The sequence below is a fragment of the Oncorhynchus gorbuscha genome, linkage group LG16, assembly GCF_021184085.1.
Source record: "Oncorhynchus gorbuscha isolate QuinsamMale2020 ecotype Even-year linkage group LG16, OgorEven_v1.0, whole genome shotgun sequence".
Lineage (NCBI taxonomy): Eukaryota > Metazoa > Chordata > Actinopteri > Salmoniformes > Salmonidae > Oncorhynchus > Oncorhynchus gorbuscha.
This window is the reverse complement of record NC_060188.1, coordinates 38,248,341-38,320,429: the sequence shown is the minus strand read 5'-3', so window position 1 is coordinate 38,320,429 and position 72,089 is coordinate 38,248,341. Positions and strand designations below refer to the sequence as shown.

Genomic DNA, 72,089 nt, shown 5'->3' with positions numbered 1-72,089 from the left:
GACAGCTGTCCCTGATTTGAGAACCATACCCGGCCAAAACATAGAAATAAAGAAACATAGAAAACAAAACATAGAATGCCCACCCAAATCACTCCCTGACCAAACTAAAATCGAGACATAAAAAGGCTCTCTCAGGTCAGGGAGTGACACCTGGATTGTACAATATTTGGCCATTATTCTTTTTAAAATTATTGAAACTCTGTGAAGTTGGTTGCTGGTCATTGCTAGACAGCCATTTTCAAGTTTTGCCATAGATTTTCAAGTAAATTTAAGTCAAAACTGTAACTAGGCGACTAGGAACATTCAATGTCGTCTTGGTAACCAACTCCAGTGTATACTTGGCCTTGTGTTTTATGTTTTTGTCTTGCTGAAAGGTGAATTTGTCTCCCAGTGTCTGTTGGATAGCAGACTGAACCAGGTTTTCCTCTAGGATTTTGCCTGTGCTTAGCTCTGTTCTGTTTATTTGTATAAAAAACTCCCTAGTCCTTTCCGATGACAACCATAACGTGATGCAGCCACCACCATGCTTGAAAATATGAAAAGCGGTACTCAGTGTTGTGTTGGATTTTCCCCAAACATAATGCTTTGTATTCAGGATATAAAGTGAATTTTTTTCCCAATTCTTTTTGCAGTTTTACTTTAGTGTCTTATTGCAAGCAGGATGCACGTTTTCAAATATTTTATTCTGTACAGGCTTCCTTCTTTTCACTGTCATTTAGGTTAGTATTGTGATGTAACTACAATGTTGTTGATCCATCCTCACTTTTCTCTTATCACAGCCATTAAAACTCTGACTGTTTTAAAGTCACCATTGGCCTCATGGTGAAATCCCTGAGCGGTTTCCTTCCTTTCCGGCAACTGAGTTAGGAAGGACGCCTTTATCTTTGTAGTGACTGTTTGTATTGATACACTATCCAAAGTGTAATTATTAACTTCACCATGCTCAAAGGGATATTCAATATCTGCAATAGGTGCCCTTCTTTGTGAGGCTTTGGAAAACATCCCTGGTCTTTGTGGTTGAATCTGTGTTGGAAATTCACTGCGCGACTGAGGGACCTTATAGATAATTGTATGTGTGGGGTACAGAGATGAGGTAGTCATTCACAAATCATGTTAAACACTATTGTTGCACACAAAGTGAGTCCATGCAACATTATGTTACTTGTTAAGCACATGTTTACTCCTGAACTAATATAGGCTTTTTTTAAATTAATTTGTAAACATTTCTAAAAAGATAATTCCACTTTGACATTATCTCAATTGAACCCATTTAAAATTCAGGCTGTAACACAACAAAATGTGGAAAAGGTCAAGGGTTGTGGATACCTTCTGAAGGTACTGTCACTACTGCTGTACTCACCTTTTCTATTCATATACTGTCCATACTGTCTATACACACCATGCTATATAACTACTGCTGTACTCACCTTTTCTATTCATATACTGTCCATACTGTCCATATTGTCTATACACACCATGCTATATAACTACTGCTGTACTCACCTTTTCTATTCATATACTGTCCATACTGTCTATACACACCATGCTATATAACTACTGCTGTACTCACCTTTTCTATTCATATACTGTCCATACTGTCTATACACACCATGCTATATAACTACTGCTGTACTCACCTTTTCTATTCATATACTGTCCATATTGTCTATACACACCATGTTATATAACTACTGCTGTACTCACCTTTTCTATTCATATACTGTCCATACTGTCCATACTGTCTATACACACCATGCTATATAACTACTGCTGTACTCACCTTTTCTATTCATATACTGTCCATACTGTCTATACACACCATGCTATATAACTACTGCTGTACTCACCTTTTCTATTCATATACTGTCCATACTGTCTATACACACCATGCTATATAACTACTGCTGTACTCACCTTTTCTATTCATATACTGTCCATACTGTCTATACATACTGTCTATTTTCTACACACCATGCTATATAACTACTGCTGTACTCACCTTTTCTATTCATATACTGTCCATACTGTCTATACACACCATGCTATATAACTACTCTGTATACCTTTTCTATTCATATACTGTCCATACTGTCTATGCTATATAACTACTGCTGTACTCACCTTTTCTATTCATATACTGTCCATACTGTCTATACACACCATGCTATATAACTACTGCTGTACTCACCTTTTCTATTCATATACTGTCCATACTGTCTATACACACCATGCTATATAACACCATGCTATATAACTACTGCTGTACTCACCTTTTCTATTCATATACTGTCCATACTGTCTATACACACCATGCTATATAACTACTGCTGTACTCACCTTTTCTATTCATATACTGTCCATACTGTCTATACACACCATGCTATATAACTACTGCTGTATATAACTACTGTCTGTCTACTCTACTGCTTTTCTATTCATATACTGTCCATACTGTCTATACACACCATGCTATATAACTACTGCTGTACTCACCTTTTCTATTCATATACTGTCCATACTGTCTATACACACCATGCTATATAACTACTGCTGTACTCACCTATTCATATACTGTCCATACTGTCTTTTCTACTGCTGTACTCACCTAACTTTCTATATCATATACTGTCCATACTGTCTATACACACCATCATATACTGTCCATACTGTCTATACACACCATGCTATATAACTACTGCTGTACTCACCTTTTCTATTCATATACTGTCCATACTGTCTATACACACCATGCTATATAACTACTGCTGTACTCACCTTTTCTATTCATATACTTACTGTCTCTATATAACTACTGTGTACTCATTTTCTATTCATACCATATTGTCTATACACACCATCTATACTGTCCATACACACCATGCTATATAACTACTGCTGTACTCACCTTTTCTATTCATATACTGTCCATACTGTCTATACACACCATGCTATATAACTACTGCTGTACTCACCTTTTCTATTCATATACTGTCCATACTGTCTATACACACCATGCTATATAACTACTGCTGTACTCACCTTTTCTATTCATATACTGTCCATACTGTCCATACTGTCTATACACACCATGCTATATAACTACTGCTGTACTCACCTTTTCTATTCATATACTGTCTATACACACCATGCTATATAACTACTGCTGTACTCACCTTTTCTATTCATATACTGTCCATACTGTCTATCACACCATGCTATATAACTACTGCTGTACTCACCTTTTCTATTCATATACTGTCCATACTGTCTATACACACCATGCTATATAACTACTGCTGTACTCACCTTTTCTATTCATATACTGTCCATACTGTCTATACACACCATGCTATATAACTACTGCTGTACTCATTCATATACTTTTCTATTCATATACTGTCCATTTTCTATTCTGTCCATACTGTCTATACACATTCATATACATGTCTATATAATAACTACTGCTGTACTCACCTTTTCTATTCATATACTGTCCATACTGTCTATACACACCATGCTATATAACTACTGCTGTACTGCTTTTCTATTCATATACTGTCCATACTGTCTATACACACCATGCTATATAACTACTGCTGTACTCACCTTTTCTATTCATATACTGTCCATACTGTCTATACACACCATGCTATATAACTACTGCTGTACTCACCTTTTCTATTCATATACTGTCCATACTGTCTATACACATGCTATATAACATGCTGTATAATTCATACTGTACTCACCTTTTCTATTCTATTCATACTGTCCATACTGTCTATACACACCATGCTATATAACTACTGCTGTACTCACCTTTTCTATTCATATACTGTCCATACTGTCTATACACACCATGCTATATAACTACTGCTGTACTCACCTTTTCTATTCATATACTGTCCATACTGTCTATACACACCATGCTATATAACTACTGCTGTACTCACCTTTTCTATTCATATACTGTCCATACTGTCTATACACACCATGCTATATAACTACTGCTGTACTCACCTTTTCTATTCATATACTGTCCATACTGTCTATATACATGCACCTATGCTGTACTCATTTTCTATTCATATACTACTGTCTGCTATATAACTACTGCTGTACTCACCTTTTCTATTCATATACTGTCCATACTGTCATACACACCATGCTATATAACTACTGCTGTACTCACCTTTTCTATTCATATACTGTCCATACTGTCCATACACACCATGCTATATAACTACTGCTGTACTCACCTTTTCTATTCATATACTGTCCACCTTTTCTATTCATATACTGTCCATACGTCCATACTGTCCATACTGTCTATACACACCATGCTATATAACTACTGCTGTACTCACCTTTTCTATTCATATACTGTCCATACTGTCCATACTGTCTATACACACCATGCTATATAACTACTGCTGTACTCACCTTTTCTATTCATATACTGTCCATACTGTCCATACACACCATGCTATATAACTACTGCTGTACTCACCTTTTCTATTCATATACTGTCCATACTGTCCATACACACCATGCTATATAACTACTGCTGTACTCACCTTTTCTATTCATATACTGTCCATACTGTCCATACTGTCTATACACACCATGCTATATAACTACTGCTGTACTCACCTTTTCTATTCATATACTGTCCATACTGTCCATACTGTCCATACACACCACCGAAATACATAGATATTTATATTCCTGACTCTGACATTGCTCGTTCTGATATTTCTTAATTCCTTTCTTTGAATGTTAGTTGTTACCACACTGTTGGAGCTAGAAACATAAGCATTTCAGTGCACCTGTGATAACATCTGTAAAATATGTGTACGTGATCAATGATATTGTTTTTGATTTGATTTGAACCTGCTCTGAGCTCAACGTTCCTCTTTGGAAGACCTTTTGAGAGGCCCAGTCATTAACATAGGGAAACATTAATTACAAAACAATCAAATAAAAGGTTCCTGGAGTATCTGTTAGGGGTCCTTAAAATTGAAACGGTGGGGGAACCCTATAAGTTCTTCGAAGAACCCTTTTAATGGATCCTCAAAGTTATTTTTGAAGAACCTTTTTGGGGCAAAAAAAAAATCTTAACTACCCCCCCTATTATTATATTCATTATTATTAATTATTATTATTAGCATTACTATTAATAATAATAATAATATGCATGACAAACAATAACAACAATAGGACAATATTTTAGTTGTCAGTGTTTCTTATGATTTTAGTGGTAAAGCAGAATTTAAAAATCCAAATATGAGGTCAACTCCCAGCAGAGACCCAAGTCCAATGGGTTTATCCTCTGGTATGTTGATGTTAATGTGTTGATGTTCTCCGTATCTACAGCCAGAATGATTTTACAGTGTGTGGTGATCAAACAGGTTTCCTGTTATATTCATCAGAGGTGTAGGGGGGTTAACAAAACATGCACACGACAGTATTCATACCTTGGTTTTTGTGGTGAATGTGAATGAAAAAAACTGTTTTGATAATGGTTTTCAGACACATACCTTGTCCACAATGTAGTAAGAAGCTTATGGGATATTCATTGAAGAGGTAAGGGAGGAGGATGGTAAATGTGATCTGCATAATATACCAACACCAATTGACATACCTTTGTATGCCTCCTCGTCTGTATACCTGCCGACACAAAAGTGAGCATTTCAGTCATCTCCACCCAATACAGCTAGCCTTCAACATATTCTTATAGCCCACATAATCCTACCTCTATGCTGACTGATATCCATTGAATTGTGTCCGTTTTGTGTTTTTAGAAAGATTTTCACATGTGACAAGATAGATGGTAACTTCATAGAACAATATCAATTTAGATTACACAAGGGACAAACGGTACCTTCAATTCAGATCTTTACATCTTTCAGTTTAAGTGCCTGCACCTGCTGTCCTTTCAAATCCAAATGTATCAGTTAGGTCTTTTTTAGAGTGCACCATAAGTCCCATTAGAATAAATATGTGATTCATGTTCTCCTTGTCCAAATATATAGAAGCTTAACTCAAAGGTCTCCACCTATGCACTGAGCGCTGAGAGAAGTTCACACTCACTTGGGACACATCAATACATATGTATGTAAAAACACATCAAGGTTGGAGTGGACTCGAATTCAACTTGAATGTGAAAGTGGACAAGGGATGTCTCACAGGATGAGGGCTTTGGATAAACATTATAGTGCTTGTTGATTCAGGAATGTATACAGAGTGTGATCTACTGCAGAATGTTACCGTATAGAATTCGGTGGGGCATGAAAAGGTATTTCCTTCTGAATCTTACCATGACAGTCTGTGTAACTGGGGCCCTGATTTTTTTTGTTCTTCTTCTCCTGAACACGTTACCCGACTTGGAAAAACTGGGTCCTACTTATATAATATACACCAAAAGCCACTGCACAAGGTAGGCAAATTCTGATAGTTGTACATATTTTGAGGTACAGTATTTTGGTGGCTATCGTCGAGGATTCATCGAGTGGGTCTGGGATTAAGACCCCTCTCACAGCTGTGCACATGGCACACTCCTATAAATACCCTGGGCCACAGAGACAAAGCCCCCAGTCTTCTGCTGCTCATAAGGCCTGACAGCCTAACACTGTCTGTCTCACACACTGGAATGCCTGCTGAGACCAGCCTGACCAACAGCTCTCTCTCACATAGAGGCAGGGTGAAATCATATGCTATTATGGAGATATGAATAGAGATGTAAGAGCGAAAGTGGTCTTCGCCCGAGAGTGGCCCGCCACACTTTGGCTCATGCCCCCAATGCATGAAGGGGCACTCTGTATCTGTTTAACCCAAGGTCAAGGCCCCTAGCAGGGGAGGCTGAGATACTCTGACTGTGCTGTTTTTTTTTATCATGGTCATAGATGGGAGTTTGCTGAACTGAGACCTAATTGTCATGACTTGTCCCTCCTCTGACCTCTGAGAGTGTCACAGAGAGCCAAGCAGGTCGTAGAATAACGATAAGAGACATAGAGAGAGCTGTTCAAGCACGCACATCCCGAAGAGGCTTGGAGACATTTTATGAATGATTTGAATTCCCTCCTCAAATCTCACAAAGCGCCCTAGTAAGCCCATTACACAACCATCCTCACTGTTCACTTCTCAAGTATGTCGGTTATATTGTGTATTGTGTGTGTGTGTGTGCAGCATATTCTAGACTTCACAATATTCCTCCATCTCAGTGGAGCTGTTGGGGGTGTTGTTCTGAAAATGCACAAATATAACTCCTGTGACTGCATGATTGTAGGTCTCATGACTGGGTCTTTAGCTGAGGAGTCTATCCACTCACAAACACACACACACTCTTGTATCTCTTCCATTCTTCGGCAGTATGGTCTAAAAAAAGTGTTTTGTGAGGAATGGGGGGGGGGTCCTCTGCAGAGCATTGTCACAAACTTCCTGTTGATTTGCACTAAACTGTTTTGTGTTGAAATAATGGAGAGCAGCATCCTGAGTCTAAATAGAGACATTCGAAAAAAACAACTGAGACTGTAAAAAAATTGTTGATGCTATGGTATGTTATTCTTGCGATGTGGTGGTGGCGTCTTGACAATGAGGATGCGGCCAAAGTAAACATTTTTTTTGTAGACTTCCTGAAGACTCTTAGTCAGTCACACTGACCAGTTGTTGTGATGGAGCATAGACCACCTCTGGGAGTTGGATGTTCTCGGGAAATATCTCTTATCTCCTGAACGTGTGTTATAATGCTTCACTTCTGTTCTCATTACCTTTTAATCTTCTGACGACTGACATGTTGCCAATGTCATCCTACAATGCTGTCCTGTTCTTACCCTCCCTCTGAGTGCTGTGGCCTGTTGTCTGTCTGAGATCTGTGTTTGACCCAATCCAACTTGTTGTTGTTGTCAACATTGAATTACATCCTCCCTCCCACAAAGGCCATGTGGCCTCCATGTGACCGGGCTCTGGTTGCACAAAGGCCCTCTCTGTGGATCCCTCCGCAGTCCTCACTGAGTGTGATGAACAGCAAGCCTCTTTCCCGCAACAGCTGGAGGGAGTCTGTCCTGTCCTTGGTTGTGTACTGTAGGGAGGACAGGGCAGGTCAAACCAGAACACATAGCTCTCTTTCCTCTCAGCTCTCTCACATAGCTCGCTCTTCTCCTCGACTGGAGACCATCGTTGTGTGCAGATATATCTCCCTAAGCTTTGGTCTGGAGAGCACATTACTGGACAGCGAGATAGGAGACATACAGCAATGTGATATCATTAAGACTTACAGACAGAGATAGAATCAGCTGATCTTATGTGCGATGCAAAGGTAAAAGAAGGTGATGGGATGAAGGCGATGATGAAGTGCATTTTGGATGTAGCAGGGACGAGCGTATAGGAATAGGAAGCAAAAGGGTTGATAGAAGCTGCTTCATCAGCCTAGACGGGAAATCTCAGCTGCAGGACATAAGGTGCTGATCGTGGACTATAGAAAAAGGAGAGCCGAACAGGCCCCCATTAACATCGACGGGACTGAAGTGGAGCGGGTTGAGAGTTTCAAGTTCCTTTGTGTCCACATCACCAACAAACTATCATGGTCCAAACACACCAAGACAGTTGTGAAGAGGGCATGACAACACATTTCCCCCCTCGGGAGACTGAAAAGATTTGGCATGGGTCCCCAGATCCTCAAAAAGTTCTACATCTGCACCATCGAGAGCATCCTGACTGATTGCATCACCGCCTGGAATGGCAACTGCTCGGCATCTGACAGTAAGGCACTACATAGGGTAGTGCCTACGACCCAGTACATCACTGGGGCCAAGCTTCCTGACATCCAGGACCTATGTGCTAGGCCGTGTCAGAGGAAGGCCCAAAAAATTGTCAGAGACTCCAGCCACCCTAGTCATAGACTGTTCTCTCTGCTCTCGAACAGCAAGCGGTACCGAAAGGCTCCTTAACAGCTTCTACCCCCAAGCCATAAAACTGCTGAACAATTAATCCCCCCGGACTATTTACATTGACCCCCCCCACACACACACACCTCACCCCCTTTGTTTTTACACTGCTGCTACTCGCTGTTTATTATGTATGCATAGTCACTTTACAAATTACCTCGACTAACCTGTACCCCCGCACATTGACTCGGTACCGGTGCCGGTGCCGCCTGTATATAGCCTCGTTATTGTTATGGAAATGTATTGTGTTACTTTTTGATTGATTAGATTTATTTAGTCAATATTTTATTGACTATTTCTTGAACTGCATTGTTGTTTGATTTAATATCCATGTACCCATAATGCGGATGGATGCCTCTGAACCAAACACAGCTGCCTCCCAACGCCTCTGCACATATCAGAAAAAGTGTGTGTGTGTGTGTGTTATGTTTGTGTTGTTTTTTTTGTTCTAGTTTCTAACATTGCCTTGTCGCCCTTTCCTTTTTTGTGTGAGCGGTAAAATCAGAAAGGCTATAATCTTCCAAAAGTATATATATATATATATACACAAAAGTTTGTGGACACCTTTTCAAATTAGTGCATTTGGGTATTTCAGCCACTCCCCATTGCTGCCAGGTGTATAAAATTGAGCACACAAATATGCCATCTCCATAGACAAACATTGGCAGTAGAATTGTCTTACTGAAGAGCTCAGTGTCTTTCAACGTGGCACCGTCATAGGTTGCTACCTTTCAGACGGTTTTTACACGCTACAAGCTTCAGCACTCGGCAGTCCCGTTCTGTGAGCTGTTGTGGCCTATCACTTCGTGGCTAAGCCATTATTGCTCCTAGACGTTTCCACTTCACAATAACTATCTAATAACTTCGACTGTGTCGAAGTAACAATGTTTATAACAGGGGCAGAGGTACAGGATGGCAGGCAGGCTCAAATCACAAAGACAGGTGAAACACATCAGGGTGTGACAATAACAGCACTTACAGTTGCCCGGGGCAGCTCTAGCAGGGCAGAAATTTGACAAATAGATTCGTTGGAAAGGTAGCAACCTATGACGGTGCCACGTTGAAAGACACTGAGCTCTTCAGTAAGACAATTCTACTGGTGTACACATATCTTTGGTCATGTAGTGTATATACAGTGGGGCAAAAAAGTATTTAGTTAGCCACCAATTGTGCAAGTTCTCCCACTTAAAAAGATGAGGCCTGTAAATTTCATCATAGGTACACTTCAACTATGACAGACAAAATGAGAGAAAAAAAATCCATCCAGAAAATCACATTGTAGGATTTTTAATGAATTTATTTGCAAATTATGGTGGAAAATTAGTATTTCGTCACCTACAAACAAGCAATATTTCTGGCTCTCACAGACCTGTAACCTCTTTATGAGGCTCCTCTGTCCTCCACTCGTTACCTGTATTAATGGCACTTGTTTGAACTTGTTATCAGTATAAAAGACACTTGTCCACAACCTCAAACAGTCACACTCCAAACTCCACTATGGCCAAGACCAAAGAGCTGTCAAAAGACACCAGAAACAAAATTGTAGACCTGCACCAGGCTGGGAAGACTGAATCTGCAATAGGTAAGCAGCTTGGTTTGAAGAAATCAACTGTGGGAGCAATTATTAGGAAATGGAAGACATACAAGACCAATGATAATCTCCCTCGATCTGGGGCTCCACGCAAGATCTCACCCCTTGGGGTCAAAATGATCACAAGAACAGTGAGCAAAAATCCCAGAACCACACGGGGGGACTTAGTGAATGACCTGCAGAGAGCTGGGACCAAAGTAACAAAGCCTACTATCAGTAACACACTACGCCGCCAGGGACTCAAATCCTGCAGTGCCAGACGTGTCCCCCTGCTTAAGCCAGTACATGTCCAGGCCCACCTGAAGTTTGCTAGAGAGCATTTGGATAATCCAAAAGAAGATTGGGATAATGTCATAGAAAATCTTTGGAGGGAGTTGAAATATTTGGAGGGAGTTGAAAGTCCGTGTTGCCCAGCAACAGCCCCAAAACATCACTGCGATAGAGGAGATCTGCATGGAGGAATGGGCCAAAATACCAGCAACAGTGTGTGAAAACCTTGTGAAGACTTACAGAAAACGTTTGACCTCTGTCATTGCCAACAAAGGGTATATATCAAAGTATTGAGATAAACTTTTGTTATTGACCAAATACTTATTTTCCACCATCATTTGAAAATAAATTCATTAAAAATCCTACAATATGATTTTCTGGATTTTTGTTTCTCATTTTGTCTCTCATAGTTGAAGTGTACCTATGCTGACAATTACAGGCCTCTCTCATCTTTTTAAGTGGGAGAACATGCACAATTGGTGGCTGACTAAATACTTTTTTTGCCCCACTGTATAAACTACCTTTCAAAAGTTTGGGGTCACTTAGAAATGTCCTTGTTTTAAAAAATAAAACAACATTTTTGTCCATTTAAAATAACATCTAATTGATCAGAAATACAGTGTAGACATTGTTAATGTTGTAAAATGACTATTGTAGCTGGAAACAGCAGATTTTTTTTAATGGAATATCTACATAGGCATACAGAGGCCCATTATCAGCAACCATTACTCCTGTGTTCCAATGGTACGTTGTGTTAGCTAATCCTTGTCTATCATTTTAAAAGGCTAAGTGATCATTAGAAAACCCTTTTGCATTTATGTTAGCACAGCTGACAATAAATAAAACGGGCTTTCTTTAGACTAGTTGAGTATCTGGAGCATCAACATTTGTGGGTTCAATTACAGGCTCAAAATGTCCAGAATCAAATAACTTTCTTCTGAAACTCGTCAGTCTATTCTTGTTCTGAGAAAGGAAGGCTATTTATTCCATGCGAGAAATTGCCAAGAAACTGAAGATCTCGTACAACGGTGTGTACTCCCTTCACAGAACAGCACAAACTGTCTTGAACCAGAACAGAAAGAGGAGTGGAGGCCCCGGTGCACAACTTAGTAAGAGGACAAGTACATTAGAGTGTCGAGTTTAAGAAACAGATGCCTCACAAGTCCTCAACTGACATCTTCATTAAATAGTAACCGCAAAACACCAGTCTCAACGTCAACCGTGAAGAGGCGACTCCGGGATGCTGGCCATCTAGGCATCTTCCCCCTGCCCTGTACTATAATGATAGGGTTGTAACATAATGAAGAGTGGGTCATGACCAAATGTTTGGTCTTGACAAGTAAGGGTGGGTAATGAAGAATATAATTAAAATGAAACAAAAAGGAGATATGACTGATATGCATTTTTCTACGGCTGGCCATGCTTTCCACCTGGCTTCCCCTACCCCAGTCAACAGCCCTGCACTCCCCACAGCAAGTTGCCCATGCCTCCCCGATTTCTCCTTCACCCAAATCCAGAGAGCTGATGTTCTGAAAGAGCTGCAAAATCTGTAGCCCTACAAATCTGCCAGGGTAGACAATCTGGATCCTCTCTCTAAAATGATCTGCCAAAATTGTTGCAACCCCTATCACTAGCCTGTTCAACCTCTCTTTCGTATCATCTGAGATTCCCAAAGATTGGAAAGCTGCAGTGGTCATCCCCCTCTTCAAAGGGGGAGACACTCTAGACCCAAGCTGCTACAGACCTATATCTGTCCTACCCTGCCAAGATTACAAACAGATTACCGACAATTTCGAATCTCACCATATCTTCTCTGCTATGCAATCTGGTTTCAGAGCTGGTCATGGGTACACCTCAGCCACGCTCAAGGTCCTAAATGATATCATAACCACCATCGATAAGAGACATTACTGTGCAGCCGTATTCATCGACCTGGCCTAGGCTTTCGACTCTGTCAATCACCACATTCTTATTGGCAGACTCAACAGCCTTGGTTTCTCAAATGATTGCCTCGCCGTTTACCAACTACTTCTCTGATACAGTTCAGTGTGTCAAATCGGAGGGCCTGTTGTCCGGACCTCTGGCAGTCTCTATGGGGGTGCCACAGGGTTTAATTCTCGGGCCGACACTCTGCTCTGTATACATTAATGATGTCGCTATTGCTGCTGGGGATTCTCTGATCCACCTTAACGCAGACGACACCATTCTGTATACTTCTGGCCCTTCGTTGGACACTGTGTTAACTAACCTCCAGACGAGCTTCAATGCCATACAACTCTCCTTCTGTGGCATCCAACTGCTCTTAAATGCAAGTAAAATCAAATGCATGCTCTTCAACCGATCACTTCCCGCACCTGCCCACCCGTCCAGCATCAAATCAAATCACATGTATTTATATAACCCTTCGTACATCAGCTGATATCTCAAAGTGCTGTACAGAAACCCAGCCTAAAACCCCAAACAGCAAGCAATGCAGGTGTATAAGCACGGTGGCTAGGAAAAACTCCTTAGAAAGGCAAAAACCCAGGAAGAAACCTAGAGAGGAACCAGACTATGAGGGGTGGCCAGTCCTCTTCTGGCTGTGCCGGTGGAGATTATAACAGAACATGGCCAAGATGTTCAAATGTTCATAAATGACCAGCATGGTCAAACAATAATAATCACAGTAGTTGTCGAGGACTGATTTGGCAGGCGAAAACCTCTCTGGACAGCTCTAACTTAGAATATGTGGATAACTACAAATACCTAAGTGTCTGGTTAGACTGTAAACTGTCCTTCCAGACTCACATTATGCATCTCCAATCCAAAATTAAATCTATAATCGGCTTCCTATTTCGCAACAAAGCATCCTTCACTAATGCTGCCAAACATACTCTCATAAAACTGACCATCCTACCGATCCTCGACTTCGGCGATGTCATTTATAAAATAGCCTCCAACACTCTACTCAACAAATTGGATGCAGTCTATCACAGTGCCATCCGTTTTGTTACCAAAGCCCCATATCCTACCCACCACTGCGACCTGCACGCTCTCGTCGGCTGGCCCTCTGGCTCCAGGTCATCTACAAGTTTCTGCTAGGTCAAGCCCCGCCTTATCTCAGCTGACTGGTCACCATAGCAGCACCCACCCGTAGCATGCGTTCCAGCAGGTAAATCTTACTGGTCACCACCAAAGCCAATTCATCCTTTGGCCGCCTTTCCTTCCAGTTCTCTGCTGCCAATGACTGGAACGAACTGCATAAATCACTGAAGCTGGAGACTCATATCTCCCTCACTAGCTTTAAGCACCAGCTGTCAGAGCAGCTCACAGATCACTGCACCTGTACATAGCCCATCTGTAAACAGCCCATCCAACTACCTCATCCCTATACTGTATTTATGTATTTATCTTGCTCCTTTGCACCCCAGTATCTCTACTTGCACATTCATCTTCTGCACGTCTATCATTGCAGTGTTTAATTTCTATATTGCAATTACTTTGCCACCATGGCCAATTTATTGGGTTAACTCCCTTATACTACCTCTGTATATAGACTTTTTGTTTTCCTTTTTTTTCTATTGTAATATTGATTGTATGTTTGTTTATTCCATGTGTAACTCTGTGTTTGTATGTGTATGTGTCGAACTGCTATGCTTTATCTTGGCCAGGTCGCAGTTGCAAATGAGAACTTGTTCTCAACTAGCCTACCTGGTTAAATAAAGGTGAAATATATATATTTTTTTAAATGCAAGCCTAATGCCTAACCAGTTAAAAATAGGATAGCTGTAGGATCCATATTTTGTCGATTGTTCATTAATTGGCATGGTGTCATCACTGTGTAAATGTCCTGGACCTTAGGAAATATAATTGTAACAAGTTCAATGCTCAGCGATAACAGTAATATTGTTCCTTGTACAAGAGGGGGGGTCCTCCTCACTGCCTTATGCTGAGGGCAGCATCATAGCCATAGGCTAGGACTGAGATGCGGCTTCATCTACCACTTGACAAAACTCATCTTGACCTTCCAGAACACAACACACATTTTCCCACAGCCAAGGATTCTCAAGACTTCTTCGATGAGCACGTCAAGCCCAAAACACAAGGGGACAAGCCGACAGATGGAACCTCATGACTGGCTCATTATGCAGGTATGCTATCCACAATATTGGATAGCATACCTGCATCTCAGTCTTAGCATGCGTAGCCGGGATCTCACCTCGTTGTAGGTCTCCCTCTGTTTAGCAATTTGGCACATAGGTCTGGGTAGATGCTGATCCTCTTCCCTGCATAGGTCAGACCCCCGCATTCCGCAGCAAGGTAAACAATACGCTGCTTGACTTCAAACGTGTGGATCCGCACAATCATACATACGAGATCTGCTGCGGAGTTGACCTGTGCGATGCCCAGTGTTATTCAGCAACATAGGACCCAGCTTCTCCTGCCCGAACACTTCATAGAAAAGATTGCTCGTGAAGGAAGTGACTAGCACATTGAATTTACGGGAATGATTTTCGAGTGATTACGTTTTCTCTTTGAGGAGTTTGTGTTATTCCTTCCAACTTCGCTTGTGCTGTTTCTTGGTCATGGAGCCGCACCTCTGTCACATTGGCGGTCTTCTCCAGGCTTTCCACTTTGGTTGAATAGGTATCCCCTTTACCAGTGAGCACTGCCAATGATTCATTCACCGGTTTTATTTGTAAATGGAGGGCAGAGGTAAACACCTCACGAACAATCTCAAGTGTAGTAGCGGCCAGCTCTTTCTGTTGTCTGGTGTTGAGAGCCGCCGTGTTCCCACAGTTGAATTGTGGCTGGACAAATTCTAGCTGCTGGAGCCTAATAAACCTACTAGTTATTTATTGTCACACAATGAATGTCCCACACCCTGACATGATGTTAAGTATTGACAAGTTTTAAGAAATGCGTTTGTTAATTCATAGTAATTTGCAGAAGAAAGCCACAAAAAAAAGCCACGCGTTTCAATGCATGCTGAGGTGGCAGGGTAGCCTAGTGGTTAGAGCATTGGACTAGTAACCGAAAGGTTGCCAGTTCGAATCCCTGAGCTGACCAGGTACATATCTGTCGTTCTGCCCCTGAACAGGCAGTTAACCCACTGTTCCTAGGCCGTTGTTGAAAATAAGAATTTGTTCTTAACTGACTTGCCTAGTAAAATAAAGGTAAAAAAATGCCGCCAGAACCACAACTCATTGTGCGTTGTCCCCGTTTCTTCAAGAGCATTGTCATTGTTTCATTTTGGCCCTTGTCTGCACAATGGTGCGGAAAGGCTGAATGAAAGGGGCTTGAATGAAGGCTCAGGATAACCTCCCCTCCCCTCTCTGTGTTTGTGACCTATCCAGTGTAGGAGTACATGTCAGGTTTCATGGTCTTATCTGACAGCTCTGTGATCTGGGATTGTTGACAGTTGACAGGCAAGGCTTTGTTGACCTGAACTCGCAGAACCACGGCAGGGGTCAAAAGTCATAGTGTTCAATCACTCTGTGTAGGTGTGGCTGCAGGGGAACGTGACTAGATGCGGCTTCTCTGAGCACTGTGACTGTACTAAACTAACTGTAACACCACCATGATCCCCCGTCCAGGCAGGCTGACACACTTCCCAGAGGTGTGTAGGATTGAGGGTGTTGCATGGGAACGCGAGCAGCGCGGAAACTGGGCGGAAGGGTGGACGGGCCCCTTTCTGCCCCAGGCAGTAGGGTTCACACACAGACAATGGAGCCCTGGAGACCCAGGGCCGTGGAGTTGTGATTGCACCCCACACCGCTAAAATAACACACACATCCTACCGCACCGCTTAGCCTGCTTCCGTTCCGCTCCCCTTTTCCTCTTTTTCCTCATCCTTGTATCCTCATACACACATACTGTAGTATATTCATGCACTCTCCCTCTCTCTTACACACTCTTTCACACACACACACACACACACACACACACACACACACACACACACACACACACACACACACACACACACACACACACACACACACACACACACACACACACACACACACACACACACACACACACACACACACACACATCTTTTGTATAGCAGCAGAACTACGTTTTTTTCTCATTTTGTTTGGCTTCATTTCCTTGTTTCAAGGGGAAGGAAACCGACCATTCTCTGTGGAAACAATCTGCTGTCCTTCAAACGTCTCTCAATAAATTAGAGTGAAATTCCATCTGCTTACTGTGAGAGAAAAAAAAGTCAGCAGCCATTCATTAGCTTACAAACAGTCTCTCTAAAGACACACTCAAACGACAAGTCTTTTTTTAAAGACGGAACCAAAGGAGCAGTGAAGCTGATTCACATGCATATGAAGCTCCCTGGTATGTCTGAGTGTTGAGTCTAGTGAGTTAGAGGAGGTGCTGTCCTGCTGTGAGTGCGTTGGCAGGTATTTGCCTCAGCTCAGTCAGCGGATTTTGAGGTCACCATGGTTTCCTTGTGTGTCGGCTGTAGCCGTGAGGACGTGTCAGAGTGTGTCAGTGTGGTGAGCAGTTAGAGAGAGGCAGCAGTGTCAAGGTCAATGGATCATCCTCACCCCCCACTGGATATTCTCTCTGGAGCGAGAAACCCAACCCAACGCTATTCTTATTGGATGGAAACCTTTTACTGACTGACTATGCACGCAATGAGACATCCATGGTGGTTTCTTAGTCATTGCCCAGTGATCTGTCATGTAATTGCGAGTCAATAACCCCATCACATCATCTCCAGCAGAAGTCACTTACTTCATAAATCATTGAGCTTTGACTATCATCCCCTTCCTTTTTTTGTGATCCAGTTTCAACCACCAGAGACCAGACCCTGGGAAGTGGAACTCCTCAAAGAGAAATAGAGATGAAAGTCTTTTTGAGTAGTTCCACCCCCCAGAGGGAAAGAGAGAGGGAGGAAGAGAGAGTATAGGAGGTGGGCTGTAACAGCGGGAGAGTCAATCATTTGAGCCCAGCCTACTGTATACCACAATACCAGGGTAGGAGAGAGGGAGTGAGGGTGAGGGTGAATGAGAGTGACACCTCAGCCGAACTGTGTGTTTAGAGCTCTGCAATCCCAGAGACAAGCACAGCTGATGTGTGGATTACCACAGCAATTCTCACTGGAGCTGTTTTTGGAAAATGGTGGGCTTCTCTTCTTCTTCAGCTGTTGAAGCCGGTAAGTAACCAAATTGACTGCATGCCTGCATTATACTTGGTCTTGGCAGCCCGCTATTTGTCCCTCAGTGGTCTGTGTGTGTTGTGTTTGTCCCAGTCTCTCAAGACTTTAACATTTGAGTTGGAAATACACTAAAAGTATGTGGACACGCCTTCAAGTTAGTGTATTAGTCTTTTTCAGCCACACCTGTTGCTGACAGGTGTATAAAACCGAGCACACAGCCATGAAATCTACATAGACAAACATTGGCAGTAGAATGGCCCATACTGAAAAGCTCAATGACTTTCAATGTGGCACCGTCATAGGATGCCAACAACCGTTCCAACAAGTCAGTTCATCAAATTTCTGCCCTCCTAGAGCTGCCCTGGTCAACTGTGAAATGTCCAGGAGCAACAATGGCTCAGCCGCGAAGTGGTAGGCCACACAGGCTCACAGAAAGGGACTGCCGATTGGTGAAGCATGAAGCGCGTAAAATCATCTGTCCTCGGGTGCAACACTCACTACCGAGTTCCACACTGCCTCTGGAAGCAACGTCAGCACAATAACCGTTTGTCTGGAGCTTCATGAAATGGGTTTCCATGGCTGAGGAGCCGCAAACAAGCCTAAGATCACCATTTGCAATGCAAAGCGTTGGCTGGAGTGGTGTAAAGCTTGCCGCCATTGGACTCTGAATCACATTTCCCCATCTGGCAGTCCGACAGACAAATCTGGGTTAGGTGGATGCCAGGAGAATGCTACTTGCCCTAATGCAAAGTGCCAAGTGTAAAGTTTGGTGGAGGAGGAATAATGATCTGGGGCTGTTTTTGATGGTTCGGGCTAGGCCCCTTAGTTCCAGTGAAGGGAGATCTTAATGCTAAAGCATACAATGACATTCTAGACAATTCTGTGCTTCCAACTTTATGGCAACAGTTTGGGGAGTGTCCTTTCCTGTTTCAGCATGATAATGCCCCCGTGCACAAAGCGAGGTCGATACAGAAATGGTTTGTTGAGATTGGTGTAGAAGAACTTGACTGGCCTGCACAGAGCCCTGACCTCAACCCCATTGAACACCTTTGGGCTGAATTGGAACAACACCCAACATCAGATCAGTGCTTGACCTTACTAATGCTCTTGTGGCTGAATGGAAGCATATCCCTGCAGCTATGTTCCAACATCTAGTGGAAAGCCTTCCCCAGGAGAGTGGAAACTGTTATAGCAGGAAATGGGGGACCAACTCCCTATTAATGGCCATGATTTTGGAATTAGGTATTCGACGAGTGTGTGTCCACATACTTTCGGGCCATGTGGTGTAGTTGTCTGTGTGTAGATTGTGTGTACAGTCTTATCGGAGGTCCTACTGAACACTGTATCTCCACTTCCTGAGGCTATGTGGACGTTTTCTCAACTAATTATCTCAGACCCTGTCTACTTTTCAGACAGAGTTCTGTTTTGATAGGACCAATTCATTTCCCTTGTTCGTTCATTCATTAATTTCGACGTTGGTGTGTTATGACAGAGATATCTGTTTTACGTCTTGATACCTGCCATGTTTCTCTGGATAGCTGTGTTCTAATACAAACCGTCCAAGTTCATCTCACGAACATTTTTGCCAGTCAAGGCCCTTTAGACATACAAAGACAATTTCATGAACGAATCCGGTGTTGTTACATGCTGGAGCTCTGTCATGTTAATTAGGTACCTTCTGTGTGGTATAACCTGAATGTTGCCTCAACTGTTCAAATAAGCTGACCAGGCAACGTCTGACTCTCTGACCAGCCCAGACATTACGGCACCCCACTTCTAAACAACACTCTTACTGGGCTATATTCAGACGATTGCGAAATCATATTAAATCATAGTGTGTGTGTTTTGTGCTGAACTTGTTTGCCCTTGTTTCAGAGGTAGGCCTAATGGTTTTGTTGTGTTATGATGGAGTAACTGCTGGCAATGCAGACATTCAAGAGAGCAGACCGCTTTTGATAAGATTGTGGATGATTCTGACTGTGCTAACATAACCTTACAATTAGACTTGTTTCCACATGAATGCATCTGCTCATAGAGCACTTCAGGTCTGTGCTTTGAGGCATGTAAGACATGGTGAAGGTCCAGTGGGAAGAGAAATGAAACACTTTAACCGACAGGTTGTTTGATCTGCTATGAGCAGAGATAAGGACAACAACCTTTTGGACTAAAGCAAAAGAAACAGTCCCATATTGTAGTGATTAGACCAGGGGAAAACATCTCTCAGATCCAGAGACCTCAAAGAAAAACAGGTGGTCTTGAGATTACTGAGATTACTGTCTGCACACGCTGAGTTTTTCAGTCTCTTCCCTACCACTGTGGTGTGTGTGTGTGTGTGTGTGTGTGTGTGTGTGTGTGTGTGTGTGTGTGTGTGTGTGTGTGTGTGTGTGTGTGTGTGTGTGTGTGTGTGTGTGTGTGTGTGTGTGTGTGTGTGTGTGTGTGTGTGTGTGTGTGTGTGTGTGTGTGTGTGTGTGTGTGCGTGCGTGCGTGTGTGTGTGTGTGCGTGTGTGTGTGTGTAATGCTCCTCTCCAGGAGAGACCCAGGTCCAGTGACTGGTACTGCAGTTCTGGTGTCTCTTCACTCAGCTCCAGGAATGCCCCACTAAATCAAATCGAATCAAATCAAATGTATTTATATAGCCTTACGTACATCAGCTGATATCTCAAAGTGCTGTACAGATACCCAGCCTAAAACCCCAAACAGCAAGCAATGCAGGTGTAGAAGCACGGTGGCTAGGAAGAACTCCTTAGAAAGGCCAAAACCTAGGAAGAAACCTAGAGAGGAACCAGGCTATGTGGGGTGGCCAGTCCTCTTCTGGCTGTGCCGGGTGGAGATAATAACAGAACATGGCCAAGATGTTCAAATGTTCATAAATGACCAGCATGGTCAAATAATAATAATCACAGGCAGAACAGTTGAAACTGGAGCAGCAGCACGGCCAGGTGGACTGGGGACAGCAAGGAGTCATCATGTCAAGTAGTCCTGAGGCATGGTCCTAGGGCTCAGGTCCTCCGAGAGAAAGAGAGAAAGAGAGAATTAGAGAGAGCATACTTAAATTCACAAAGGACACCGGATAGGACAGGAGAAGTACTCCAGATATAACAAACTGACCCTAGCCCCCCGACACATAAACTACTGCAGCATAAATACTGGAGGCTGAGACAGGAGGGGACAGGAGACACTGTTGCCCCATCTGATGACACCCCCGGACAGGGCCAAATAGGAAGGATATAACCCCACCCACTTTGCTAAAGCACAGCCCCCACACCACTAGAGGGATATCTTCAACCACCAACTTACCATCCTGAGGCAAGGCCGAGTATAGCCCACAAACATCTCCGCCACAGCACAACCCAAGGGGGGGGGGGGCGCCAACCTAGACAGGAAGATCACATCAGTGACTCAACCCACTCAAGTGACGCACCCCTCCTTGGGACGGTATGAAAGAGCCCTAGTAAAGGCAGTGCCTCAGCCCCTGTAATAGGGTTAGAGGCAGAGAATCCCAGTGGAAAGAGGGGAACCGGCCAGGCAGAGACAGCAAGGGCGGCTCGTTGCTCCAGAGCCTTTCCGTTCACCTTCACACTCCTGGGCCAGACTACACTCAATCATATGACCCACTGAAGAGATGAGTCTTAAAGGTTGAGACCGAGTTTGCGTCTCTCACATGAGTAGGCAGACCATTCCATAAAAATGGAGCTCTATAGGATAAAGCCCTGCCTCCAGCTGTTTACTTAGAAATTCTAGGGACAATTAGGAGGCCTGCGTCTTGTGACCGTAGCAGGACCAAATCAGAGAGATAGGTAGGAGCAAGCCCATGTAATGCTTTGTAGGTTAGCAGTAAAACCTTATAATCTACAGATAAGATAAGAGATGTGAAGCCTCTCATCTACTGAGAGAAACAACTGATCACCAGGGTAGCTGATGAGCAGATGTTTCTGTATAATGAAATGGTCCTGTCATGGGTTTGAGCGTGCCAGGAAGAGAGGTGTGGAAATTCATCCAAAATGTGTCATCCAAAATCTGGAGTTCATTCAATCCAAGATGGCGTAGCAGTCGGAAACGTGTCTTCTCCTGTCCTGTCCCATGTATATATTGTTTTCTTCGTATATATTTCGTATATATATTTTAATCTCACTTTCCATCTACGGACTGACAATACTCTCCTGCAACCTGCCTCACCCAATGTGTTACAGATCTGCTATTTTTATACTTTAGAACCGGAACCCCTTTCAGAAGCTAGCCAGCTAACTAGCTACTAGCTAGTAGTCAGTTAGCCAATGCTAGCGGTCCTCACCGTTAACTCGGATATCAGCCGGCCTCAACCCGGTCAATTCCTGCCAGTCTGCACAGCTCGATATCAACCCCGAGCATATCGGACTGCTTTTTTTCTACCACCGGATTCCTACCGCAAGGTCTGCACCTTTACACCGGAACTTCGCAGCTAGCTAGGTGCTATCCGAGTGGTTACTCCTGGTGAACGTCTTGTCCCGAAGCAAGCACCAGTTAGCCTGGAGCTAGCCAAAGAGGTCCACCAGCCAATTATTGGGCTCTTTTACAAATTGGTCTGGACCCTTTACTGCAAACATGGAGCCCTGCCGATCCATCACGACTGGTCTGCCGACGTAACCGTCCGAGGTGGTCTCAACAGGCTCTTTCATTGCGACGTCACCGGATGCCCATGTAATGTAAATGTGCTATCCCCGGGCCCTCCAGCTCGCATAGTGTATCAGCGACTACGGAGTTGGCTCCTTCACTCATCTAGTGCTACTCATTGGACCCTATGATCACTCAGCTACACATGTCTCTCCCTAATGTCAATATGCTTTGTCTATTGCTGTTTTGGTTCATGATTATTGTCTTATTTCACTGTAGAGCCCCTAGCCCTGCCCAATATGCCTTAGATAGCTCATTTGTTCCAACCCCACACATGCGGTGAACTCACCTGGATTAACTGGTGCCTCTAGAGACAAAACCTCTCTCATCGTCACACAATACCTAGGTTTACCTCCACTGTACTCACATCCTACCATATCCTTGTCTGTACATTATGCCTTGAATCTATTCTCCCGCGCCCAGAAATCTGCTCCTTTTACTCTCTGTTCCAAACGCACTAGACGACCAGTTCTTATAGCCTTTAGCCGTACCCTAATCCTACTCCTCCGCTGTTCCTCTGGTGATGTAGAGGTTAACCCAGGCCCTGCAGCCCCCAGCAACACTCCCATTCCTCAGGTGTTCTCATTGGTTGACATCTGTAACTAATTTTGTTTCATTCACTGCTTTAGCACACTCCGCCAACCCTGATGTCCTAGCCCTGTCTGAATTATGGCTTAGGAAGGCCACCAAAAATCCTGAAATTTCCATCCCTAACTATAACAACTTCCAACAAGATAGAACTGCCAAAAGATGCAGAGTTGCAATCTACTGCAGAGAGAGTCTGCAGAGTTCTGTCATACTATCCAGTTATGTGCCCAAACAATTTGAGCTTCTACTTGTAAAAATCCACCTTTCAAGAAACAAGTCTCTCACCATTGTCGCTTTTTATAAACCTCCTTCAGCCCCAAGCTGTGCCCTGGACACCAAATGTGAATTGATTGCCTCCTATCTATCTATCTCCCTCTTAGATATCATCTGAACCAACTTGCCCTCCAAATACACCTTTGCTGTCTTCAACCAGGATCTCAGCAATCACTGTCTCATTGCCTGCGTGCGTGATGGGTCCGCGGTCAAACGACCACCCCTCAACATTGTCAAACGCTCCCTAAAACACTTCAGCGAGCAGGCCTTTCTAATCGACCTGGCCCGGGTATCCTGGAAGGATATTGACTTCATCCCGTCAATAGAGGATGCCTTGTTGCTCTTTAAAAGTGCTTTCCTCCCCAACTTAAATAAGCATGCCCCATTCAGAAAATGTATAACTAAGACCAGACATAGCCCTTGGTTCACCCCAGACTTGACTGCCCTTGACCAGCACAAAAACATCCTGTGGCGTTCTGCATTAGCATCGAATAGCCCCCGCGATATGAAACTTTTCAGGGAAGTCAGGACCCAATATACCAATACAGTCCGTTTGGAAAGCTAAGGCGAGCTTTTTTTTTTTGGTTGTTGAATTTGAATTAAATTTACCCCTTTTTCTCCCCAATTTCATGGTATCCAATTGTTTAGTAGCTACTATCTTGTCTCATCGCTACAACTCCCGTACGGGCTCGGAATAGACGAAGGTTGAAAGTCATGCGTCCTCCGATACACAACCCAACCAAGCCGCACTGCTTCTTAACACAGCGCGCATCCAACCCAGAAGCCAGCCGCACCAATGTGTCAGAGGAAACACCGTGCACCTGGAAACCTTGGTTAGCACGCACTGTGCCCGGCCCGCCACAGGAGTCGCTGTTGCGTAATGAGACAAGGATATCCCTACTGGCCAAACCCTCCCTAACCCGGACGACGCTAGGCTAATTGTGCGTCGCCCCACGGACCTCCCGGTCGCGTCCGGTTACGACAGAGCCTGGGCACAAACCCAGAGTCTCTGGTGGCACAGCTGGCGCTGCAGTACAGCACCCTTAACCACTGCGCTCCCCGGGGGGCCCCAGAGCTAGCTTTTTCAAACAAAAATTTGCATCCTGTAGCACTAATTCCAAAAAGTGTTTGGACACTGTGAAGTCCATGGAGAATAAAAGCACCTCCTCCCAGCTGCCACGGCAGCATTGATTGGAATGCTGCAGCGGTCATCCCCCTCTTCAAAGGGAGAGAAACTCTAGACCCAAACTGTTATAGGCCTATATCCGTCCTGCCCTGCCTTTCTAAAATCTTCAAAAGCCAAGTTAACAAACAGATCACCAAACATTTAGAATCCCACCGTACCTTCTCCACTATTCAATCTGGTTTCCGAGCTGGTCATGGGTGCACCTCAGCCACGCTCAAGGTCCTAAATAATATCATAACCGCCATCGATAAAGGACAGTACTGTGCAGCCGTGTTCATCGACCTGGCCAAGGCTTTCGACTCTGTCTGTCATGTATTGTCATGTTATGTCTTGTTCCTGTTCTTTCTCTTCTCTTCGTTTCCCCCTGCTGGTCGTATTAGGTTACCTTCTCTCCCTCTATCTCTCTCTCTCTCTATGGTCCCTTTCCTTCTCCCAGCTGTCCCTCATTCTCCTCTAACGACCTCGTTTACTCTCTCACACCTGTTCCCTCTTTTCCCTCTGACTAGGTCTCTATTTCTCTCTCTGTTTCTGCTTCTGTCTTTGTCGGATTCTCGTTTGCTTCGCCCTTGTTCTGTCCTGTCGTAATCTGCCTCTTCATTAGATGCTGCGTTTGATCAGGTGCCTCTGTCCTCTACGGCCCGCGCCTAACCGGAGGGACCTGCAGTCTGTTGCCGCTAGCCCTGCTATTCTCCTCTGCTACTAGAAGGGGACTAGTCAACCGATACATCTGAAGAGGATTTATGTTTTCCTGTGTTTGAACATTAAAAGACTCTGTTTCTGTTAAACCGCTTTTGGGTCCTCACTCACCTGCATAACACTGTCAATCACCGCATTCTTATTGGCAGACTCAATAGCCTTGGTTTCTCAAATGACTACCTCGTCTGGTTCACCAACTACTTCTCAGATAGATTTCAGTGTGTCAAATCGGAGGGCCTGTTGTCCGGACGTATGGTAGTCTTTATAGGGGTGCCACAGGGTTCTTATCTCTGTATATATCTATGATGTCGCTATTGCTGCTGGGGATTCTCTGATCCACCTCTACGCAGACGACACCATTCTGTATACATCTGGCCCTTTTTTGGACACTGTGTTAACAAACCTCCAAACAAGCTTCAATGCCACACAACACTCCTGCTGTGGCCTTCAACTGCTTTTAAATGCTATTAAAACTAAATACATGCTTTTCAACTGCAGCTGGGAGGTATTCGCATCTCGACTAAGGAGAGGGAACGGAGAATCACCAACCGCCTCTGTCTCTATTGCGGTTCCGCTGGTCATTTTGTCATTTCATGTCCAGTAAAAGGCCAGTGCTCATCAGTAAGCGGAGGGCTACTGGTGAGCGCAACTACTCAGGTCTCTCCTTCAAGATCCTGTACTACCTTGTCGGTCCATCTACGCTGGACCGGTTCGGCAGCTTCCTGCAGTGCCTTGATAGACTCTGGGGCGGAGGGCTGTTTTATGGACGAAGCCTGGGCTCGGGAACATGACATTCCTCTCAGACAGTTAGGGGGAGCCCACGGCCTTGTTCGCCCTGGATGGTAGTCCTCTTCCCAGGATTCAGCGTGAAACGCTACCTTCAACCCTCACTGTCTCTGGTAATCATAGCGAAACCATTTCTTTTTTCATTTTTCGTTCACCTTTTACACCTGTTGTTTTGGGCCATCCCTGGCTAGTGTGTCATAATCCTTCTATTAATTGGTCTAGTAATTCTATCCTCTCCTGGAACGTCTCTTGTCATGTGATGTGTTTAATGTCTGCTATCCCTCCTGTTTCCTCTGTCCCTTCTTCACAGGAGGAGCCTGGTGATTTGACAGGGGTGCCGGAGGAATATCACGATCTGCGCACGGTGTTCAGTCGGTCCAGGGCCAGCTCCCTTCCTCCGTACCGGTCGTATGATTGTAGTATTGATCTCCTTCCAGGTACCACTCCCCCCCGGGGTAGACTATACTCTCTGTCGGCTCTCGAAGAGTATTTGTCTGTAGCTCTCGACGCCGGTACCGTAGTCCCTTCCTCCTCTCCCGCCGGAGCGGGGTTTTTCTTTGTTAAGCAAAAGGACGGGACCCTGCGCCCCTGCGTGGATTATCGAGGGCTGAATGACATAACGGTTAAGAATCGTTATCCGCTTCCCCTTATCTCTTCAGCCTTCGAGATCCTGCAGGGAGCCACGTTTTTCACTAAGTTGGACCTTCGTAACGCTTACCATCTCATGCGCATCAGGGAGGGGGACGAGTGAAAAACGGCGTTTAACACTCCGTTAGGGCACTTTGAATACCTGGTTCTGCCGTTCGGCCTCGCTAACGCTCCAGCTGTCTTTCAGGCATTAGTGAATGATGTACTGAGAGACATGCTGAACATCTTTGTTTTTGTTTACCTTGACGATATCCTGATTTTTTCACCGTCACTCCAGATTCATGTTCAGCACGTTCGACGTGTCCTCCAGCGCCTTTTAGAGAATTGTCTTTATGTGAAGGCTGAGAAGTGCGCTTTTCATGTCTCCTCCGTCACATTTCTCGGTTCTGTTATTTCCGCTGAAGGCATTAAGATGGATCCCGCTAAGGTCAAAGCTGTCAGCGATTGGCCCGTCCCTAAGTCACGTGTCGAGCTGCAGCGCTTTCTCGGCTTCGCGAATTTCTATCGTCGTTTCATCCGTAATTTCGGTCAGGTGGCAGCTCCTCTCACAGCCCTTACTTCTGTCAAGTCGTGCTTTAAGTGGTCCGTTTCCGCCCAGGGAGCTTTTGATCTCCTCAAAGAGCGTTTTACATCAGCACCTATCCTTGTTACACCTGACGTCACTAGACAGTTCATTGTCGAGGTTGACGCGTCAGAGGTGGGCGTGGGAGCCATTCTTTCCCAGCGCTCCCATTCTGACGATAAGGTCCATCCTTGCGCGTATTTTTCTCATCGCCTGTCGCCGTCGGAACGTAACTATGATGTGGAAAACCGCTAACTGCTCGCCATCCGCTTAGCCCTAGGCGAATGGCGACAGTGGTTGGAGGGGGCGACCGTTCCTTTTGTCGTTTGGACTGACCATAGGAACCTTTACTACATCCGTTCGGCCAAACGACTTAATGCACGTCAGGCCCGTTGGGCGCTGTTTTTCGCTCGTTTCGAGTTCGTTATTTCTTATCGTCCGGGCTCTAAGAACACCAAGCCTGATGCTTTATCCCGTCTCTTCAGTTCTTCAGTAGCCTCCACCGACCCCGAGGGGATTCTCCCTGAGGGGCGTGTTGTCGGGTTGACTGTCTGGGGAATTGAGAGGCAGGTAAAGCAAGCACTCACTCACACTCCGTCGCCGCGCTCTTGTCCTAGGAACCTTCTTTTCGTTCCCGTTCCTACTCGTCTGGCCGTTCTTCAGTGGGCTCACTCTGCCAAGTTAGCCGGCCACCCCGGCGTTCGGGGTACGCTTGCTTCTATTCGCCAGCGTTTTTGGTGGCCCACTCAGGAGCGTGACACGCGTCGTTTCGTGGCTGCTTGTTCGGACTGCGCGCAGACTAAGTCCGGTAACTCTCCTCCTGCCGGCCGTCTCAGACCGCTTTCCATTCCCTCTCGACCGTGGTCTCACATCGCCTTAGACATTATTACCGGTCTGCCTTCGTCAGCGGGGAAGACTGTTATTCTAACGGTTGTCGATAGGTTCTCTAAGGCGGCTCATTTTATTCCCCTCGCTAAGCTTCCTTCTGCTAAAGAGACGGCACAAATCATCATTGAGAATGTTTTCAGAATTCATGTCCTTCCGTCAGACGCCGTTTCGGACAGGGGTCCGCAATTCACGTCTCAGTTTTGGAGGGAGTTTTGCCGTTTTATTGGGGCTTCCGTCAGTCTCTCTTCCGGTTTTCACCCCCAGTCTAACGGTCAAGCAGAACGGGCCAATCAGACTATTGGTCGCATCTTACACAGTCTTTCCTTCCGTAACCCTGCGTCTTGGGCAGAACAGCTCCCCTGGGCAGAATACGCTCACAACTCGCTTCCTTCGTCTGCGACCGGGCTATCTCCTTTTCAGAGTAGCCTCGGGTACCAGCCTCCTCTGTTCTCGTCCCAGCTCGCCGAGTCCAGCGTTCCCTCCGCTCAGGCTTTTGTCCAACGTTGTGAGCGCACCTGGAAGAGGGTCAGGTGTGCACTTTGCCGTTATAGGGCGCAGACTGTGAGAGCCGCTAATAAGCGTAGGACTAAGAGTCCTAGATATTGTCGCGGTCAGAGAGTATGGCTCTCCACTCGTAACCTTCCCCTTATGACAGCTTCTCGCAAGTTGACCCCGCGGTTCATTGGTCCGTTCCGTATTTCTCAGGTCATTAATCCTGTCGCAGTGCGACTTCTTCTTCCGCGACATCTTCGTCGCATCCACCCGGTCTTCCATGTCTTCTGTGTCAAGCCCTTTCTTCGCGCCCCCGTTCGTCTTCCCCCCCCCATCCTTGTCGAGGGCGCACCTATCTACAGGGTCCGGAAGATTTTGGACATGCGTCCTCGGGGCCGTGGTCATCAGTACCTAGTGGATTGGGAGGGGTGCGGTCCTGAGGAAAGGAGTTGGGTTCCTTCTCGGGACGTGCTGGACCGTTCGCTGATCGATGATTTCCTCCGTTGCCGCCAGGTTTCCTCCTCGAGTGCGCCATGAGGCGCTCGGTGAGTGGGGGGGTACTGTCATGTATTGTCATGTTATGTCTTGTTCCTGTTCTTTCTCTTCTCTTCGTTTCCCCCTGCTGGTCGTATTAGGTTACCTTCTCTCCCTCTATCTCTCTCTCTCTCTATGGTCCCTTTCCTTCTCCCAGCTGTCCCTCATTCTCCTCTAACGACCTCGTTTACTCTCTCACACCTGTTCCCTCTTTCCCCTCTGATTAGGTCTCTATTTCTCTCTCTGTTTCTGCTTCTGTCTTTGTCGGATTCTCGTTATAGGTGACTGTTTACACTGTACATAGATTTTTCTATTGTGTTATTGACTGTACATTTGTTTATGTGTAACTCTGTGTTGTTGTTTTTTATGTGTAACTCTGTGTTGTTGTTTTTGTCGCACTGCTTTGCTTTATCTTGGCCAGGTCACAGTTGTAAATGAGAACTTGTTCTCAAATGGCCTACCTGGTTAAATAAAGTTTAAATAAAATTTAAATACAATTTGGACACTGCTGAGAAGTTCTCAGGGATAGACATTAAAGGTTGCTCTATTTCCTGGGCTAAGTAACCTGTGCAGAGGATGTTTTTATTACTGATAACAGCCAGGATGCAAAGAATTCCAGTAGTCTGGTCTTTCTGGTTTATTTCCCTGCATGTAGTTTAAAATAGCTACTTAACATTTACGGCTAAGTGATCATAATCTTCGGGCACCCAAAAAACACTCCTAACTTGCCCAACGGGCGAATGCCCCTCAGACCTTAAAGGGTTACTTCAGGATTGTATCTACTTAAACAAAGTCAGATGAACACATGGATACCATTTGTATGTCTCTGTGTCCAGTATGAAGGAAGTTATAGGTGTTTTTATGAGCCAATGTTAACTAGTGTTAGCACAATGACTGTCAATCATTGATTCTGCTTTTGTGACTATCATACCCGTTTATTGCATTAATCTGCCAGACCCCACATTATTATTATATTGTCTAGGTTCTTCCAGCCACTGTGTCTATATAACCAGATATCTGAGGTTAGCTCTTCCCAAAGCCACTTATGTTGTCAGCACAGAGTTGACCTATGAATATAGATTTGCTCAGTAATTTTATTGTACAATCTCTTGAAATTGTCTCTCATTGTTTCATTCATGACCTCTGACCTGTGTTCTTTCCCACCAGCGATGGAGTACCTGGTGAGTGAACTGAACGTGTTACTGAAGCTGCTGGACCATGAGAGTGTGAGCACAGCCACAGCAGAGAAGATGAGTGTGATCCGGAGCCTACTGGGGCAGCTGCAGCCAACAGGTGTGTGTGTGTGTGTGTGTGTGTGTGTGTGTGTGTGTGTGTGTGTGTGTGTGTGTGTGCGTGCGTGCGTGCGTGCGTGCGTGCGTGCGTGCGTGCGTGCGTGTTCCAAGGGGGTGTTAACCGTCGACCATGTCATCGACGCCCAGAAAGCAGTTGTTGTTGGGGGTTAACTGCCTTGCTCACGGTCAGAACGGCAGATTTTTGTTCATTTTTTCCATGTAACTCAGTTTTCTTCTCTGTTAAAGTGAATGGAACAGACTTCGTATACATGAACACTTCCCTTTATGGAAATGGCACCAGCTTTGTGGAATCTTTGTTTGAGGAATTGGGTGAGTTAAATATCATATCTGTATTATTTCATATGGCAGAAGGAGAACTTGCTAGACAATCCTAGTATACAGTAGCACATTATTTAATTCTTAAAGGAAATCTTGAAAATGATTTTATATTTTATTGTCCCACTCCCAACAGATTGTGACCTGCATGAGCTCAGAGCCTCCCCAGAAGAACTGAAGGATCAGGTAGAGGAGAAAACCTCCAAAATACCGCCGTCGAACGTAAGATAGCCTTTTTGACTATACTATATAATTGCGTCTATAACACATTTGTTATTTTGCCTAACCCTAACCCTTTTCCCCCAGAGTCCCACTGACACCCCCCCTCCTCTGCCAACCACCCCTCCACCAGAGGACTACTATGAGGAGGCAGTGCCCCTGGACCCTGGCACGGTGCCCCAGTACATCACCAACATCGCCACATGCAGTGAGTACTCACATTTCCTCCCAACAGTCACCTATAACCATCTGAAGTCATTGTCCATACACATTGTTATTATTCGGTTACATCTAATCTGTTACCTCCTGCTTCCTTCTAGTCAGCTCAAGTCCCCCAAATTCCATCGAAGATGCATACTATGAAGACGCTGACAACAACTACCCCACCACCCGAATCAATGGCCCGCGCAAGAACTCCTGTGAGTATGAAACCGGAACACCCTGTTGAGATGAATGTGTTTGTGTGCTCTATTTGCATATTAGGAGGGAGAGAGGAGAAACCTTCTTATCCATTAACCTTTGTTTTTCTCCAGATGCTGATTCAGATGCGCTGAGCAGCTCCTATGAGTCGTATGATGAGGATGATGAGGAGGCGAAGGGCCAGGACAGGACTCGGCGTTGGCAGTCAGAGGAGAACTCTGTGGGCCCCATGAAGGACTGTCGCATCTGTGCCTTCCTGCTGCGCAAGAAACGCTTCGGACAGTGGGCAAAACAGCTGACCGTTGTCCGTGACAACAGATTACAGGTAGGACAACAGGAACTTTTCTGCTGTCTGTTGCATGTGTTTATGATTCAATGTTTATTACACACCAGGGCTGAGGTAACTAAGACACATTTTGACATAAGTGATATGCAATGAAAATTCTTCCTTTTTTTTTACAAGTTCCTTGTAAAGTATGAAAAGCTATTGTTTGTGTGTCTTTCTCTGCAGTGCTACAAGAGCATCAAAGACAGCAGCCCACACATTGAGCTGCCGCTGAACCTGTGTAACGTCATCTACATCCCCAAAGAGGCACGCCGCAAGAAGCACAAGCTGCGTTTCTCCCTGCCTGGGGGGAGAGGCCTTGGTGCTGGCTGTCCAGAGCAAGGAACAGGCGGAGCGATGGCTCAAGGTGATCCGGGAGGTGGTCAGTCAGGCCAGCAGCAATGACGGATTAGAGGGCTCCTCCTCTCCTATGATCCAGAGGAAGAAAGATCTGGACAAGGTGGGCTGCCCCTCAGTAACCCCTCGTTGGCTACAACACTCAGCCTATAGATCTGTAATCCAACACACTGTATGCACTGAACAGACCCCTATGGGCCCCCCTGTTTTCCTCAAACAGACTCAGACACTCTGGGAACTGGTGCTATGTTTAACATCCACATATATCACCATGCTGCAGTAACCAGACAAACAAATAGGTGTGATGGGTCCGCACTCAAAAAAAAAAGATGTCACATAAAGCTTCCTGCATAATTTTTCTCCTTTTCTTTTCACTGCATCAGGGATAGTGTACACAGACGTTTTGGCTTCACAGCCTTCTTCAGAGTGTAGGTACAGTTTTCTTTTAATTTAAAGAAGAATTTGTAAAGGACAACATATAAGTAGCAGGTGCTTCTAATCAGGGTTTGCCACTCATCTGCCAATCAGGGACGGGTCTTTTCTGGTCTACCTGTATACAAATGAGTCAGAAAGAAGCACGGAGTTAAAGGGTATGGCAGTGGGCACGAAGGGCAACTCTCAAATCAATCGCCCCAGGTGTCCGCTCTCACCTGAATATATCACATCCATTCATGAGTTAGCCCACCACATAGGACATCAGGCAAAGCTGTTCATGAATATGTGGGTCCAACTCATAAACAACATACAAAATCTGATATGGATAGTGTTCTTGTATAACAGTATAATTGAGGCTTATAGGAAGGAGGTGAAATCGAATTCTTTATTAAGATAGAGAATTTGATTTATATATCCACATGGCTTCTCTTTGGAGTCATTTGTTGTCCCAGTAAATAACCAGACAGAATGAAAACAGTCCAGTGAAGAGACAGACAGACAGACAGACAGACAGACAGACAGACAGACAGACAGACAGACAGACAGACAGACAGACAGACAGACAGACAGACAGACAGACAGACAGACAGACAGACAGACAGACAGACAGACAGACAGACAGACAGACAGACAGACAGACAGACATACTCCCTGTTTTCACACCCCTGGTGTAACACTGCCTGATCTTTATCAGTTCATGATGGTGTGTTTACTCAGTGTCAACACTCGATAGGAGGGGGGTTGACGCTCATGCTGCCTTGCTGACTGTGGGAAGGAAACAGCTGTCAAAGTAAAGGGCTAGCAATCAGCAACTGAAACTCCACATAGAGGAAAACAGGGTGATTTCATTACAGCCTAAATGTATGGATTTGGACAGGCTTTGGACAGACAGACTGTTGAACCCATTTCAGGATTATGCTGAGACGATAATGGCTTTTATGTCCTAGCTGGAAATTGTTCTCTCGTTGCAGGGTCTACAGTTAAAGTCGGAAATGTACATGCACCTTAGCCAAATACATTTAACCACAGTTTTTCATAATTCCCGACATTTAATCCTACGAAAAATTCCCTGTTTTAGGTCAGTTAGGATCGCCACTTTATTTTAAGAATGTGAAATGTCAGAATAATAGTAGAGAGAATGATTTATTTCAGCTTTTTATTTCTTTCATCACATTCCCAGTGGGTCAGAAGTTTACATACACTCAATTAGTATTTGGTAGCATTACCTTTAAATTGTTTAACTTGGGTCAAACGTTTCGGGTAGCCTTCCACAAGCTCCCACCATAAATTGGGTGAATTTTGGCCCATTCCTCCTGACAGAGATGGTGTAACTGACTCAGTCTTGAAGGCCTTGCTCGCACACGCCTTTTCTGTTCTGCCCACAAATTTTCTATAGGATTGAGGTCAGGGCTTTGTGATGGACATTCCAGTACCTTGACTTTGTTGTCCTTAAACCATTTTGCCACAACTTTGGAAGTATGCTTGGGGTCATTGTCCATTTGGAAGACACATTTGTGACCAAGCTTTAACTTCCTGACTGATGTCTTGAGATGTTGCTTCAATATATCCACATAATGTTCCTCCCTTATGATGCCATCTATTTTGTGAAGTGCACCAGTTCCTCCTGCAGCAAAGCACTCCCACAACATGATGCTGACACCCCCGTTCTTCACGGTTGGGATGGTGTTCTTTGGCTTGCAAGCCTCCCCCTTTTTCCTCCAAACATAACAATGGTCATTATGGCCAAACAGTTCTATTTTTGTTTCATCAGAGCAAAGGACATTTCTCAAAAAAGTATGATCTTTGTCCCCATGTGCAGTTGCAAACCGTAATCTGTCTGTAAACAATTGTTAGAAAAATTACTTGTGTCTTACACAAATTAGATATCCTAACCGACTTGCCAAAACTATAGTTTGTTAACAAGACATTTGTAGGAGTTGTTGAAATGGTTGAAAATTTATTTTTAATGACTCCAACCTAAGTGTATGTAAACTTCCAACTTCAACTGTGTGTGGATGCGTGTGTGTTTTAAGTCTTCTTTTTTTTCAATTTAAAGTTTTATTAAGTTTTCTTGTTTTTCAATCAACCAACAAAACACAAAACACAAGTCCAAATATAATAGTACATTTGAAAAAATAAAAATTTAATTAAAATGAAAGAAAGTCAAACAAAAACACTTATTTTTCTTATTTATTTTCCTTGCTGCATATATATATATATATACATACATACATACATACATACATACATACATACATACATACATACATACATACATACATACATACATACATACATACATACATACATACATACATACATACATACATACATACATACATACATACATACATACATACATACATACATACATACATACATACATACATACATACATACATACATACATACATACATACATACATACATACATACATACATACATACATACATACATACATACATTTACATTTAAGTCATTTAGCAGATGCTCTTATCCAGAGCGACTTACAAATTGGTGCATTCACCTTATGACATCCAGTAGAACAGTCACTTAACAATAGTGCATCTAAATCTTAAGGGGGGTTGGGGGGTGAGAAGGATTACTTTATCCTATCCTAGGTATTCCTTAAAGAGGTGGGGTTTCAGGTGTCTCCGGAAGGTGGTGATTGACTCCGCTGTCCTGGCGTCGTGAGGGAGTTTGTTCCACCATTGGGGGGCCAGAGCAGCGAACAGTTTTGACTGGGCTGAGCGGGAACTGTACTTCCTCAGTGGTAGGGAGGCGAGCAGGCCAGAGGTGGATGAACGCAGTGCCCTTGTTTGGGTGTAGGGCCTGATCAGAGCCTGGAGGTACTGAGGTGCCGTTCCCCTCACAGCTCCGTAGGCAAGCACCATGGTCTTGTAGCGGATGCGAGCTTCAACTGGAAGCCAGTGGAGAGAACGGAGGAGCGGGGTGAAGTGAGAGAACTTGGGAAGGTTGAACACCAGACGGGCTGCGGCGTTCTGGATGAGTTGAAGGGGTTTAATGGCACAGGCAGGGAGCCCAGCCAAACAGCGAATTGCAGTAATCCAGACGGGAGATGACAAGTGCCTGGATTAGTGTGCCTGGATTACATACATACATACATACATACATACATACATACATACATACATACATACATACATACATACATACATACATACATACATACATACATACATACATACATACATACATACATACATACATACATACATACATACATACATACATACATACATACATACATACATACATACATACATACATACATACATACATACATACATACATACATACATACATACATACATACATACATACATACATACATACATACATACATACATACATAAAAACTAAATAAAAATAAAAACACAAAAAAAACATATATAACACTTGCAGCAACACTATCAAGGTTCTTATCAGCTATTTCAAGCATTCGCTGAGACGACGAGCCAATAATTCGTTTTTAGGTTTTACAGTACCTTACACAACATGTATCTGCGCATTTCCCTAGTCACCGCGTTCACTCTGTCCAGTTTGAAATATAGTTGAGTAGTGGAGACCAGAGTCTATCAAACTTGGGCTGTCTCTTGTGGAGGTCATAAGTGAGCTTTTCAAGAGGGAGAAAGTCAACAATCTGGTCAATCCACATTTTAAATGTAGGAGGGGTATTAGAGGCCCACAATAGAAGAATGCATTTCTTAGCAAAGTATGTAATAGTCATAAGCAAATTTTCTCTGTCAGGATCAAGAACAAAGTCCTGCTGGGCATTAAGAAGATAGATACACGGGGTCATATCAAACTGTACCTCTAGTATTTTCTGTGCAGCAGTATGTATAGATTGCCAGATATTTTGCCTTTAATGGATTGTGCTGTGACAAGAAGGGTTTCAACTTCCTTCAACTGAGTTCTAAACCTCTAAATGAGGAAATGACATGTCTAATTTGAAGATATTTAAAAAGAAAAATGGATCTTGGCACATCGAATTCACTGCAGAGCTCTTGAAAGGATTTCAGTGTAGTGGTTTTCTGATGAAATAGGTCTGATTCCTAGAGTATGCCAAAGATTAAAGTTTGCATCCCTCAGGGCTTTTGGCAAGTCTGGGTTGCCTACTATAGGCAAGTGAGAACATATTTGGGAGGAAATGCCCAGGTATTTCTTACAGTCCCTCCACGCTAGTAGGGTGCTGTAAATCACAAAGGTTTTGGCTATGTTGCCCACTTCACTAAAGTTATTAATGAATATAATTGAGCTTAAGGGCAATGAACCACAGGATTGGGCTTCTATCTGAATCCACGTCGACTCTTGTCTGTTTGTGATCCATGTTAGCATGTTGCGGATTTGGGCAGACCAGTAGTACAATTGAAGGGAGGGAAGGGCAAGACCACCCTTAGATTCAGGTTTCGATAGAGTGGAAAAGTTGATCCTAGGTTTTTTATTGCCCCATATAAATCTGGTGATGCTTTGGTTAGTTGTTTTGAAGAAGGAAACTGGGAGATAGCGTGGGAGCATCTGAAATAAGTAGTTCAGTCTAGGGAGGACGTTCATACGGATGACATTAATTCTTCCTACTAAGCTAATTGGGAGGGAGATCCAGGTTTGGAGATCGTTCTTGATTCGATCGAGGAGTGGAAGATAATTTTCCTTGAAAAGGCTATTCAGATCTGGTGTTATGAAGATCCCGAGGTATTGAAACCCCTGTGTTTACCATTAGAAAGGACATAGTGTCTTCATAGAGCTGGTGAGTGTAATATTGAGAGGGCAGACAGTGGATTTGTTCACATTGATCTTATAACCTGAAAACTTGCCATACTGAGCAATTGTGTCTAAAATGAGAGGGAGGGATTTCTCAGTGTTGGATATGTAGAGCAAGACATCATCCGCGTAAAGCGAAATCTTGTGCTGCAGGCCGCCTGCAGAAACACCCATAATACTTGGATTGCTCCTTATCAGCTCTGCCAGAGGCTCCGCCCCCAACAAGTAGAGCAGGGGGGGATAGCGAGCACCCTTGTCTTGTGCATTAGTAGTCACCAAAAAGAAAGCTCCACTCCATCCGGTCAAATGCCTTCTCAGCATCCAGTGAAGCCAGCAGGACAGGGGTCTTCTGTGCGTTTACTTGATCAATAATATCAAAAAGACTGCGAATGTTATCAGAAGAGTATCTGTCTCTAATAAATCCAGTTTGGTCCGCTTTTATTATTTTGGGAAGAAGAGTGTTTAGTCTTTTGGCGAGCAATTGGGTAATTATTTTATAGTCGAAATCCAACAAGCTTATGGGCCGGAAGGACGAGCAGGATAGGGGGTCCTTGTCCTTTTTTAGCAACACTGTAATGCGGGCTGTGTGCATTGAGTCTGGGAGAACTCCGTTTTTGCACAAATCCTCCAGCATTGGCATGAGGATAGGGCGGAGCTGGGGCCAAAAAGCTTTGTAGAACTATCTGGGGAATCCAACTGGGCCTGGGGACTTATTAGGTGGCATGGAGGTAATTGCCTCCAGGATCTCCTCAGGACTGAAGGGGGAGTTGAGATCTTCTTGGTCGGTCACTGATAGTTTAGGTAGTGAGATTCCCTCTAGGAAAGAGTGGAGTTCTGTAAAACTCCACTCTGTAAAAATCATGAAAAGTTAAATTGATATTTTTTTGGGTCGTATGTGACCTCGTCCTCTGCTGTTCGGATAGCCATGATTGTACGCTCTGACTGCTCCCTTTTTAATTGGTAAGCAAGCAATCTACTGGGCCTATTGCTATACTCATGGTATTTCTGTTTAGTAAAGAAAACCTTTTTTTAAATCTCCAGAGTGTAGTCCAAATTCAGTTTGGCTTCGGCTGCTTTAAGATGACTCCAGGAGGTGCTGTCTGGGGATTGTTTATGTATTATTTTACAGCATTCCAGCTCCCTCTCAAGATCTAGCCTGTGTGCTTCCATTGCTTTTTTCTTTGAGGAAGCATATGCGATTAGATGACCTCTTAGTGTGGCTGTAGCAGCGTCCCACATTGTGGCCGGAGAAACAGGAGAATCTTTGTTGTCTTGTGTGTAGTTGTCTATCCATGTAGTTACCAATGTATGGAACACTTCATTTGATAGCATGGAGGTGTTGAATTTCCAGCTCTTTGACCTCAGGATGTTTTTGCAGAGGTCAAAGCGGAGGTGGACAAAGGCGTGATCTGAAAGTGCTATGGGTCCGATTGTACATGTGGCTAAATTTATGAAACTCTTTGGGATAAAAATGTTATCTATACGGGAGTAGGTGTTATGGACATTAGAGTAGTATGTATAGTCCATAGATGAGCTATTAGTCTCTCTCCAAATATCTATCAGTCCCATCTCTTTAGTAAGAGAGTTCAACATCTTTGCAGATCTAGGATTTGTGGTGGGTTCTTGAGATGATTTGTCTAGGGTTGGGTTAAGGGTACAATTAAAGTCTCCGGCCACCACGCCAAAGGAGACACAATGCTCATTGAACAGGGTTATCATTTTTGACATGAAGGCAAGAGTATCTGTGTTAGGGGCGTATATGTTTAATATAGTAATTGGTTGACCATATAGTGACCCAGTTATCAAAATAAATCTCCCCTCCGGATCAGATATGTTTTTGTCAATTATGAATGGAACATTTTTATGGATAAGTATGGCTGTGCCTCTACTGTTTGATTTGAAAGATGAGAAATACACCTGTCCCACTCAAGCTCTGCGGAGTTTGGCATGTTCAGCATCACAGTGGTGTGTCTCTTGTATAGCGCGATGTCTGCTTTTTCTTTTTTTAGAGCACATAGTATCTTTTTCAGTTTTATTGCTTGCCCTAGACCATGGCAGTTCCATGTCAATAGATTTAAGGTACTAGTCATCGTCATCGAGCAGTAATCAAACTTTAGTGCAAGTCATCGCTGGGTAAAAGTGAATAGTAGTTACAGCTGCGTTCACATAAAAGGAAAATAAATGGTGTACATAAAATAATCATCTCTGAACACCCCAGCCGAGTTCCCAAACAACTCGACACATCCCGTTGGATCTATTACACCCCCGCTCAGTCCCAATTCTGTGTTCCGAATAAAACAAAAACTGGGAATAGTTAGTCTCCCTCTCCCCACCAAAGAAATGCCTCATCCTCTCCACCCCGCATTGAGTAAATGACACAGTTGCCCTCGTCCAGACCACAGTAAAAGAGGGGAGAAAAATAAAATCAATAGCCCAGCCTACATATACCTCCCCAAGGGACATAGGGAACCCAGAGTAGCAACAATAGCAACAAAAAAAACAGGGAAATAAAAGTAGGCTGAAACATTAGTAGGCCTAGGTTAGGCTATACAGCCCATCCCTCTCAGTTAAAGGAAAATACATCTAAAGGATGGCTATAATGACATTTAGGGGGTGGGTCTCTGGATATTGGCTATATGTTGTCTTACCTCCTTTAGTAATGGCATTAATCGCATTTAGTCATTGGTCTGTTTCTCATTGACCAGGATTGTCTTTCAAAAAAACGTTTTGCCTCTTCGGGAGTTTTGAAGTGTCGCAAGGCTCCTTGGTGAAGAATCCTGAGCTTGTTTGGGTATTTGAATCCCCTGAAGATGCCTCGGTCAATTGAGTATTTCTTCACTTCGTCAAACACTCGGCGCTTTCGGCGTATTCCAGCTGACAGGTCCTGGTGTAAAGCGAGTTTGGCGTTTCCCACTGTGATGGTGTTGTTTTTCGCCGCCTGTAGGACTCGTTCCTTGTCGGTGAATCTCAAGAAACGTATGGTGATTGGGCGCGGTGGTTGTCTGGATGCTGGTGGGGGCCTCAGTGCTCGGTGAGCTCTCTTGAGTTCTATGGGCCTGTCGGTGGACAGGTGGAGCCACTCGGGAAGTTTGTCTTGCAGGTAGCGGATCAGTGGCATGTTTCCCTCTTCTTTTTTGCCCAGATTGAATAGAACACAATTATTCCTTCGCCCCCTGTTTTCCAGGTCCTCTGTTTTCTCTTCCAGATGCTCGATTTTCTTTTTAAGCATATGCTATTGTTTCCATGGCATCTGTCAATAAGTTTTCCATGGATAGGATTCGCCCCTCTGCCTCGTCCAGGCGCCCCGCATTTATGGTTATCTTGTTGTTGATGTCAGGAAAAGCGTTTTCCAGGATTGTCACGTTGCCCCCTATCGCACTGAGCTGAGAGTTAATGGCATCTAATTTGGTGTTTAGTTCTGTACGTTGGGATCTCAACTCAAAAAGGATGTCTTCGACAGAGTGCGAGGTTGGCATTCGTTGTGCCTCGGGGGGAAGCGGGTTCTCTTGCTCCTGGCTAATGGCGCTAGTTTTTTCTGAAGCTAGCTTCTACTTGGAGGCTTTTTCCGTCGCTAATACTGGAGTCCGGGTAAAAATGTCACCTGTAGTGTCGCCTTTTGTAGCCGCCATGACTTTTTCTTACTAAAGCTAAATGAGTTTGAACTTGGAGTGGAGGTAAGATTAGGAATTGGAAACTACTTGTGCGGAGCTCTTAGTTCATGCGGCCATCTCGTTCAAGGGTCACGTGATCCCAGTGTTTTAAGTTTTTAAAGCCACGTGCACAAGTACAGTGACATGCCTTTCTGGCGAGCATGGCATGCCCCGCCACTAACCTAATCCCCCCCCCCCTTCTTCTGTATTAGTTACTAGGAGCTGACAAGCACACCTCCGACTCTGACAGCGTGGCCACTGGTGACAACCTGCCCTCTGGTCAGCTCCGGGACAACTGTGACCAAGGTTAGGCCCCGATCTGCCTCAAAATACCTGAGCATCCCCGTATGTCTGTATTCTTATATACATACTGCAGCTTTGTATTTACCTGTCTGCATTCTGATAGTGCTACAATGTGAAAGACCACGTCAGTTACAAGATGTAAGGAGGATCTGTATTTTAATTTTAGGCCCAAGCAGAGTGAAGTGTAGCACTATGTTGGGTAGTAGATTGTCTACATAGAGAAGGAGAAAAATCTCATGAATGAACAAGGAGAGCGATCCATGTTCTTGGGTCAGAAGAGGGGTAAACATTTTGATGTTTTACCTAAAGCACATAAAAGACAGGAAGTGTGGCTCAGAGCAGGAACATCCTTCCTGCCCTCTTCCTGCCTTTGTCTCACAATGACATCATAGGACATATACTGTACGTACACAAGGCACCTGATAGACAGAGCGGGGAGACTTCCAACCGCCCCCCCAAAAATATTGTGCCACATTATAACTTGAGCTTCCAGTAAATAAGAATCCTAAAAAAAAGAAGTGTTTTCAGACACATTTGTAAACAACTGTGTGTTTCTATTCAGGGAAGGGGAAGAGGGGGGCGTTTACAGAGCTGACAGGATCTATGAGCAGAGCGGCTGGACGGAAGATCAACAGGATCATCAGTTTCTCTAAGAAGAAGCCTCCTCTCCCAGGAGACACTCTGACCTCTTCCTACCGTGACGACAATCCCCGCTGTGGTGAGCACATCCATGTCATATTTGACATTTTTCTTCTCTCTCAGTCATAATCTCTGGGCTGAACCCTGTGCATAGCTAGTTGTAGCTACTTATTACTGCAGCTTTATGTGTTACAAATTGAGATTCTGCAGCCTCCCAGGCTCTACATTATGTACTCTGCATTATGTTACTATTCTCATCTTTCTTTTGTCCTCCCACCTTTAAAATCTGTTATTTTCCACTTCCCCATATAATAACCTTTATGGAAAGTCCAACAGTGAGAATATGTATGTGTTCCTTTCCCTTTTCCCCAGGTTATCTGAATGTGCTTGTGAACCAGTGCTGGAGGGAGAGATGGTGCTGTGTAAAGGGTGGAACACTGTACCTGCACAAAGAAAGGGGTGACCTGCGTACTCACGTCAGCGCTGTGGTCCTCCATGGGGCTGAGGTCGTACCTGGACTGGGGCCCAAGCACCCCTTCGCTTTCCGCATCCTGCAAGGAGGCAACGAGGTGGCTGCATTGGAGGTAGGTCTGTGTGTGTGTGTGTGTGTGTGTGTGTGTGTGTGTGTGTGTGTGTGTGTGTGTGTGTGTGTGTGTGTGTGTGTGTGTGTGTGTGTGTGTGTGTGTGTGTGTGTGTGTGTGTGTGTGTGTGTGTGTGTGTGTGTGTGTGTGTGTGTGTGTGTGTGTGTGTGTGTGTGTGTGTGTATTTTTATCCCAATGTATGATATTTTCTCCCCTATTACAGACTTAAATCTCTTGCCCAGTATCTCCGGTTTGTCTCATGGGTTCTAGTTCCCTTTGGGATCAGTGACATGTGGTGATGTGTCTCTGTGTGTCCATTCAGGCCAGCTGTTCAGAGGAGATGGGCCGCTGGCTGGGGGTCCTGCTGGCAGAGTCTGGCTGCGCCACCACCCCAGAGGCCCTGCACTACGACTATGTGGACGTGGACACCATCACTAACATCACAGACGCAGCAAGACACTCCTTCCTGTGAGTCTGATAGAGTGGGGCTTGGCCCTTTGGCCTGGGATCATTTCTAAATGCTCAAAATGCTTTACATTGTACGGGGAGTACATTGCTAATGCTAGATGGTCATTATTGGTAAACGCTTACGTCTCTTTCCTCCTCATCTTGTCCCATAGTTGGGCTACCTCCTCCAGTGGCGCCTCCACAGACACCAGAACCTATGATGAGGTTCCTTGTGAGGGTGTATTGGTAAGGAGATTTACAGTAAATCGAATGAATCCGCAGGTCTGTGTCCCACTCTTAACTACAGCTGAAGCTTAATGGATCCAGTTGATGAATGATCTGTTCCACGATCCTCTCATATCTCAGGTAGTAGGAGTCAGAGGGCTTTTTATTCTAGCGCAGTTTGAAGGCCTGCTGAAAGTCGATAGGCTCCTCTGTGTGTATGTGGGAGGGGAGATAGTGTTCCATGGATGATTTCTGATGAGCTTCTTTCAGAACATTTCTGGGTTGTGTAAGCAGTACAGAGAGCTCGCACACAGCCCGGACTCTTTTGGGAAAACTCTTTGCTGGAAAGTATGACAATCATATCCAACTGTGTATCCAGCTGTGTCAAGTCTTTTCATTCAATCCAGCTTTCACAATTTGACTGTAATACTTTGTGATAAATCTCTCACATTCCAGTTTGCTCAACTTGAAGTGGTTAGTTTATTTAACTTGTGGTCTCGTTTCTCAAAAACAGTAAGTTTCCAGTAACTTTTCCAATTCCAAACTTTACTTATATCACACATTAGTGACAGAGTTCATCTGAGTTCATCCTCTCTCCCTCTCTCTCACCACTGGCCATCACCTCTTTTCAACTCTTTATTCTCTCGTATCTTTCTCCACTACACACCTTTCCCTCCCTGTTACCCTGTCTTTCTTATCATATCTCCTTTCCCGATTCCCCTTCCCTACGCTTCCCTCCACAGCAGCCAGAGGAGCCAGTACCCAGACCAGGAGCTCAGGTGAAACGCCACTCTTCTTTCTCCAGCAGCAGAGAGATAGAGAAGGCGGATTCCTTAGTCACCATAAAGAGACACGGCTCCAGTAAGTCCCCCGAAGGTCAGCCAAGACTGTGTGTGATGCTGGGAACATAGGGGGGAATTGGACATGATCTTTTTAGACTATGCCTAGATCATACCTATATCATTTATAAATGTGACCACTCAGAATGTGTTTTGGGGGTTTCTCTGTCTTTAGATGCGAATCAGTATGTATCAGGGAAGTATGGCAAAACACGAGCCGAGGAGGATGCCAGAAGGTACCTGAAAGAGAAAGAACAGATGGAGAAGGAGCGAGAGGTCATAAAAAATGCCCTACTCATATTACGCAATGATAGGAAAGAGGTGAAGGAACAACTGAAGGATGTTACAGGTAAGAAAGTAAAACACATTCAATCTCAGATTGAATTTCCTTAAATAGAGAGAGCAAACCTAGACCATTTATTTTGCATAGGTTAATGGTCCACCTACTGCTTGGCCACAGTATAGGAATTCATCACTCAGACATATTGAGGAGCCATGGAGCCTAACAAATGGATGGCTGTGTGTGACTGTGTTCAGGTAAGCAGCAAAATCAGCTAGAGAACCGTTTGGCCCAGCTGGAGGAAAGCTGCAGGGGGAAGGAGGGGGAGCGGGTGGACTTGGAGCTGCGTCTCAATGAGGTGAAGGAGAACCTAAAGAAGTCCCTGGCTGGAGGGGTGCTGGGGCCGCTCACAGTGAGCAAACCCCCCACTAGCAAACCACCCAGAAAGGTACCTGGCCTACAACTTAGCCTACAGCACATCACAAAGAGTTATATCAAGTCTACTCTAGACCATGGTTTATTGTAGATAAGCTGAACCGTATACTTTGGGGTCAATTCGAATTTAAGGCGACCAATTCAGGAAGTCATTTGAATTTAAAATAAGATAAATGGACCAAGGTTTGAAAAAAAAATGCTTCTACGTTTCAGTTGATTGAGAATTCATTGAATTGACCCCAACACTGCTTTGCATTATTAGGGTTTTTATGTTGAAGATTTCTTACTGTCTTAGCATGTATTTCCATCTGAGGTGTTTTGATGAGTATTGTACGTCGAAGTAGTATTATTTACCCATAAACAGATATTCTCAACTTCTCTTTCCTCATACTGTATGTCCAGGTCCGCATCAGTAAAGTTGACAACACATACACTGAGGCATCCATGCCAGTCAACTGTGCTGCGGAGATGCGGAAGTGCCCCCCATCCATCTGTTCATCGAGCAAGGGGAACGTCATGCAGAAAGCCAAGGTAGGCTGTCATAAAACAAGATCCAGGGCACCTATTGACATTAGCCTGTTTTATTAAGTAGCACTGTGTCTCAATGTTCTACATCACAATCAGAATGCAGATTGTGACAAACGTACAGCATGATCAGCCCTCATAGGTGTACTTTACGTACAAACACTAAATGTGTGTCCTGTTTTTTTTTTTAGGAATGGGAGTCCAAAAAGGGGACTTAGAGAGACACTGCTCATTCAGATGGTCAGTCAAATGCTTGTTGTCTTGGAACATGTTGGAGCTGATTTGAAAAACGAGGAGGGGTGAAGCAGGGACTCCATTATCTTCAACTTTTCCACTTCCCTCTTGAGAGCCAAATATTTACTGCACATTGCTGAGCGGAGAAAATTGTGACAGGGGAAGACAGCTCTGGAATTGTTGAAAAACATCATTCAAAGCCCTATCAGTCACTAGGAATCACTGAATGCTCATTCTGTGGCATGACACTTGTTTTGTGATCCAGTAATTGCTTGTGTTGCATGTGGTATTGTTGTTCCTTCAGAGTGTGGAAGAGGATATGTTATGAGGACTCCATGTGGACACATCAGGCTGGACTTGAGATGTTGAGAGGAGAGATTTTTAGAGGGTGAATATGCATACACATTATGCACATATCTGCAAGAATCGATAATAAAGGGAAAGAGAATATTGCATTGACTGTGAGAGTTTGTTGTTGGAATAGTTGCCTAAAAGAGATACTGTATCCCATAGAAATACAATTTTATGCTGTATCCACTATGTAAGTCATTTCAAAACATGCACTTTCATTAAGTGCATCAAAAATTATTCCAGATCTTGTTTTAAAACAACTTGTTGGACCACAGACAGGAAAACAGACACATTATGACACCTGTATAAATGAATTGTTATGGAAATGTAGGACTAATTATGTGACTAAACAATGATGTTTCCTTATTATGTAATTCACTCACTGTAATGAGCCTTTTACTTCTAATGGCTTGTGCACTTTACTTTATTTCTATGTGTATTGTACATAAAAGCTCTTCATTGAAATTGTCTGACTTTTTCAAACCTATCTGATGGTCATGTCGGAGAAAGGATAGCAGAGGGTGTGTGTGTGTGTGTGTGTGTGTGTGTGTGTGTGTGTGTGTGTGTGTGTGTGTGTGTGTGTGTGTGTGTGTGTGTGTGTGTGTGTGTGTGTGTGTGTGTGTGTGTGTGTGTGTGTGTGTGTGTGTGTGTGTGTGTGTGGCAGGAATAACATATTAACCTCTCTTTGATAGGGGGTAGTATTTTCACATCCGGATGAAAAGCGTGCCCAAAGTAAACTGCCTGTCACTCAGGCCCAGAAGCTAGGATATGAACTTCTTCCATTTTCTAATAATTGAGCCAACAGTTGTTGCCTTCTCAACAAGCTGCTTGCCTATTTTCCTGTAAGTCATCCCAACCTTGTGCAGGTCTACAATTTTATCCCTGATGTCCTTACACAGCTCTCTGGTCTTGGCCATTGTGGAGAGGTTGGAGTCTGTTTGATTGAGTGTGTGGACAGGTGTCTTTTATACAGGTAACGAGTTCAAACAAGTGCAGTTAATACAGCTAATGAGTGGAGAACAGGAGGGCTTCTTTTAGAAAAACTAACAGGTCTATGAGAGCCGGAATTATTACTGGTTGGTAGGTGATCAAATACTTATGTCATGAAATAAAATGCAAATTAATTACTTAACTCTGCTGCAGAGGATAAGTTCATTAGATTTACCAGCCTCAGAAATTGCAGCCCCAATTAATGCTTCACAGAGTTCAAATAACAGACACATCTCAACATCAACTGTTCAGAGGAAACTGTGTGAATCAGGCCTTCATGGTTGAATTGCTGCTAAGAAACCACTACTACAGGGAGGAGGTGAGGGCCCTCGGAGTGTGGTGTCAGGAAAATAACCTCACACTCAACGTCAACAAAACTAAGGAGATGATTGTGGACTTTAGGAAACAGCAGAGGGAACACCCCCCTATCCACATCGATGGAACAGTAGTGGAGAAGGTAGTAAGTTTTAAGTTCCTCGGCGTACACATCACAGACAAACTGAATTGGTCCACCCACACAGACAGCATCGTGAAGAAGGCGCAGCAGCGCCTCTTCAACCTCAGGAGGCTGAAGAAATTCGGCTTGTCACCAAAAGCACTCACAAACTTCTACAGATGCACAATCGAGAGCATCCTGTCGGGTTGTATCACCGCCTGGTACGGCAACTGCTCCGCCCACAACCGTAAGGCTCTCCAGAGGGTAGTGAGGTCTGCACAACGCATCACCGGGGGCAAACTACCTGCCCTCCAGGACACCTACACCACCCGATGTCACAGGAAGGCCATAAAGATCATCAAGGACAACAACCACCCAAGCCACTGCCTGTTCACCCCACTATCATCCAGAAGGCGAGGTCAGTACAGGTGCATCAAAGCTGGGACCGAGAGACTGAAAAACAGTTATCTATCTCAAGGCCATCAGATTGTTAAACAGCCACCACTAACATTGAGTGGCTGCTGCCAACACACTGACTCAACTCCAGCCACTTTAGTAATGGGAATTGATGGGAATTGATGTAAAATATATCACTAGCCACTTTAAACAATGCTACTTAATATGTTTACATACCCTGCATTATTTATCTCATATGTATACGTATATACTGTACTCTATATCATCTACTGCATCATTATGTAATACATGTATCACTAGCCACTTTGAACTATGCCACTTTGTTTACATACTCATCTCATATGTATATACTGTACTCGATACCATCTACTGCATCTTGCCTTTGCCGCTCTGTACCATCACTCATTCATATATCTTTATGTACATATTCTTTATCCCTTTACACTTGTGTGTATAAGGTAGTAGTTTTGGAATTGTTAGCTAGATTACTCGTTGGTTATTACTGCATTGTCGGAACTAGAAGCACAAGCATTTCGCTACACTCGCATTAACATCTGCTAACCATGTGTATGTGACAAATAAAATTGGATTTGATTTGATTTCAATAAGAAGAAGAGACTTGTTTGGGCCAAGGAACACAAGCAGTGGACATTAGACCGATGTATATCTGTCCTTTGGTCTGGAGTCCAAAATTGAGATTTTTGGTTCCAACCACTGTGTCTTTGTGAGACATGGTGTATTTGTGAGACAATGTGTATTTCCCACTGTAAAGCATGGAGAAGGTGTTATGATGTGGGGGTGCTGGTGCTTTGCTGGTGACACTGTCAGTGATTTATTTAGAATTCAAGGCACACTTAACCAGCATGGCTACCACAGCATTCTGCAGCGATACACCATCCCATCTGGTTTTGGCTTAGTGGGACTAAAATTTGCAGAAAAAATACAAATCTTAATTTGTGTTCATGTTTTTTCATCAGCCTACTCAGTGACACCCACGGATCAGAACTATGTAGAGTTTACACAAATATGTGCATCTTAATTCTTACTGGATGACTCTGAAACCACTGTGAAATGAGCTACATTAGCTATGAATGTTCAATACACATATAGCAGAAGTTTGACTGGTGAGCTAATGTGGCTTATTTGACAGTGGGTTTAGAGTCCTAAAATGCTAATATTTGTGTATATTCTACATAGTTATGACCTGTGGGTGTCACTGAGTAGGCTGATACCCCATTCCACGGGTGCACAGTACATAGGTTAGGCTGTACAGTGCAATTTGAATATTAAATAGGCACAATAGGCTGACTGTGAAGGTGATTTCACACAGTCAAAGTTCTGCAATAAGAGCTAAATTGCTAATATTTGTGGAAACTCCTGAGAATGGTTTTGTGTGGGTGTCACTGTGTAAGCTGATACCTTGTTTCAGGGTGCACAATTCATAGCTAATGCTGTATAGTGCAGTACAATGTCATTTAAACAGTGTTTTCTGTTTATTGTCAAACTCATTCATTATTGTATTTAATCTTAAATTATGTAACATTCTCTAGCATTATCTAGTCTAGCCCAATATTGGACAAAAGGAGCCTAACGTTACTCCTTAGTCCAAGGACCTTACATGTTCCGTAGAAAGGGAAAATTGTCTCTGGAAGCCAAAACTGAGTCGATTGTCAATTGCAATACGGTTCTAGAAACATAAATCCCTGTACTTTAATATCACATCAAAATAATTTCACAAATACAAAATACACACTTACTGTACAAACTACACACTTATATAAGCGGGTTTAACAGTTGCAGCCGACAGTATTTTTCAGTGACAACACGTTTATGGCGCCCGCCTTCCGTTTACACACGTGTTTGAAGATGCAGATAGCTAATTAGCACAGGTAATCCACTCTTTCTTCCGTCGGTTTTCCGTTAACAAGCGCTGTAACAAGGAAATATGACCGCGCAAGAACCATAAGGGTGGGTATAATTAAACTTTTAAAAATTATTATTATTTCTGCTTTCAAAACCGTACTGCAAGCGATGCGTGTTAATGTTCAGACCGAGCGTTGCGGCTGTAAACAAAACTCCCACCTACAGAAGACGCCTTCGTCCAATGACTCTTGTGTGTAATGTAATGGAACTTAGAGTCATGATGAAGGGCTATATCTAGTACAAATGATTCTACTCTTTGTATCTTTCAAATTTGTATCTGTTTGCATCACTTTCAAACGATAGACTTTTATTTTGAAGGGGAACCTCAAATTCGTTATTGTGGCTAGCTTCACATAGGTAGGGAGAAGGCCAGGGCCGCGTTCAGCAAGAGGATGGACACAACGTTGTCCAACCTTCAAATAGAAATGTATTATGTTGAACAAACATGCAGTGGTGTAAAGTACTTAAGTAAAAATACTTTTAAGTACTACTTAAGTAGTTTTTTGGGGTATCTGTACTCTACTATTTATATTTGTAACTACTTTTACTTCACTAAATTCCTTAAGAAAATAATGTACTTTTTACTCCATGCATTTCCCTTGACACCCCAAAGTACTCGTTACATTTGGAATGCTTAGCAGGACAGGAAAATGGTCAAATTCATGCACTATCAACTGATCATCCCTACTGCCTCTGATCTGGCAGACTCACTAAACACACATGCTTCGTTTGCAAATGATGTCTGAGTGTTGGTGTGTGACCATGGCTATCCGTAAAAAAAATAAAAACAAGAAAATTGTGCCGTCTGGTTTGCATAATATAAGATATTTTAAATTATTTATACTTTTACTTTTGACACTTAAGTATATTTTAGCAATTACATTTACTTTCGATACTTACGTATATTTCAAACTAACTACTTTTGGACTATTACTCAAGTAAAATATTACTGGGTGACTTTTACTTGAAGGACTGCTAACTTTTTCTATGAAGGTACCATTACTTTTACTCAAGTATGACAATTTGGTATGTTTTCCACCACTGCAAACATGCCTCTCTGATTCTAAGGAATCATGTCAGTTCTATGCATGGCATTTCTAACTGCAACTTTGCAAAACGTTTTTGTACTGACATGCACAGGCGAACCCACTGAAAGAAGGGTTTGTGCTGATTGTACGGAGATTGTGACAGCCGGTTAAATCAAGAACAAAATCAAATCAAACTTTATTTATCACATGCGTCGAGTACAACTAGTATAGAAATGCTTACTTACAAGCCCTTAACCAACAGTGCAGTTCAAGAAGACTTGGTAGGTGTGGCAAAGTTCTCGGAAACTGAGGTCAGGATAAAGATGAGTCTGTGATGGTAGGAGCGAAGTTTTTGGGAAAAGTGGACCCTTGCCTTTTGGCTGATTCATTTGAGATTTCAGCACGGATGAAAACAGAGTTGGGTGCTGTGGAATCAGTGAGGGTAACCAGAGGTTGTCTTGTATGTGTTTCTGCTGGTCAGAGGGAGCAGGCACTCCATGTTAAACGAATGGGGACAAGAGATGTGAATTGTTTTGCTCTCAAGAAAAGGGTGCCATTGAAAGGAGTGATTACTTTGGTAGAGGTAAATGTCAAAGCTGACCAACTGAAGGGGAAGAATCCCCGTGTTTGTGATGCTCATCGTTTGGTGTGACGCAGACAGGGTGGCGTGATTGGAGAAACAGAAGATCCCATGGCACTTATCGTAAGAGTAGGGGTGCTAATTGTAATCTCACACATTAATTTCTTTTGACTGGTCATTTTTGACCGGGAACACCACAGGTGTACAAAAGTTAAATTAAACACCCCAAATCATCAATTTGTGAGTGTAGTGTTAGTGTAGTGTAGTGTGAGTGTAGTGTTAGATGGTAGGGTATTCGATTTTTTTTGTTGATAAGCAAAGTATAAAGGAGTTATACTCCAGTCTAGTAGGTGGCGGTAATGCAACATTTATTGGATGCCAACCACCGTTAAACCTCATCGAAGAAGAACCCACTCTAGCAAACGAACCCAGCTTTGCCCATCGCTTGTCTGTCTGGAAAGCCTCCGCAAATGAAAACTTGTGGTGGTGGGGAACGACCCCGCCCACAGCCGACAGTGTGCCTCTGCAAGTGGTTTCTCTCCACAGGTCTGGCTTTGTTCTGCTGTCAGTGAATGTAACTAGCTAACAGAGTCTGAATAATATGGCCGTGTGCTGTCTTTTCTTGGCTCGGAAAAGTCTCAACTGCGCCGGCAGATTACAACTATTTTTGTCGAATGATCACAGGTGAGGTTTGTCAACATATCCCTCTAGCTATTGAAAAAAAATAATGTGTAAAGTAAAGACACAACTTTCAACGCTACGGGAACAAAAGCTAGCTAGCGAGCTAACGGTGCTTTTAGCAACATTAGTTCGTTTAATAGTGTTAACGGTTAAGCTCACTTTTGACAGTTTTAGATTAAGTAAGTGTTCGCTAGCTATCTAATTTATGATTCATAACGAGTTAACTAGTTATTTGTAGGGAAGTCGAAGGAATGGGCTGCTGCCATAAAATAGCGTTCCATCCCAATTGGCGACAGATTTTCATGCGACTATTCTAAAGTCTGCATAAAAACAATGTGCATTTTCCCACCAGAAATGTTTCCATCATATTGACTAGTCTTTGCGTGATGATTTCAACATACATTTTGGGGTTAAATGACCATGTACCGAATAACAAATACAAGTTAAATGGGTTTCTATCGTATTTAACTCTACTGGCGATTTGGTCACAAAGAAAATGTGCGTTATATAGCGAATGTGCCCGCTGATGTTGGCATATGCACTCTAGCCAACATCTTGCATATACAGTGCGGATGTAGGGAATAGCCTACATGATGAGATTAGTATGGACAAAAGAGCGAAATAATTTTTATTTGTCAAATAGCAGCCAAGCATCGATTGTCTTGTCACCAGAATAAAACCCTCGATATTTATGAAAAGGGGCATCAAGCCCATCACCTTGCACGTTCACCACCCTGTGAAGTTAATCATAATTTATTTAGATCTGTAGTATAATAAACTGCATACTTTACCGAGTCGTAGTGTGAGGACCACACATGTCATCGCGTGACTCTAAGTTTACTTCGATATGATGGTTATTATATCAATATGTGCGCATAAAAGCGTTTCCACCGCCATTTCTCGCATAATTAATTTGACCGACACAGAAAGATCTCACATTGTCTAGCATATTTTGTTTTGTTGGCATTTGGAAAGTTTACGAGAAATCTGTAGACCCACCAGGCCTGTGATTACGTTGTTTATCCTACATACACTTTACTCTAAAAGGTTGGATGGAAACCTGGCTACTGACATTAGAACCAGGATCTGCACATTCAATATGGGAGTTATTTCTAAACTAGATCGCACAGTTAATTTGTGCATTTTAAAAATCTTTAGCTAAATGGTTAAACTATTGAGAAATGTGATTATAGAATTAAAAAAATCTTGAGTTTGCTTCATTTACTATCATCTTAAATGAAGATATAGCAAAATAATTGAATATGTCATTAATTTATATTACGCTCTTTTCCATGATGTGGACAGTATGTTATTACATGACATAAACATGTTTTGACCACATAAAATGGGGGGGAATTACCTTTCTTTATACCTCAGTGGGAATTACACATCCCTTTTGACCAAAAATTGGGAATGTTAGTATAAAGCTTTTTGGTCAACAAGATCATTTGCTTAAAACGGATCAATATCTTTTGTTTTCTACTGTTGATTTTGTCATATGTGCTAGGGATCTCAGGACTTACAACTCAGCTGTCATTTTCTTTATTAAATGGCACGAAAAGTTCAGGGGGTTTTCTCTATGAAAGTTGCCGGCCATACACACCAAGACACAGATTTGACAGACAAACTATCAGTTAAATAGCAGCCAGCTATTGTCACAGATTATGTTTACATACACACTAATAATTGAATATTAAACTGATTATGGCAGTTATGGAAGTAAACACCATACACTGCTTATCTTGTTTGGCTTAAGGTAATGTAATTCGGCATTGCAGCGGCAAATTTGATCTGCTCACGTGCAGCACCGGTAGCGCAAGTCTCCCTCTTATGTGTGAGTGAAGTGAGTTTGGAAAAACTGAAAGTATGCATCTTAGAAATAGTTTTCACATACAAATAAAAAATAATTCACAAAAATAACATGGTCAATTGTGGTAGAAAGTTTGTTTTGATTGGCGATTTTCTGCATTTATCAAAGACTCATCGGCTAGACTGATTTCAGAGGTGTCCATGTAAACAGGATTATTAGGGAAATTGTTATTCTTGCAAAGGATGTAAACATTTTAAACAAATTGTTATATTAATCTGACTATTCACAATAATCACATTATTGTATGCATGTAACTGCTCACTGTTGATATCCTATGGCAGGTCTAGCCAGCAGATCTGACCAGCTTGCTTACAGCCTGCACTAGGGTCAGACAGCATATTAACTCTAGTGACTCCCCATCCGGCATGCAGGAGCGTAATCATCGCCTAACACTAATTAGCAGAACGCAACGGACATAAATCTTCCTAGAAAATCTTCCTATTCATGAAAATCACAAGTGAAATATATTGGAACACAGCTTAGCCTTTTGTTAATCACCCTGTCATCTCAGATTTTCAAAATATGCTTTACAGCCAAAGCTAAACAAGCATTTGTGTAAGTTTATCGATAGCCTAGCATTATGCCTTGCTAGCAGCAGGCAACCTTGTCACGAAAATCAGAAAAGCAATCAAATTAAATTGTTTACCTTTGATGAACTTTGGATGTTTTCACTCACGAGACTCCCAGGTAGATAGCCAAAGATTATTTTTGTAGGCGAAATAGCTCTGTTTGTTCTTCACATTTGGCTGAGAAATCGCCCGGAAATTGCAGTCACGAAAACGGCGAAAAATATTCCAAATTAGCTCCATAATATCGGCAGAAACATGGCAAACGTTGTTTATAATCAATCCTCAAGGTGTTTTTCAAATATCTATTCGATAATATATCCGTTGGGACAATTTGTTTTTCAGTAGGACCGATTGGAGTAATGCCTACCTCTGTATTTTACGCGAGAGTCACCCTGGGAGCCATCAGGTGACCACTTGCGCAATGTAGCCGCCTACGGCTATTCTTTAACATAGATGCGTAAAACTATGTCACAATGCTGTAGACACCTTGGGGAATACGTAGAAAGTGTAAGCTGGTTGATAGCACATTCACAGCTCAATAGGGACTCATTGGAACGCAGCGCTTTCAAAACCTGGGGCACTTCCGGAGTGGATTTTTCTCAGGCTTTCGTCTGCAACATCAGTTCTGTTATACTCACAGACAATATCTTTACAGTTTTGGAAACGTTAGTGTTTTCTATCCTAAGCTGTCAATTATATGCATATTCTAGCATCTTGTTTTTTTTCTCCAAAAATGAAAATACTGCCCCTAGAGTCGCAACAAGTTTTAAGACATTGTGGAGCCGGTGCGAGATATGGCGTGGAAAACATACCTCAATCCAGGGATGAGAAATGCGTTGTACTCCGAATTGCCCTTTTTCTCAACTGTTACACAGAGAAGATTAAACGACTGCTAGTTTTTAAGTTAGCAGTCCTTCAATCTTCTGTGTAACAGTTGGGATAGTGGAACAATTTGGAGTACAATGCGTTTCTCATTCCTGGATTGAGGTACGTTTTCCAGAGCCAAATGTTACCGGTATTGATGCTGACGTCTAGCAGCTTTGGGTTGCCTCTCTCAGGCAGGATGAAAACGACTACACCGACCATGATCCTTTGCTATTTATGGCCACTTTTTTTGTGCCATTCAGCAAAATGGTATGCTTCAAATTCATACTTCTGGCTTCATGTGCCATTGGGAGTTTTCCATAGGAATAAGTGGATGACGTCAGCGCTATCACTATCTACTGGTTTTAATGTGTATGCTTTGAACTTCAGAGAGTTGGCTTAACGTTGGACCAGAGCTAATGTTAGCTAGCTAGCTAACAATCTTCTGGGTGCAGAGCAGTACTAGAATTAAAAACACTTACCTTTTTTTAAAAGTTAATAAATGCAATGTGAAACGTGAACTAGGGTATCCTCAATTAACTTTTTCAATGCTAGTTATTTCTTCTCTAATGAAAAATCTCTGTCCCTAATTTCGGAATTATGCTTTGGAGGGGCGGATAACCTACACACACACAGGCAAAGATTTCCCCAAAACCTTGCATAAACACAGTGAATATAATGTAGGCCTACCTGTTTGTGTAACTTGGAGTAAACCGCCAACCAGGATAACAAGTCCCCTGCCTGTACTTCACATAGAAATTACTTCATGTCACAATTTTGTCACCCAACACTTTCCCTGGTTGCCACTACTCTTGCACTCTAAATATGTAATCTGTCTCATCACATTTTTAAGTCATGCCCCCAAAAAATGTTGAGGTAGGGTGGCGTTTTATCCCAAGTTACTCTACAATTGACCAGTGTTATATTTTACCCCACTCTCCTCTATACACTCACTGTGAATTGCCAAGAGGTAATGTGCTTAGCCATGCTGCTAAAAAGTATTTGTTTTAAAATGGTGCTGTTAGCGCATATTTAGAATTTCAGAAAAAAAGTAGGGATGGAAAGCTGGGATCCCCCTCTTCAAATCAAATTGTATTTGTCACATGTGCCAAATACGACAGGTGTAGACTGTACCGTGAAATGCTTACTTACAAGCCCGTAACTAACAATGCAGTTTTTAAGAAAAATATTTACTAAATAAACAAAAGTAAAAAGTTTAAAGAGCAACAATAAAATAACAATAACGAGGCTGATATTGATTCAATGTGTGGGGGGTACAGGTTAGTCGAGGCAATTAAGGTAATATCTAGATAGGGGTAAAGTGACTATGCATAGATAATAAACAGTGAGTAGCAGCAGTGTAAAGAAAACACAACAAATAGTCTGGGTAGCCATTTGATTAGGGGTATAAGCTGTAAGCCCGTCTAGGACTAGCGGAGCCCCTCACCAACAGTAAATTGCAGGGCGCCAAATTCAATCAACAGAAACCTCATAATTCAATTGTCTCAAACATACAAGTATTAGGCATCATTTTAAAGTTCTCGTTAATCCAACCACAGTGTCCGATTTCAATAAAGCTTTTTGGTGAAAGCAGATCATATCATTATGTTAGGTCAGCAACTAGTCACAGAAAGCATACAGCGATTTTCCAAGCAAAGAGAGGAGTCACAAAAAGCAGAAATATTGGTCAAATGAATCACTAACCTTTGATATTCTTCATCAGATGACACTCCCAGGACAACATGTTAAACAATACATGTATGTTTTGTTCGATCAAGTTCATATTTATATCCAAAAACCTCAGTTTACATACACAACCCATGAATATATCCACCATGTTGGAGTCAACATAAGTCAGAAATACCATTATAAATATTCACTTACCTTTGATGACCTTTGTCAGAATGCACTCCCAGGAATCCCAGTAAACACAAATGTTTGATTTGTTCCATAAAGTCCATCATTTATGTCCAAATTCGTCCTTTTGTTAGGGTGTTTAGTCTACGAATCGAAACTCACGAGGCGCGGGCAAGTTCAGCGGAAATGTGGGACGAAAATTTCAAAATGTTATATTACTGGTCGTAGAAACAAATCAAACAATGTATTAATTTGTCTGTAGAAAAGCAATGGAACGAGAGGTAACTTTCTCATGACCGCGCGTCACGAGACCGAGGCTGCTGGCATATCTCTGACTCAATCCCCTCTCATTTGGCCCCCCTTCACAGTAGAAGCCTGAAACAACATTCTAAAGACCTTTGACATCTAGTGGAAGCCATAGGAAGTGCAAGATGACCCATATCCCACTGTATATTCAATAGGGGCTGAGTTGAAAACCTACAAACTTCAGATTTCCCATTTCCTGGTTGTTTTTTTTCTGTTTTTTTTGCCTGCCATATGAGTTCTGTTATACTCACAGACATCATTCAAACAGTTTTAGACACTTCAGTGTTTTCTGTCCAATGCTACTAATGATATGCATATATTAGCATCTGGGACTGAGTAGGAGGCAGTTTACAGTTTACACGCTTTTCATCCAAATGTGAAAATGCTGCCCCCTATCCATAAGAAGTTAAGAAGCCTTTTGGACCTAGACACTATAGTCCCGATTGCCGTGTGGTAGCAGAGAGAACAGTCTATGACAAAGGTGGCTGGAGTCTTTGGCAATTTTTAGGGCCTTCCTCTGACACCGCCTGGTATAGAGGTTCTGGATGGCAGGAAGCTTGGCCCCAGTGATGTACTGGGCTGTATGCACTACACTCTGTAGCGCCTTGTGGTCAGAGGCCGAGCAGTTGCTATGCCAGGTGGTGATGCAAATAGTCAGGGTGCTCTCAATGGTGCAGCTGTAGGACTTTTTGAGGATCTGAGGACCCATGCCGAATCTTTTCAGTCTCTTGAGGGTGAATAGGTGTTGTGCCCTCTTCACGACTGTCTTGGTGTGTATGGACCATGATAGTTTGTTGTGATGTGGACACCAAGGAACTTGAAGCGCTCAACCTGCTACACTACAGCCCTGTCGATTTAAAATGGGGGCGTGCTCGGCCCTCCTTTTCCCGTAGTCCACGATCATCTCCTTTGTCTTGATCACGTTGAGGGAGAGGTTGTTGTCCTGGCACCACATCCCTATAGCCTGTCTCATCGTTGTCCGTAATCAGGCCTACCACTGTTGTGTCGTCCGTAAACTTAATTATGGTGTTGGAGTCGTGCTTGGCCACGCAGTCATGGGTGAACCGGGAGAACGGGAGGGGACTGAGCACGCACCCCTCGGGGGCCCCCGTGTTGAGGATCAGCGTGACAGAATTTGTTGCCTACCCTTATCACTTGGGGGCGGCCCGTCAGGAAGTTCAGGATCCAGTTGCCCGAGGGAGGCATTTAGTCCCTAGGTCCTTAGCTTAGTGATGCGGTTTAGGTGCGCTAGGGTGTTTATCGCTGAGCTGTAGTCGATGAACAGCATTCTCACGTAGGTGTTCCTTTTGTCCAGGTGGGAAAGGGTAGTGTTGAGTACAATAGAGATTACGTTATCTGTGAATCTACTCCAGGCTTTCCTACATATCATCTACAAAAATAGTTTAAAAAGCGTTTTTGACAACATACTGAAAAAAGGTAACGGAACAATACTCAGAGTTCATCTAAAAATGGATCTAAACATTGCAAAGTTTTGGCAAAGACAGTGATATACACACTGTTCCCCATCATCTCCACGTCTTGGGTATTTATCCCTCACTCCAGTGGTGTAGTGGAGGGTATATGCTGCCGTATACCCACTTTTTTGCATATACTCACTTCTTAATCCCCAATGATCTGTATCAAAGCAGTGTAGTGCTGGTGTATGCCGTGTCAATTATGTAGTGCAATAGAGAAATTATGCACAAAGTAGCCTACACAATCGCAAAGCACGTCAAATATATCACATGCTAGCCACACACATGGCTAGTTTCAGTGGAATATCAGGCGGCATTGGCAGCAAGAGCGCTCAGCTTTCAACTGGTTGTTGCATGGAGCAGCTCACAGAATTTAACGACGACCGGCCGTGACTGGGAGTCCCATAGGACAGCGCACAATTGGCCCAGCATCGTCCGGGTTATGGGAGGGTTTGGCCAGAGGGGCTTTACTTGGTTCATCGCGCTCTAGAGACTCCTTGTGGCGGGCCGGGTGGCTGCAGGCTGACCTCGGTCATAGATTGTACGGTGTTTCCTCCAACACATTGAGGCTGGCTTCCGGGTTAAGCGGGCTGGTGTTAAGAAGCGCGGTTTGGCGGTTCATGTTTTGGAGGACGCATGACTCGACCTGCGCCTCCCGAGCCCGTTGGGGAGTTGCAACGATGAGACAAGATTGTAATTAGGATAAAAGGGGGATAAAATACTAAAAATATTTCAAAATAATTGGTCCAAAGTATTGGTTAAATCTTTGAGAAGCGCAATTCAGTCATGTGCTGTTTGAATTCATTTCTAAAGTCTTTCCTCAAAAAACAACTAAATTGACTGCAAAGTAGGGCCTTCCTGGCAGAAAGATTTCATGATGATTTGTATTTATCAGGAGGGCATTTATTTTCCAAACTCTGCCATTACATGTAGGCCTACATTGTAGCCTACACTACAGAAACACCGCTAGCCAAATGGTCTCTTGCTAGGTGCACAATTGAATAGTGTTTTGCTTTCCAGGGCTTTGATCGGCCTGTACAGCACAGCGGCAAAGCATTGGGGAACAGGTGATAATTGCAATGGTGATGACACCACAGATGACTCCAGCCATGAGATGACCAATGTGAAATTGCTGGAGATGAGGGCCAGCAAGCTGGAGGAGCAGGTCAGGGAGCTCACGGTAAAGAGCCATGATGGTTGTGAGAGTAAGGAGGAAGATTCTTTGTCTTGACTGGTGCTACCTACAGCCGGCATAGATTTGTTTAGATTTTCCCCTGGAAATACAAAGAATGTAATCACATATGATGTACTATACTGTATTGTATTTCAGGAAAGATACAAAAGGGCCATGGCTGACTCTGACAATGTTCGAAAAAGAACTCAGAAGTTTGTCCAAGACGCCAAGCTTTTTGGTGAGATGTTTTTTCTCTTACCCTGACATCATACCTAGTATGGTGCCTCTACTTCAGTGGTATTCATTTTCGCCTGAATTTCTGGGGACCCCAATTTTTTTCCCACCACAATTTCTGGCGATTCCTCCCCAAATCTAATGACATTTTTACATCAATAAATAACCTTCAATTCATAAAATGAAAATAAACTACATTTACTACAAAATACATTTTCTCAATCAAATTGTTTTTCCAATGTTCGTTCTCAACTTTTGTATATTGCTCCCCCCAAAGAAATACCCCCGCTGCTCTACTTTGTGCAGTTCTAATTCCTCTCCCTTACCACCACTCAAACAGGGATCCAGAGTTTCTGCCGTGAACTGGTTGAGGTGGCTGACCTGCTAGAGAAGACTACAGACAACCTGCAGGAAGAGGAGGGCCAGAGGCTGGCTCAGGTCCAGGACAGGCTGCAGGGGATCTTCACAAAGCACGGCCTGAATAAGATGAGCCCTGTTGGGGATAAATACGACCCGTACCAGCATGAGATAGTGTGCCACACTCCTGCTGAGGGAGGGGAGCCCAGCACCGTTACTGTAGTGAAACAGGATGGGTACAAGCTCCACGGACGCACCATTCGTCATGCCCAGGTGGGCATTGCTGTGATAAGGCAGGAGCAGGACTAGGGCTTGTGCTAGTCTCTGCCCTCGCTGTAGTACTCTACTGTCTGCACCTTACACTTCTAGCTTTGCAGCAATCCTTTGTTTTTGAATGATTTTACAGATTTAGTGAGTTGTTCCAATTTGGTTAAGTTCTCATTATGTACAGTCATGCAAATAACAACTTATTTAACCCTTTTTCTATATTCTACAATCTGAAAATAATGGGCTTGTTCACATTCTTCTAGAATATAATCATTTTTAGATTGTGCCTAATCATGTGAATGTGTTAGTGTTTTCCATAAGTGCCGGTCGTCGGCTAAATAGACGATAAGACTCATTGTAAGCCGGCTACTTCATAAACTACCTAGGCTTTTAATTTAGAAGTTTGAATTCGCTAGTCAGAAAAGTCTGTATAGCCTTTTCCCACTTGAATGAATGACATGCACCTTCTAGTGATGTATTGATAGGACAGGTACCTGTCATTCAAAAAGTGAGCAATGACAGGGAAACTGATGGTTTGTCCCTCTGCTTGTCTGTCCCAGCTCTCAATACCTATTATTTTTTTGTATACTGTGGTTGGCTGCAGTCTAATCTTTTCACGGAGGAGGGAGAGCATGATGCTTATCTTTCGTCTCCTGTGAGTGAATTAACACGTCCCATATAAAGTGGTAACAATGAGTTGAAATCCACTTATTGTTTTATGGCACATTAATTTGTCTTTTGCGTGTTTCATAGGCCAATACAGCCATGGAGTGAGGCGCGTAGGTTGTTTGCTCTGCTTTGATTGACGACCGAACTGCAAGTGTTTTACTAGTTTATAAAAGGTGTCGAACTGACGGAATAAAGTCTATCTCCTATATCCCTTCACTATTCATAAATAATACAGTGTAGTTATATGTCCATTGTATCGCATCGGCTCAAAGAAACAAAATATCTTGTTTTCTATTTTTCCTAGGATTCGTAGCCCCATGACAAGACTTGCCAGTGTAGGGTCTTTGAACGGATCTGTTTGGTGAACGGAAAAAAATCAATGCCTTTCTTTTGATCCTATCAGTATCGACACATGCTCCAACGACACACTTGGCGAATGTTCTTTCTGCGTGGTGTTTTGGGAAACGTTACATCTTTGGTTATTGTGGGAAAGATGCATAGTTAAAACACATGTAAGCCTTTTGTTCATTTGGGAAACTGAGCCCTGGGAGGGAAAGTCATTAAACTATTAATGTAATTTAGCTGTGTATATTGATTTGAATCAGGACATTAGAATGTACCAGAGGCCACAAAAATAGAGCTTATTTTGTTTTAAAAAAAATGTCAGGGGACATGCCCACCTTGACCTCTCAGGCCTGGATCTCCCTGGCTGGCTGCTTTTTCTATTTGGCTGGCTACTCCATGTACTTATAGAAAACACTGCCGTTAGCTATTTTACTAACATTTAAAGATATGTAAAGGTACTTGAGGATATTGTTATACTGCATATTTGCGTAAGACCTGGTTGAGGAAAACCTTTTTGTTTACTAATGTGAATGGAAGATAGGTTTCCTTTAAGGACCCCTTATAATACTGTGAACATCTCTGGTTTCAGGTCCACATACCGTAATTGCTGGACTATTAAGCGCACCTGAATATAAACCGCACCCACTGAATTATTTAAAAAATATGTATTTTGTACATAAATAAGCCGCACATGTCTATAAGCCGCAGGTGCCTACCGGTACATTGAAACGAATTAACTTTACACAGCATTTAAACGAAACACGGCTTGTAACAAAAATTAAAGAGTGGCCTACCAAGAAAGTCATTGGTCACTATCTTCCTCCTCCTGTGCACTGAAACCACTGAAGCAATCTCCTTCGGTGTCGGAGTTGAATAGCCTCAGAATTGCTTCATCCGATGTTGGATCGTTTTCATTGTCGCTCTCGTCACTTTCATCCGGAGGCAAATACCCCACTGAGCTCATGCTGCCCCTTCAACACGCAGCAGTCCAGCCTTTCGAAACCCGTTGATGATAGTGGATTTTTTGACAATGCTCCACGCTGTCAGGACCCACTGGCAGACTTGACCATAAGTTGCTCTTCGCATGCGGCCCGTTTTAGTGAAGGATTTCTCCCCACTTGTCATCCAAGCCTCCCACTGAACAAGGAGCGCCACCTTTAAATGCACAATTTACACTGATGTCGAGTGGCTGCAAATACTTCGGGCCATCTGCTTTTCTTCCCTCTGAAAGCTGTTGTTGTCTTTTTGCACTGAGTCAGTTCCTCACGCTGCTTTCCAACGTCTTATCATCGACTCATTAAGGCCAAGCTCCCGTGCAGCAGCTCTATTTCCTTTTCCAACAGCCAGATCGATCGCCTTCAACTGGAAAGCTGCATCATATGCATTTCTCCGTGTCTTTGCCATGATGAGGGTGACAAAATTACTACCGTAATCAGAATGATGGGAAGTTTGAGCGTGCTCGATTTAAGTCACATTATGTGACGGTGCTCAGTTTTTTGGCGGCACGAATCTTGTGAATGCGGGGAAAATCCATAAATTAGCCGCATCATTGTATAAACCGCAAGGTTCAAAGTGTGGGAATAAAGTAGTTATAGTCCTGAAATTACGGTACATTTCTCCCACATTATTATGTGGACTGTGTACATTTCTAGAGGTCACATTAATCACGCTGCACTTTGGAATTGTTTTGTTTTTCCTGTATGTGAGCAAGTAAGAATTAAGTTCTTGACGTTTGAGAGAATCTGTGATATTAGAGGATGGGGTGGTTACGTAGAATGTGCTGTTACCTGTAATTGTCCCTTATGATGAAGGTGGCACCTTTTACATTGAAAATGTTGGGATTTATGTATTTATATAGACAAATGTTTAACATTGCCCACAGAGTATTGTGTATGATGCAGCTACGAAATAGGTTCAGTTAAAGATACTTTTAAAAAGGATCTTTGAGCCTTTTAAAACATAGATAGTATGGATAACATTTTCTATCAAGTCATTTTGCCTTTAAATGAAGCACCACACATGTGTGGTTGAGAAGTTATGGTGTTCTCTAACAAACTATTTTGCTTTCAGACTATCACAGTACATCACATTATTGCCTTAATAAATGTATTGGAAAAAAATGTGTCACTTGAGTTTAATCATTTGAAATGTGGAGGTGAGTTCTGCAAGGTGATCTGTTTTTAGATTTGGAAAAGGGAAGTTTGAAGCTAGCCCTAAAGTTGGAAGAAGAGAACACCAGGAACATGACATTTCTTGCTGGTCGAAAAGGGTAGAAAGTTTGAGTTTTTCTGAAGGCCCGGTGGTAGTGAAGATCGGTAGTCCTACTCCGCAGCCTGAGTATCAAACATTATTTGTGAAGTGGACTTTGTCATTAACCATGTTTCCATCCACAGTTTTTATGCAAGTAAAGTCATACCGTATATATATTTTTTTAATGACAGCTGTGATGGAAACAGTTTTGGTTCAATTTTATAAAGGCTAACCGATAGTGTTTGACATGGTGGGATCTTTGTCAAATTAATTATGTGAGAAATGTCGGTGGAAACACCTTTGTGTGCAAATATTTATATAATAACCGTCATATCGAAGTAAACTTGGAGTGACATAATATGGTGTGTGTGGTACTATTAGGCTGATGATGACATAAGTTATGAACTTCACAGGGTAGATAAAGTGCACAGTGATGAGTTTAATGTACCTTTCCAATAAATATTGAGGGTCTTACTCTGGTGGCATGATAATCAATGACTGCCATTTGACAAATATAAATTATTTTACTGTGTGTGCAGGAGGGCATGGGAGGAAATGGTGTAGTTTCAACTGTAATTACCAATTGGATACCACGGAATTGGGAGACATCTGGGGATGTCTAAACATAGACCTCCTGACATTTGTGGCATTCATTGCCACAGTTAAGTACAGTACAAGTGATGAAGAAATCAAAGAAACTGGACATATTTGTGGCTCCAGCAAAAAACATTTCTGGGCCTGCAGCGGACAACTTTAGGTTGCAATGGTAACCCTGGTTCTCTGATAGTATGAGTGAGGTATTTCACTTATGGGATACGCCCCTAGCGTATTCGTCAGAAGCCTTTATTACACTACGCCAGCCTTAGTTGGCTGGACGTCGAGACGTGTGCATTGGGGAAGGGTGTCCCTCCTACCCTGTAAAAGGTCAGATGCAGTGTGTCTGAGTCATTCAAAAATAAGCAACACCTCTTTTTCGCTCAAGGAGGGTGGTCAGGTGAAATGCCTCACTCGTACTATCAGAGAACCAGGGTTACGGTCTTAACCTAAAGTTATTTTTCAAGTATTCGTTTCGGTATTTCCCTCATGGGATATACTGTCTCCTGTATTGCCAGACAAGCTCATCCTGACGACCGACTGCCCTGTGCGATATATCACACAAATGGGCATTTCCCCTCAAAGATCCTACACATAAAACAGTATGTGCCAGGGTCGGTGCAGTGACATCGAGTCTATAAAATTTTGCAAATGTATGAGGTGAAGCCCAACTCGCTCTTGATCAAATATCTTGGATAGATATGTCCTTAAATAAAGCCCAGGACATAGCCATTCCTCTAGTAGAATGAGCCTGTAGCCAGCAGGAAACAGAAGACCTTTACTCTCTTACTAGTGAGCGCTTTACCTGTGTAAGGTTTCGCAGAGGAAACAAACAGCTGATCACATTTTGTGAACCCTTTAGTCCTGTCCATGTAGATGCGTGCTTACTGGGAACAACATATGCAACCGTTGATGTTCCAGTTCTAGCGCTGTCTTAAATGAAAGTATCTTCAGATCCACCTGATCCAGGGTCTCAAAAGGCTGTTGGCATAGAGCATTCAAAACAACTGACAAGTCCTGTGACGGGGCAAGCTTTTTGGATACTGAATGGGGTGTTGCCCCCCTGTCGTGCTCCCAAATCCCACATGACAAGCCAAAATAGCTGCCAGATATACCTTAATAGTAGAAAAAGGCTCTCCTTTGTCAAATAATGCCTGTAGAAATTACAGAATTACCGGGACAGAGCACTGGAATTGCACTGTGATCTGTGATTTAGTGCACCATTTCTCAAATGCGCCATTTACAATCTTAAAGGGACCTGGTGGAGGAGGCTCTAGCACTCTGAATAGTCAAAATGGCATTTTGGGGAAGGCCGGCAGGGTTCAAATTGAACCGTTCACGGGCCAGGCCCAGAGTGCCAACCGTTCTGGTGAGGATGAAAAATCTCCCTGCACAGTAGGTCCCGACGCAGAGGGAGGGGCCACAGTTGACTGCAAATTAGTTGCGTGATCTCTTGCCAATGTGGTGCTATTAGTATGAGAGATAGACCATTCTCCCGCACCCTGGATAGGGTGGGAGAAATCAGGGACAGTGTGGGGAATGCATACAGGAGGACTCGTAACCACTCGTGCGCCAACGTGTCCACTCCCATCGTTGCATCCCGATTCCTCAGGGAAAAGAACACGGGAGACTGTGTATTCTCCCTTGATGCATAAAGATCACGGCTGGAATGCTGAAGTCCAAACCTGATTGGCTCCCTCTGGGTGGAGCTTCCACTCCTCATATAGGGGGTTCCCCCTGGAGAGTAAATCTGCCCCCAGATTTAGTACTCCTAGTACACGACCCTCCAGAAATAGGAAAAATGATTTTAATGCCAGGGACACAGCAAGGAGTTCCAGGCAGTTTATGGCAGTAGAACGGAGATGAGGTCCCCACACTTTGTTGACCATTCTTCCCTCGTGGGTCGCACACTAACCCTAAGGAGACGCGTCCCTCATGACTACTTTTCCAGATAAAACAGTGCCCATCTGAGCACCCTGTGATAGAAACATCTGGTTTCTCCAGGAGTGCAGTACTACTGTGTAATCTATGGTGACGTGTACACCGTGATGTTTGTGACGTAATGGGCTCAGACCTAGAGAAGTTACCCAGCATTGAAACCCAGTCATATTCAGGCGTCCTAATTGGATGACTACCAAAGCCGCTGCCATCAAACCTAGCAGCCTCAGGCATGTATTGAAAGAGACCAGGTTCCCTCTGCAAAATAGTGCTAAGCAATTCTTTCACTGAAAGGCAAGCTTTGAATGATACCGAATCTAGGGTTGAGCCTAGGAAAGTGATTGTCTGCGTGGGAATCAGAAAGCTCTTTACTGTGTTTATTCTGAAACCTCAAAATGTCAGGTGTTCCAAGAGCAGCTAACTGTGTTCTAAGACATCTTGTCTCGATTGAGCGCACAGCAGCCAACCTTCTATGTATGTCATCAGCTGAATGCCCCTTTCACTTAGTAAAAACCAGAGGTGACAATGAGAGCCCGGCAGACTTGTTTACGTGTTGCTGTGCGTTTTGTTGCCAACCTTACTTTGCTACCTGACAACTTTATGGTTTTTACTTTTGAATTACCGTTTATATGTTTGGTTTTTCCCTCACTCAACTTTCTTTTCATTCAACTTTTTCACTCCGGACACTTTATCTAAACGTGGTTCGTCAGGACCTCCAACAGCCGAAGCTAAGTAGTAACATTAACATGAAGCCTTCTAATTGCAGTCGCTATACTCATAATATACAGGAGAACGATCGCCTTATGGCGAGGAAAGCTGTGCTACAAGCCCAGCTTCAGACGCAATCGTTAGGCAAGGGTAATTTCAGTGTAGGAAAGGATGAAACAACGTTTGTGCCACCAGTAAGTACAGATAGTAACGTTAGTATAAATCCCCTCGCACGGTCCCTGCAGCCGGACAAATTTCTCATGGTTTCTGGAAGGAAATGCTGTAGGAATGCTCAACCGGTGTCGCTCATTCAGCCGAAAGAAACTTTCAACCGGTTTAGAGACAGGTCTCTAACTCCTCTAGCTCCACAATGAAATAGGGTGCAGGCCAGGCAGCAGGCTGTTAGCCAGCCTGCCAGCTTAGTGGAGTCCGCCACTAGCACAGTCAGTGTAGTCAGCTCAGCTTTCCCCATTGAATCTCACTAAGATAAAGACCTCCTCCATTCCTGTCATTATTGAAAGAGATCGTGAAACCTCACATCTCAAAACAGGGATACTTAATGTTAGATCCCTTACTTCAAAGGCAATTATAGTCAATGAACTAATCACTGATCATAATCTTGATGTGATTGGCCTGATTGAAACATGGCTTAAGCATGATGAATTTACTGTGTTAAATGAGGCCTCACCTCCTGGTTACACTAGTGACCATATCCCCCGTGCATCCCGCAAAAATGACATTTTCGTCTTTTCAGCTTCTAGTCATGACATCTATGCAGCCTACTCAATCACTTTTATAGCTACTGTTTACAGGCCTCCTGGGCCATATACAGCGTTCCTCATTGAGTTCCCTGAATTCCTATCGGACCTTGTAGTCATAGCAGATAATATTTAAATTTTTGGTGACTTTAATATTCACATGGAAAAGTCCACAGACCCACTCCAAAAGGCTTTCGGAGCCATTATCAACTCAGTGGGTTTTGTCCAACATGTCTCTGGACCTACTCACTGTCACAGTCATACTCTGGACCTAGTTTTGTCCCATGGAATAAATGTTTTTCCTCATAATCCTCGTGCTCCAAGACCTTAGTGCTGCTTTTGATACGATCGGTCACCACATTCTTTTGGAGAGATTGGAAACCCAAATTGGTCTACATGGACAAGTTCTGGCCTGGTTTAGATCTTATCTGTCGGAAAGATATCAGTTTGTCTCTGTGAATGGTTTGTCCTCTGCCAAATCAACTGTAAATTTTGGTGTTCCTCAAGGTTCCGTTTTAGGACCACTATTGTTTTCACTATATATTTTACCTCTTGGGGATGTCATTCGAAAACATAATGTTAACTTTCACTGCTATGCGGATGACACACAGCTGTACATTTCAATGAAACATGGTGAAGCCCCAAAATTGCCCTCGCTAGAAGCCTGTGTTTCAGACATAAGGAAGTGGATGGCTGCAAACTTTCTACTACAAACTTTCGGACAAAAAAGAGATGCTTGTTCTAGGTCCCGAGAAACAAACAGATCTTCTGTTGAATCTGACAATTAATCTTAATGGTTGTACAGTCGTCTCAAATAAAACTGTGAAGGACCTTGGCGTTACTTTGGACCCTGATCTCTCTTTTGACGAACATATCAAGACTGTTTCAAGGACAGCTTTTTTCCATCTATGTAACATTGCAAAAATCAGAAACTTTCCGTCTAAAAACGATGCAGAAAAATGAATCCATGCTTTTGTTACTTCTAGGTTAGACTACTGCAATGCTCTACTTTCCGGCTACCCGGATAAAGCACTAAATAAACTTCAGTTAGTGCTAAATACAGCTGCTAGAATCCTGACTAGAACCCCAAAAAAATTCCTAGCCACCGTGCTACAACACCTGCATTGCTTGCTATTTGGGGTTTTAGGCTGGGTATCTGTACAGCACTTTGAGAAATCAGCTGATGTACGAAGGGCTACATAAATACATTTGATTTGATTTGAAAGGGAGGACCAGAAATTCTGAGGTTACACCTAGAAAAGCAAATCTGAGAAATTTCCTCTGAGGAGGATATATTTAGATGTGAAAGTAAGTGTCCTTTAGGTTGACAGATACGAACCTGTTCTTTCCGGAGTACTAGGCCCAAGACGGTGGCAACAGAACACAGCCCAAAGAGAAGACTTTGGGAAGTCTCTTACAGAACGTAGCAGAGCAGTGTGTGTCAACATTCTGAACGTGTACTTTCTCATGTGCCTGTTCAAAGCACGTAGATCTAGGATCGGGCGTATGCCGTCCACCTTTATTGGAACTAGGAAATATCTTGAGTTAAAACCACTGTGTCATTGCTGGGGAGGAACAATTCTTATTGCCCTTTTCCCAATTAGCGATGTTATTTCCTCCTGAGCCTGATTCCCCCTGAGCCTGAGTGTGTATGATTCCCTGGGCATGAGTGTGTGTGATTCCCTTCGAGGTGAGGTGACAGCGAATTGTAGTCTGTATCCCTTGTCTATCATGCCCTGTACCCAGTTTGAAACTGTGCATGCCCGCCAGTTCTCTCTCCACCCTGGGAGAGGGCTGATGGGAATTCCCCCCACAGACGAAGCAGCAACACCCTCTGTTGCGGGGAGGGTGTACGACAGTCCATGACCGGGAGAGCTCTTAGGTGGCCTATCATCACAGAAGGAGCGATAGCTCCCTCAGGTGGCGTTATAGGGAGGCACACTGTTTGTTTTGATTTGATGAGAAACCTGTCTATGGTGTCCTTGGCCTGTAGCCTGGTTGCGCTAGAGTAAACATTTTTTATGTGAACTGACATTGTGGAGTGTTTTTGAGATAAGAGGGTGGCCTTGTAGGAGCATCCACCTGAACATTGTCTCTTCTCTTTGGGCTGTGTTCTGTTGCCACCGTCTTGGGCCTAGTACACCGGAAAGAACACTGAGGTGCCTGGGAACTTGCACCCTGGAACAAATTCAGGATTGGCGGAGGAGATTGCCTTCCCTAAGGATGGTTCTGTTCTCGCCTCTCTGGTGATGGGGACACCGCCAGGCCATCCACTTCTTCCTTCTTACCCCCTGGGTGGGGTTAGGATCAGGCCGGCTCCTTGGTGCTGTGGTGGAAATTCAAGGGACACCTTAAGCCAATCTTAAAATGAATCCCTCTTTATTATCAGCAAGCTGGAGAGGTTCCAACAAACTTAATGCACCATAGTACACATGTCAATCAGGAGCTCTCCTGGAGCCGTCCCAGCTTTTGTCTTATATATGGCTATACACAGACAAGTTATATTTGCATGATTTGGTATAGTTAATTCATCACTACCGGTGGCTCGCATGCGTGACTGACCAATAACTCACGAGGCTCTCTCTCTCTTGAGACCTTGAAACTGAGATTGCCATATCAATATTTTGGGCGTACTGCCAAGTTGTGGAGCAGTGATAGTGAGGATTCCTCTATACACAACCAGTCAATCAACTGCATGAACCCATCTAATTAGTAATTAGAAAGTAGCATTGATTTGATACATAAACATAACATTTCCCTCACAGTGACATGGGTGGGAAGGGAGGCTTCTTTTTGGCGGTGGGACCAAAAAGGCCTTTAGGGTCTACTGGAGCATCCAGGATCTTCAGCTTCTCACTAGTAGACACCGTGGATAGATTGAGCCACCACGCTCTCTCCTGGGATATCATGAATCCTATCTCTCCTGACACCTAGACGGCGGTTTTAAGCAGACGCAGGTTGAGGTCTGTGGCACTTGTCACGAACCGGCTCAAAGCCCCTAACAAAAGGGAGACAACGTGGAGATGAGGAGTAACAAATATATATTTATTAAATAAGTAACTAAGTATAATATACAATGGTGTGTGTAATCAGTAGTCAGTAGTGTAAGTGAGTGTTTTGCATGAATGTGATAATGCAGGGTGTTGAAAGATGCTAAAGCAAACAACCAAAAAAACACCAAGAAACACAACAAAGTCTATAAAGGTGTCTGCATGGAGAGAGTCTCCTCCATGAATGGGGAAGTGGTGTATTTATCCTGGGAGACACCGGGCCCAGGCGTTTCCCATGTAGCTGATGACCCTCCCAACTCCGCCCACCAGCATCCTAATAAGGAAACAACAAAGAGAGAATACGGCAGACAGAGTGGGAGGGTCGTCACACAATGCAGATCTCGTCCCATAAGCTCTCAGCAAGCTTGGCATGCTGAGAGCATGGAGGTGGTGCTGAGGGCCCTCCCAGCTGTGATGACCGACCTGTAGACCTTCTCTGTCGCGGAGGACTGTAGCCCTCGTACTTGGTTGATAAGGTGGGTCCAACCCCAATCCCTTCCATGTCAACGCAGTCCAACACTGACCCACCTTGGACAGGGTTCTTGGAAGAGGAAGGTGTACTCCAGGTATGGGTAACCACCTCCAGGCATTCTGGAATGACTGTTAGTAATTTCCTGGCCGCCCGTTTGGCTTTGGGTAGTCTCTTACCCTCATAGCAGGACTTGGTGGTCTATGCTACAGCATTGGGCCAGGGAATCACCTGTTTACCCTGCATGGGGCCAGGGAATCACCTGTTTACCCGCAGCGCATTTGTACACCTTCTGCAGGTTCACACATAGAGCTGGTGGGGGTAGCGTACCACCTGCGT

The 72,089-nt window shown here is 43.5% G+C and overlaps 1 protein-coding gene and 1 pseudogene across 1 annotated transcript; both read left to right on the top strand.

Moving 5' to 3' along the window:
• Positions 1-17,732: 17,732 nt before the first annotated feature.
• LOC123999956 lies at positions 17,733-46,406 on the top strand (annotated as a pseudogene).
• A 5,387-nt stretch (positions 46,407-51,793) lies between these two features.
• Positions 51,794-62,706, top strand: LOC123999519 (grpE protein homolog 2, mitochondrial-like). The gene is made up of 4 exons (XM_046305386.1): positions 51,794-51,999; positions 59,958-60,117; positions 60,268-60,349; positions 60,686-62,706. Exons 1-4 carry the CDS (start codon positions 51,917-51,919, stop codon positions 61,009-61,011), a joined length of 651 nt encoding a protein of 216 aa, XP_046161342.1. The 5' UTR covers positions 51,794-51,916; the 3' UTR covers positions 61,012-62,706.
• Positions 62,707-72,089: the final 9,383 nt, after the last annotated feature.

Coding starts and splice junctions, on each gene's coding strand:
- LOC123999519 (XM_046305386.1), top strand. CDS start 51,917: ATGGCCGTGTGCTGTCTTTTCTTGGCTCGGAAAAGTCTCAACTGCGCC. Junction 60,118..60,267: donor AGCAGGTCAGGGAGCTCACG/GTAAAGAGCCAT, acceptor ATTGTATTTCAG/GAAAGATACAAAAGGGCCAT. Junction 60,350..60,685: donor CCAAGACGCCAAGCTTTTTG/GTGAGATGTTTT, acceptor CCACTCAAACAG/GGATCCAGAGTTTCTGCCGT.